The 72,089-nt window shown below is 35.8% G+C and overlaps 4 protein-coding genes and 1 long non-coding RNA gene across 5 annotated transcripts; 3 read left to right on the top strand and 2 right to left on the bottom strand.

The window, feature by feature from the left end:
* Positions 1-4,851: 4,851 nt before the first annotated feature.
* mhc2d8.45b1 (major histocompatibility complex class II d8.45b1) lies at positions 4,852-7,831 on the top strand. Its single transcript, NM_001077753.2, has 5 exons — positions 4,852-4,931; positions 6,419-6,688; positions 6,801-7,082; positions 7,161-7,274; positions 7,386-7,831. Exons 1-5 carry the CDS (start codon positions 4,871-4,873, stop codon positions 7,448-7,450), a joined length of 792 nt encoding a protein of 263 aa, NP_001071221.2. The 5' UTR covers positions 4,852-4,870; the 3' UTR covers positions 7,451-7,831.
* Positions 7,832-12,700: 4,869 nt separating this feature from the next.
* Positions 12,701-15,938, bottom strand: LOC100332267 (H-2 class II histocompatibility antigen, A-U alpha chain). Its single transcript, XM_073909966.1, has 4 exons — positions 15,827-15,938; positions 15,345-15,617; positions 14,867-15,148; positions 12,701-14,795 (listed from the first exon to the last, which is right to left on the bottom strand). Exons 1-4 carry the CDS (start codon positions 15,888-15,890, stop codon positions 14,674-14,676), a joined length of 741 nt encoding a protein of 246 aa, XP_073766067.1. The 5' UTR covers positions 15,891-15,938; the 3' UTR covers positions 12,701-14,673.
* Positions 15,939-18,599: 2,661 nt separating this feature from the next.
* mhc2dcb (major histocompatibility complex class II DCB gene) lies at positions 18,600-21,135 on the top strand. The gene is made up of 5 exons (XM_068223219.2): positions 18,600-19,722; positions 19,944-20,219; positions 20,331-20,612; positions 20,691-20,804; positions 20,917-21,135. The coding sequence occupies exons 1-5, from the start codon at positions 19,665-19,667 to the stop codon at positions 21,006-21,008; spliced, it is 822 nt and encodes a 273-aa protein (XP_068079320.1). The 5' UTR covers positions 18,600-19,664; the 3' UTR covers positions 21,009-21,135.
* Positions 21,136-23,134: 1,999 nt separating this feature from the next.
* On the bottom strand, positions 23,135-26,031 carry mhc2dca (major histocompatibility complex class II DCA gene). Its single transcript, NM_001424011.1, has 4 exons — positions 25,952-26,031; positions 25,522-25,782; positions 24,581-24,862; positions 23,135-24,501 (listed from the first exon to the last, which is right to left on the bottom strand). Exons 1-4 carry the CDS (start codon positions 26,013-26,015, stop codon positions 24,380-24,382), a joined length of 729 nt encoding a protein of 242 aa, NP_001410940.1. The 5' UTR covers positions 26,016-26,031; the 3' UTR covers positions 23,135-24,379.
* A 12,487-nt stretch (positions 26,032-38,518) lies between these two features.
* On the top strand, positions 38,519-42,811 carry LOC141375895 (uncharacterized). The gene is made up of 2 exons (XR_012384698.1): positions 38,519-38,661; positions 41,119-42,811. It is a non-coding gene; the product is annotated as an uncharacterized lncRNA (long non-coding RNA).
* The last annotated feature ends 29,278 nt before the right edge of the window (positions 42,812-72,089 follow it).

Below are 72,089 nucleotides of genomic sequence, written 5' to 3'. Positions count from 1 at the left end.
CACACACTGACATCTAGAACAGGGTTTTGAGACTAAATTGACAGTCTTCCACTGTGCTGTTATTTCATATTCTCAATAAACATTTTTTTTAAATAGTCTGTCATCAAGCTCTGTTTCAGTATATTCATTTTATGACTTTTAAACTAAACAACAAATTAAACACAGACAAAATGTTAGAGATATATTAAATGATTATTTAAACTATTTATGTCATTTAAAAATGTGCCATCCTTTAAAGAAAAAAAATACACTTCATTTTTTTAAAACATATGCAACCTTTTTAGATGTGTTTTTTAATGATGTTATTTACTTAAAAATAGCTTAAATATTTTATTATAATTAAATACCATCAAAGATGCACTCTTAGCACGTGCACAAAAATTAATTCACCGAATTTGTATACAGTAAGGTATAGTAACACATGTGGACTTGTTGGAAAGCTGGAAATTTGTACTTTTAAATGATATGATATATTTGATTGTATCTTACTAGTTCTCCAACTTATAACATTAAATAAAAAACATTTAACTTTTTAAAGTTAGTCAGACTGCAAGTGCAAACATATGGATTTCCACTGGATGGCACACTGAGACAAGTTAAACAGGTAAAGGGGGATGGTTGTGGGTAGACAATAGCTACACACACACACACACACACACACACACACACACACACACACACACACACACACACACACACACACACACATACACACACACACACACACACACACACACACACACACACACACACACACACACACACACACACACACACACACACACACACACACACACACACACACACACACACACACACTGTCTGGGGTGAAGGGGAATTCACACCTACCTGTCTGAGCAGACTTTTCAGTCAGATTAAATTTGAACGTAAACAATGTTTTAACTTTTAATAAATGCTGTTTTAACTAAAGTAAAGACCATGTAGAAAAATACAGTTCTAGAACATTTACACAAAGGTTCCCTTTCTCTTCAAATCTCAAAAAGTGTCTCTTTAATAAAAAATTTTATTTTTCTATTGAAATGCAGTTTTTCATGACACACACACTGACATTTATAACTGCGCTGAGAAAAAATTAACAGTCCTCCACTGTGCTGTTATTTCATATTCTCAATAAATATTATAAAAAATAGTCTGTCATCAAGCTCTGTTTCAGTATATTCATTTATGGCTTTTAAACTAAACAAATAATTAAACACAGACCCAATGTTTGGTATATATTAAATGATCATTCAAACTATTTATGTCATTTAAAAATGTGCCATCTTTTAATTAAAAAAACACACTTCATTGTTTAAAACCTATGCAGCCTTTTTGGATAAGTGCCTCTTCAGTGCTCTGCTGGAAACAAGCCTTTTTTCAGGCAGTTCCATGAGCACACATGGTGCCAGGCACACTGACATCTTTTAAAAGACTAAGCTTTGTTCAGATGCAGATCTCTGTCCAAACAACAGCATATATTTATCACATTATATTTTGTTTCAGTGTAAGGGTAAACTCTTTGCTGAAAGATTGAGTGTAGAAGGCACTCTACTTACACACACACACACACACCGGCATCTTCTCACCTTCAAACAAAAGAACAAAAGGACCTCTGCTGGATACAGGTCATGTGACACTCAGGTGAGTGCTCATCTGCAGCCACACTAAAAAATAGCCAAAGCCTACAGACATGTAACACACTTGGGAGTGGATTTATAAATATTTTGGGCAATACTATTAAGTTTAAATACACTAATATTAAAAATGACAAGGGAAAGCATCTGGATTATTTAAAAAATGTCATCATGTGACATGTTGAATCATCATGTGATCAAGCTTGAACACAAACAATTAAAATTAATTTTCATGATTGAATTATTGAGTTATGGCATTACGGTGGCGCAGTGGGTAGCATGATCGCCTCAGCAAGAAGGTCACTGCTTCAAGCCTCAGCATTCGCTGTGTAAAACATATGCTGGATAAGTTGGCGGTTCGTTCCGCTGTGGCGACCCCAGAATTATAAAGGGATTAAGCCGAAAAGAAAATTAATGAATGATTGATTGAATGAATGAATAAGTTATGCAAGTGATATTTTTTAAACTTCAAACACTCATTGAATTTATGTCCTTTCTATAATCATACTGTTGTTGTTTCCCTCAAACTACTATTACTGCTACTACTACTTTTTATTATTAAATTTCATTTTAAATGGGACCATGTAAAATTAAATCAAGCACTGTGATTATGCATTGCACTGAAGTAAGCTGTAGAGCCTTGGTTGCAGTCCAGTCATGATGTGACAAATAAATCAACAAAACATTAAATATATTAATAGTTGTACACATCCAAGCCATAGGAAACAATAAAAATAATGACCCGTTGGGCAAGATCATGTCAGTGTAACTACTGCAGTTCAGTGTCGTTCATTGTTAAAGTTAAATTAGGACATTATTTCAGTTTTGATTTATCAATCACAGTTCTAATGTGTTCTTTGCCTCAAACAGATCAGTTTTGTAGACATATTATAGATCAGTTCCTTACATTTCATGTATCATGTACTTCTATTGATCTGCAATGTAAAATTGTATTGCCTTCACAAACAACACTACTGGAGAATTCAGGCAAAACTGATGTTTTTGAAAACGGAACTCCACTTTGATCAGTTGTTCAATAGTTTTTTAGTTTGCTCTTAAGGTTTCCTTGCCTTTCACTTACATATCTTTTTGCTATCAAATGAGTAAAATCCACTGTTTTGATTGGCTTGGAAGTTTAAAGTCTTTTATTTAGGCAGAGAATAGTTAATTTATATGTCAAATAATGTTACAGAACATTGATTTAATACCCATTGGGTATCAAAAATAGATACCACTTTACTGTAATTAAATTACACAATGTCATGGGCCATGCAGGTTTTTTAAGCCACCTCTTAAACACATTTTTAATATTCCACAAGGACGAAGTATCCCTTTATAAAGATTGTTTATACACACTAACAGTCTTTGAGCATTCTCAAATATGCAAAGTCAAGGCAAGGCAAATTTTATTTATAGAGCACAATTTTATAGTTGATCCAAAGTGCTTTACAATGAAATACAATATTAAAGAAAATAAAAAAAAATAAAACTTGTATTAAAAATGTAAGAAAAAGGAAATATATGTTTATATGTGATACTAAAATACAGTATAGAAATTACATGTATGAGTCACTCAAAGGCGAGGGAGTAAAAGTACGTCTTCAAGTTAGATTTAAAAGTATCCGAGGATGGAGAGATCCTAATGTTCAACGGCAGACTGTTCCAGAGCCTTGGGGCCGCAATACTGAAAGCTCGATCACCTTTTGATTTGCAGCGAGACTGAGGGATCGACAAAAGAAACTGATCATGGGACCTTAATGGTCTACAAGCTGTATATGGCCTAATAAGTTCACTGACATAGGCCAGGGCAGAATTGTGCAAAGCTTTATATGTAAAAAAAAAAGACTTTAAAATCAACTCTGAATTTTATAGGAAGCCTGTGTAATGAGGCGAGGACAGGGGAGATCTCTTTTCTTAGTTCCTGTTATCAATCTGTCGGCTGCATTTTGGACCATTTGTAACCGAGAGAGTGTTGACTGGAGTAGACCAATGTACTACCAATATATATATATATATATATATATATATATATATATATATATATATATATATATATATATATATATATATATATATATATATATTTCTATATATATATATATATATATATATATATATATATATATATATATATATATATATATATATATATATATATGTATGTATACATATATATATATATATATATATATATATATATATATATATATATGTATATATATATATATATATATATGTAAAGATCTATTTATTATTTAAATATTTATATATTATTATATACATATATCTTTTTTATATGTACAACCATTTTTTAATGTATATTAATGTTGAGTGAGAATGCACTTACTTGAAGCAGGAAAATTTACACTTTGAGGAGAAGTACTGGTGCTCAGACCTGAATAAGAGTTAGACCATGTTAAATGTGAACTTTGAATGATTTTATAGAATGTTGGAAGAATTATTTTTCTGTGTCACTTTATTTTGGTCTCTTTACTTGGTCTGTTTGTTAAATTAAGTTACAGTGCACCTACATGCCAACTAATTCTCGTTAGATTATAAGTAGACTGACAGGTTGGGTAAGTTGACTTGTACTTGCAAAGTTTCTTATGGTCAAAAAAAATCTGTTGAAGGAGCATATCAACATATATTAAACAAACAGTCTACTAATACTCAAATGGACCATCAAAATAAAGTGTTACCAAAAGTATACTTCAGGCTCATTTTTATTGATATTTAAGTAATGTAAAATGTGTGTTTTCGTTGTATATTTTAAGCACACTTCTTGTATTAGCATCTATGTATAGTACTAGTACGTTTAGTAGTATGTAGGTATACTTCTTGAATATCACTAAATTGACCAAAGTTTAGTATACGAGCGTAGACTTTTAAGTTTACTATAAATGCAACAGTAGTACACTTGAAGTGAACAACTAGTCTTCATAGACATTTTCATTTGTATTGCAAGTTTGTGATAATATAAATAAGCCATTTAAAAAAAAGCACAAAATCATTCATGTATTTTAAATTGTTTTTCCACAAAATGTTTCCAGCATGGTTGTTGAAAAAAGACTATTCAGAGCGGTTTATAATTCAGTATGGCGCTGTGGTCAGTCATGACTGGAAATTCTTGTTTGATATGATCTCAGTGGCAAATTATGACATCAGCGTGGTGATCAGAGTCACACACAAATAACATTACTGTGCCTACACTGAGTTCATAAGATACACACAGCAGCATGAATGCAAAAATCAATTACAGTCTTGCGGCAGTGTTTTTGTCTGCTTTGTTTGAAACAGGTAAGTTTAAACAATTTTCCTACAAAATTCATTTGCATTTAGGTGATTTCCATTTGATTGGGTTTACATCAGGATGTATAATTTCTTGACTATATCAATAATAAGATTTTACTATTTTAATTCGCAATTTAATTAAACTTAAAACATGCCTGGGTAATTCTTCAACAACGGGCACTTTTATGTACTTTGATCATATATACAAAAATATCTATAATTTTGTTCACATTTCTCAAACTAACAATAAAACCTTCTTTAAAAAAGTTACTTTCTATTTTATTTTTCATATTATTGAACCTCCTTTTAGATGCCAAAATCAGTTTTCACCTTCTCGCACACCCAGAGTTTTAAACTTCAACAATGAAAAAACATTTTAAATTATTATTTATCAGGTATCTATTAATGTATCTTAATGAAGCACTAGTAAAATAAATTAAATATTTTTTGGTTATTAATGTGAAACTATTATCAATATAATTTTTATACAAAATATAGCTGTCACACAGTATCAGTGTCATTTCCACCACAACACTGTAGTGTGGCTTAAAAAAGTTTGTGTGAAAGATTATTTAGGTGCTTTCTATGAAAATGAATAGTGCCATCTGATAACATTTTCAAGATGAAGGGAATTTAAATTTTGTTCAATAACACTTGAAGAAAAATCAAGGTATATATTGCTTGATAAGGAAATACATTTATTTGTCATTTCCAAACATGCTGTACCTACAAAGGTGTTTTTAAAAATCAAACAAAATGAAGGTAAATAAGAGTGTTTTGTATTCATGAAAGGCTAGTACCAATTCAAAGCTAATCAGTGAAGCTGTTTCATTTTTTTACAATAAACTGTTGAAATGTCAGTTCCACCACTGTCATTTCCATTACCACACACATTAAAAAAATATTCAAAAAGTTCTCGTCACACATTAAAAGTGTATTCACAATGTAAAAGTTCATACTCTATTTAATATACAAATTCAGTTTTTTTTTATTTTCTAATAAACTCTTAACCAAATTAATATTACATTTTAGAGTGTGACAGGTGTACAACTCAGCATACAACTAATTTATTTCGTTGACAAATGTATAATTATTAAATATATTGTGGAAAGATTGGTTAAACTAGATAGAAAATATCTTAGGCAATGTTTGACTGCCATAATTTATTTCATTTTGAAATAAGCTGCATGTTGAGATGTGGTGGAATGGACATTTGTTCAGTTCACGATTAAAAAACGTTTCTCTTATCTAAGTTTGTCCTCTTAAAGATCTTAAAACTAGACAAATTGTTTAAACTTATGAGGCTATGCTACGTTAATTTTGAACAAGTTTTTTTACTCAACTTCACAAGGCTAAAAGTGCCCGTAGTTGAAGAATGGCCGGCCTACAATTCAGCAACATTTTGATTATTTGTTGTTGATCAAGCTGCATATATAGCTGATGCATCAATGGCATTTAACCTAATATTTCTCCTGATTTCTCTTTTGTTTCAGTACATGCATATTACACATATGCTCAAATCCAGTGTCATGTGTCTGACTCTCTACAAAAGATTGAATTTATCTTCTCTGTCACCTACAACATGATTGAACTTGTGAGATACAACAGTACTGAAGATACGTTTTTTGGTTACACTGCAATTGGTCAAAAATTTGCAGAGGAATATAATAAAGACAAAGTTTTACTTGCACAACATGATTTTGTGCTGAACCAATGCAGAGAACTTGGTGATGTCATTTTACCTAATGCAGTTTGGCTTGCAGGTGAATGTCTTATTCAATTATTAACACTAAATATTAAGACAAAAGGTATGAATAAATATTTTGAAAAACCCTTTTTTTAGGAAGTCATGTCTAATTCTTTCCACTTCTACAGTGAAACCAGAAGTCATTATTCGGTCAGTTACTGAAGCTAAAGGCAATCGGAAAGCTGTCCTGGTGTGCAGTGCCTATGACTTTTACCCCAAAGGCATCAAACTGACGTGGATGAGGGATGATAAAAAGGTTACAGCTGAATTGACATCCTCTGAGGTGATGGCTGATGGACACTGGCACTACCAGATTCACTCCTACCTGGAATATTTTCCTCAAACTGGAGAGAAGATCTCCTGTGTGGTGGATCACGCCAGCTCCCTTAAACCCATGATCTATTACTGGGGTAAGAACAGAATTATGGTGAATTTAATGTGTCAAGAATCAGCCTAGACATATTTAGCACTCATCATTCATTTTACAGATCCCTCTCTCCCCGAGTCTGAAAGATCTAAGATCATTCTTGGGGCTGTGGGGCTGCTGATGGGGATTTTTACAGCAGCTGCAGGAGTGATCTATTATAAAAGAAAACAAACAGGTTAGTGTTTAATGTAAGACAGACTTTTTTTGACTGGTAGTGTAATGAAATCTACATTATCTGTAATTTATAACTGAGATCTTGGAAATGTTGTTTTCTTGCTGTCTAAAGGCTTTTACAGACTTCCGGTTTGTTTACTTCCAATGGAAACAATGAACGACACTGAACTGCAGTAGGCTGTGACATTTGATACTTAAACATAACCTCCAGATCATCTGAGAGATCCACTGATTGAATAGGTGGAGTGTCCTGCGTCAATCACATGCTTCATCTCTTGATTTGTTAATATTAATGTTTTCTCACCTGTCAATTCAAAGGTGACAAACTCTTAAAATAGATTATTGAAGATTAATGTTTTGTTACTTGGACTTGACTTGATTTATGATGTAATTCTAATGTACATTTCAAATATTATTACGTATACACTCTAGCACTTGACAGTGTACTCTACACTGAACTTGACAATGTTTTTGGAGATGACAATACTCAAATTTTCAAATACATTGTGATGATTTATGTTGTTTTTCCTTTAAATGTACATTTTGTGTCCACCTGTTCACCAGCCAAACATATTTGGTTTTAAAAAAGAAGAGACTGTATTGCATTTCCACCATGGCAAAAATGCTTAAAGACAACCTTGTAAGCAAACCAAACTGCAATTAGACTTTAGCTGAAATCAAAACATGACAAAAAAAAAAAAAGATTTTTGCTCAGCAAAAACTTAGGGTAGACATAAGTAACATGCACTGCACACACATACAAACAATGATGGACAACTGAAAAAAATGCATATAAACACAAGAATTAAAAGGCTGAGAAGGAGACAGTGGATAACTGAGGCAACTAACAGGGTTAACCAAGGGAGCAAATGAGGGTGCAGCACAAAACACAGAGAAGGAAAACAGTAGATGGAGGACAGGGTAAAACTCAACACAAAACAACAGAGACAAGACATTTTCACTCTTGCCTCATATTAATGCTTGTTCAAGACCCTTTCTTGTTGCTTTTTGATGTTCTTTGTACCCCTTAGTACCATGTACCTCTTTTAAAATGAGTGATATCCTCAAATGCTTTTGGTTGTTTGCATTATGCATCCCTTAAAATGGTTTGCATGTTTTTGATAAACATGAATCATTTGTTCTTTATGTAGTGGTTTACAGCAACCTAAACCCACACAGTAAACTTACCTGTTTGTAAACAACAAAAATGCACTGTTTGAAAATGATATTTTTCTGCATGGGTAGCACAGTTGGTAGCATGATTACCTCACAGCAAGAAGGGTGCTGGTTCGAGCCTCAGCTGGGTCAGTTGTCATTTCTGTGTGGAGTTTGCATGTTCTACCCGTGTTCCTGTAGGTTTCCTTCTGGTGCTCCGGTTTCCCTCACAAGTCCAAAAAATATGTGGTATAGGTGAATTGGGTATGCTAAAATTGTCCGTAGTGTATGTGTGTGAATGGGTGTGTATGGGTATTTCCCAGTAATGGGTTGCATTTGGAAGGGCATCCGCTGCATAAAACATATGCTGGATAAGTTGTCGGTTCATTCCTTTGTGGCAACCCCAAATTAATTAGGGACTAAGCCGAAAAGAAAATGAATGAATGATATTTATCTCAGATTTTTCTAATAAGACATATTTAATTTTACACAAGTTAATTTTAAATTAGTATAAATCTAAGTCCTTAGAGAGAGTCAGACTTGAGGAGAATAATTCAAATTTTATTGAACAAAACTCCCAGCGATAACAGCATTTGTTTACAAAAATGCACCATGTCAAATTATGATGCACAATAGCATTTGAAAACATTTTAAAAGTTGTAAAAAAACTGAAAACATTTGTTGAATTTGCAGTATTAAGAGGTCATGTTTACTGAAATCAAAAGCTTTTTCAAATCAAAAACATCAACAAAAGGGCGATATATGTCAACATAGGGCACATTTTGTACCACCTGACCTTCCCAATTCATGCATCCATTGAATTTGAGAGTTTTTTTTTTTTTTGGTAGTTTCTGCTTAAATTTCTTTTCAGGATGTTGGAATAGCCTGACAGGGCTGCTAGTTTGATGCTAACTGCCTCCCATCCCATAGATCTTTTGATTGAGGATGCTCCAAAGCTTCTTAATAGGGTTGAGCTCAGGGGAGAATGGTGGCCACACCATTTCTCTTTTACAGAGGCACCAGCAGCTTCAAATATCGGTTTGCTGCTTTGCAATAGCATTTTAATCTAATCTTGCTCTCTTAATCTAATGACTTTGTCTGGCAGATACCTTCCTCCTCCTGAATTGATGTGCACTGTCTGTCTGAATCAGTCACAAATCTCATCACAGTAGATGAGCACACTTACGTTTTTGAAAAATATTGCAAAGTTGCATACATTTTAAAACTTTTTATTTAAAAAAACTTTAGTTTAATGAACTTTTATCTATACTAAGTCAAACTCTAGCTTGGCTCTATAAGGTTCTTTTTTTGAGCCAACCCGCATTTCAAATGCCCACACGAGGACCAAGCAGGATCAGTGTTCTGTTTATTTTTTGTCTATTAAACTTATTTGTTCACTGTCTGTTTTCTTTTAAAGTCTTAAATTTGATTCTAAGCCTTGAAGGCCAAATACTTAATGTAATTCATAGGGTATATAATTCAATAAAAATGATTCAATAGTTCATATAAAGCTTAAAATCCAATAAAAATAACCATATTAAATTACATAAAATTAACAGCTGCACTGGGTAAAATATTTAGCACAGCCTAGCATGCTTAATTTGAAAATATTCTTCTTAGACCATTAAATAAATGTTAAAAAAAGCTAAACTTTTACTTTCTCAAGCATCAACAGTGTTATAACATAATTTATATTTATTTGTGATTGTATTTTTTTGACAAGTAATACTTCAATTAATGATCTGCCAGACATTATAATTCCAAGTGGAAAATCACTGTTTAGAATTTGAAGGCTATCTGCATTTGCCCTATACATTGTACCCCAATTTGCAAATTTAAGAGAACTTTGTTAATTAAATTTAGGGTCTCTGTCATGTTAATGTATGAAAGAGAACTGTTACACACATACTGTTTGCTATATGGAATACAAAAACTTGAGCTCAATATCTCAAAATCATTTTAGAACCTTATAATTCCAAGGTAACAAATTGGTCTCATGCAATCACATGATGGGATTTTGTACATCAGAGTTCACCAAGCTTGAACCTGCAACGCAGTGACAAACAAAACTGGTCATATGAGTTTGCGTTTCCAGCCTGCTGCACTCGCATGCGTATGAATGGAAGTCTATGGGGTGAAAAGTGCAGTGTGACCGCAGCTTAATGTTGAACATCTTTCTTAAGTAGTTTTCCTTTAATTAGGCTCTCCTGACAAATTAACTATTACAATAGCTAATTTGTCAGGTGAGCCTAATTAACTATTACAGGTGTCTGGGTTGGATTTCAACGATCCAACGAGCTTTGAAAAACAAAAACTGAAAAAACAAAAATATAATGTTTATGACACATAAATCCAACGTGCATATTAATTTAAAACACAGCATGAGCAGCAGGCTAATAAAAGTCACAAAAATTCATGTCTTATTGCAAAAAAACATATTAAAGCATTACAAACTTGTGTTGCATTCCAGGTCCCCTGAACTTCTGCAATGTCTTTATACATAGATCCTGTGAATAAGCCCAGGCATACAAGTTAGCTGCTCAGGCCATGTTTACAGGTACACAGGTACTTTTATGAAAGGAGTTTTCCTTGCCATAAAACTAAAAAAAACAAATAACATAAAAACACAAAAATGCACTGTGATTAAAAGGACATGCCAAACCGGCAATAAAAGCCTGTAATTTTTTTATATTAAATTCAAAATTAAAGCCGCTTTTCCACTGCACACGACAAATTACAAGTGGCAGACTGGAAGTCCAGGAGCTGCGTGGAGTTCTGATCATCTCCGTATGCGAAAATTCGGATCTGATTTGAGCTGCTTATATGTTGAAATATTTGAACGAGCTCCTGCAAGACAGGCTGACCGGATGTGATATATTCCAGTGTTGTCCAAGCTGATCCATGTGCATGAGAGAAGAAATAGTAGTTTTTTTTTGTTTTTAATCATTAAAAAGTTTATATTAAAAAATCATTTCTATCCATAAATGAGTAATAAAAAAAAAAAAAAAAATATATATATATATATATATATATATATATATATATATATATATATATATATATATATATATACAGTCCCTCCAAAATTTTTTGTGGTCTATGAGTGTCTAATATTCATTCATTCAACTATGGTGAATGTGTGGAGAATGAAGGAGCTTGCTTTTGAACTCGACAAAATTGAAAATTCTGTGCGACTGCTTCCAGGTGGCATATTCCGACAGTCAGCTTAATTATTTGCCGGAGTAAACTTCTTAGAAGTCAATGCAAATATGAAAACAAAGGCAGATTACTGCAATGCAGAATGTGTGATTTGTTTGCTGCAAATTCAATGAATTTGACTTGAACATGTCTTTCACGGTTGGTGTAAACCCTGACCAATCAGAAAGGACAAAGAAGCATGCACGCTGACATAATCAGCCAAAACAGTTTTAGTGGCCACACAACCACACTTTAAGTGAATATTATTTATAAATTAATTTCGAGAGGATCACGTGCTTATAATTGCTTGCGGCTGGCCTCGCATTATCTAATTTATGATTCACCAATCAGATGATTCCTAAGCCACTATAAATACTCTAGCTTTCATACTCCAATCATTTTGAAGAATCCCCCTTCCACCCTTACTTCTCCTCTCCTAGATGGGTGGCACAGTGGCCCAGTGGTTAGCACTGTTGCCTCACAGCAAGAACGTCTTTGTTTTTAGACATTACTAAGCCAGTTGATGTTTCTGTGCGGATTTTACACGTTCTCCCCATGCTCATGTGAGTTTTCCCCAGGCCCCCCTGTTTCCTCCCACCATCCAAAAACATGCAACTTAAGTTAATTGACTAATCTAGATCAGCACCATAGACATGCTCAAAGTAGTTATCTCTTAAGAGCAATCACTATCTGCTCATTAGCTACTACAGCAGGGGAGTTCTCGAGATCTACCTGAGCACAAACTCCCCTCTCACCTTGCAAATGAGAGAAAGCCCCGGGCTCGATTAACTTGTGAGCTCAGGGCTCTCTCCCTGGACAGCATGCCAAACAAGCTTTATAATCAATGATCAGCTATAGTGTAAACTCTTGAACTGAAGTTTTTGAAAATCTTCACCTTGGCTGGAGTTTTCAGAAAGTTCAGGTTTCAGTCACCTGATGCTGTGTTTTTGTGTGGAAAAAGCAGTGGTTTTGAAAACACTGGTGTTTATGTGGACACAGTCTCAGTCTATAGAAGATGTCAGAAGAAGTGAGTGGAAATATTCCAGTTACTCCACTTTTTTGCCAACTATATTTATTAACTTTTTGTGCAGATACAACATCATATACATACAGAAATAAGTAATACACTGTTCTGCTTTTTCACAACTAAGAACCAATGACCATCAGAAAAACAATATAGTTATAAAATGACACAGTAAATGTAAAAATAATAATAATAATAATAATAAAATAAAAATATAAACAACAAAAAAAAACTAACAAAAAAAGTAATAAATAAATATTAATAAAAACATAATAAAAAAACCTTTATTCCTCTTCTGCCTCAAGATCAATAGTGTCAAAAATCTTGCACTGCATTAAACTGTCAAGTTACCTCACTTTTTTGACACAGGTCGACCAGAACATTTCTTTAAATCGCAGTGCTCTAAAGTTTTAGGCATTCACCATGAGACACAAGCATTTCCATCAGTTCACAGCTTACACAACACACCTTTTATTTCTCACGCTGAGATAAGCCTAATATACAACCTGAACTAATTACTGGACCAGACTGGGACAGTAATGATGTATACTACAAAAAAGAGAACAAAGACAATTTGTTCAATAATAACTTACTGAACAAATAATATGAAAATACAAAAATACATACACAATTCATGAGAAATCATTTGAAGATGCACAGTCCATTACTTCATAAACTATGTATATAGACAATAGGTTAATTAGGCTGCTGTCACTTTAAAATAGATATCGGGGTAGTGTAGAGACACAATGTATCAGAATACTACACTATTTCAGAAATTTCACCAAGACATTAATTTTGACAATTTTGTGTACATTTAAAGTGCAATAAAGCTAAAAAAAAAAAAAAAAAAAGAGTCAAAAACACATTGCTTACAGTAGTCATTTTGATTATTAATTTTAAACCTCTAATTGGTTAGAAAAGTTAGAGTACAGTTTATGTTTAGGGAATATGTTTGGTTTAAACTTTCAGACTGAGTTGATGTTTCAGGATCAACAAAATATGCTGACTCAGAAACACATCTGTGAAAAATGTAAACTGTGTTTTCAATCCTCCTTTTTGTACAACAGTTTAACTCAAAACAGACCATCAGAATCCAGCCAATTTTAAAATGCAAAATCATTTCTAGACACAGAGGACGCCATGTAATATACTAATAATATAACAAGATATTTAAGCCGATAATTAAGTCGATATATTTACTAACATAAATGTGTTAGAACTTTTTTTTATTCAGATTTTATATTACTTTCGTTAATATGATTGAATGATAATACCAATGTTTATATGATTTATGTACAATGCAACTGGTCTTTTTTGGGATGTATTATATGAGAGAGGCTGCAGCTTTGTTTTTTATTGTAATTTGATTTGCACTGTAAACCTTAAATAAAAGTTAAGAAGTCTTTTTTTAAACAGTATTTACATTCTTGTATGACTTATGTACAATACAATTGTCGTTGATTGGACATATTATATATGAGACCTGCTGTGTTTGCCAAAAATGTAATCAAGCATTTTAAATAGTCTAATGCTATTTCTTGAAGCAGATATAAGATATAACCAAACAGGTTTAGTTTAGTTTCTGTTCATTTGCAATGCAAACTTATATGCTATTTTTATATGACAACGGCACTTTAAACATTCGTGCCATCTTCCTGTTTCTTTAGCTTTTAGTTTTTCTAGTCATGTCAATTTACATGTCAAATTGACTAAAAATATCAAGTTAATCTTTGCATAACTAAAATACAATATATAATTATATATAATATATATCAGGGTTAGAGCTGGATCAACACATTGAAATACCTTAAAGTAACAAAAATGCATTTGTCATCACTTTTTGTCATCTTATTTTTTACAGTGTAACACCAAAATGTTTTTTTTTTTTTTTCCATCATTATTTAGTAATCAACATTTGAAGTGGATCAAAACTATTTTTCAAGAATCCGTGCTGCTCGGTAGATTTAGGACAACTTTGATGAAAGGGTCTGATCCACTTTTAATGTTGACTTATGTATAATTATATCCATTTTTTTCCTTTGGCAATGAAAAGGACTCCAGTTGCAAAACCAAAAAGCCCAAGAGCAAGACTAACTCCACAGAACACAGATGGACCAATGCTGGGCTGCTGTACCTCCACATCTGCACACAACGCACACAAACATTTATGTGTTTTATAAGCGATTACATGTGAATGTTAAATAAGCACTCACCCCATGTTCTGGTCTGAGGTTGTTGAAGAGCTTTGTGCTCAACTGAACAACCATAAACGTCTCCTTCCTCTGGAATGAAGCTCAGTCGAGAAAAGACGTTCATTGTGCCATCTTTGTTAGGGTAATATCTGCTGATAGTTGATCCGTCTGTCACATTCACATTGTTCTTGGTCCACAAGACTCTGACCGGCGGGGGAAAGAATCCAGTCACATGACAGATCAGAGTGTTCTTGACATTTAATTTCACATCATTCCGGGAGTAAACTGTGGTCCAAGGAGGTTCTGGAAGATAATAATATGTCTAATAAAATACATAATATGTAATAAAAAAAAAAACAAATTTGTTGTCGATGTTTGAATTTTATCTGAAAAATATTTGGACATTACAGATACTTCTTATTGAACTAGCAGTGATAAATGTTCAAACCACGTGTGTTTCAGTAGATGTCAGCTGTGTGGAGTAAAAAAAAAAACTCACCAAGAGGTTCAGTGTCTTCAGACACATTCAAAGAGAGTATCTTGTGGTAAATCTCTGTGCAGAAAGCTGGTATTCCAACATCATTGAGTCTTAGATCATTCAGAGAATATTGAGGATTTGCATTTAAAAAGGAGTTTACCATATCAGGTAGTGTGAAAACTAGTTTTTCCTTTTCTATGTCTTTATATGCAGCCTCTTCAGTATCCAAAATGAAGACAATTTTATCATATGATGATCCCCTGCATGTTTCTATGAAGCCAAATTCAGGATAACCTAAAGGTTTCAGAATTTCAGAAATGCATACACAATATCACATCTCTTTTCTATAATGAAGCAATTGTTTAAAAATAACTATTACAAGAAGTATACAAATACTGTAATTTTTTTAGTTAATATATTTGTAATAAAATATTTATAATAAATATGTCGCTTTTTACATTACATTTACATTAATTACAAATTGCACTTCAAGATTTACTTACTTTGGCCTTCAGTATGAATTAAACAGAAAATAAAAAATGTTATTCCAGAAAATGTTTTAAACATGTTTGAAGTCCAGTCAGAGCAGTTGGATCCTTCAGTTTGCCACTGTGGTCAGTCATAAACTGGAAATTCTGGTTTGATCTAATCTGAAGCTGTGACATCACATGTTTTATGTGTTATAGGCCCACACAGAAACTGTGCGTCCAGAAATCGGCAAATCGACTTTTAGCTCATCATTGAGTCTTTTCATTTAAATGTGTGTAAATTTATATTTATTCCGCTTTTACATTTATTTTTTTTATATGTTGATTTCATATTTTTGTCATGATACTCCTCAAATAATTTCGCATAAATCCACAGATTTTTAACAAAATTCTCTTCAGAAATTTTAAAAAATGTCTGCAGATTCTGTCTAGCCCTAGTTGTGTGACATTGTGTGTGTTATTGTTTTGTGTTAATAAGTTTAGGGTAATTTAGAATTCCTGAACGTGTACAGCATGGTCACAAATTGTCAAGATAATAATCATGGGACATTCCACCAAAAGCGTACATTATCTGTCCCTGAAACAAAAACATTAGTACAGTGAATAAAAATCAATGCATCCAGACATTTCTAAAATGGACTGATGGTTGATTTCTGTGAGCTGTTCTATAAAATAAACATTTCATTCATTTGGTTTTCATGTTGTTTTTCTTTAATAAAAACCTTTTAGAAATGTACAAACCCTGTTATTGTCCTTGTCCTCCGTCAATTGAACCTAAAGCTTTAACAGTTTTGTTATGCTAAAAACTGCTTTTTAGAAAAAAAATACTTCAAGTTTAATTTTTTATTCACGTAACTTGATTAAAAACATGAAATTATAAATAAATTCTACAAATAAATATATAATACAAATAAACTTACAGTTGTCCTCATGCTTCTGTCAGTCCTGTCACATTTGCATTACATTTATCATAAAATGCATGCCATAAACCTTTAAGACTATGACTCGAAAGTGACATCATTTGACCGAGAAGCTGACAGTGATCAAGGATGCGTTCTATCATTATCTTATGTCTACTTTTGTATGATTTTCTGAGGACAAGCTTAAAGGTCAGACCCTGTCACATTTTTTATAAGTGATAATTTTCTGGTAAAATGTCCCATATCAAGACAATAATTTGTGATTAAATGTGTTAAATATTTTTTATTTATTAAAAAAAAAGTTTTACAGGATTTTTACCCCTTTAAAGTTATTTGTCAAATGGTAAATAGCCTATGTATATGTAGCCTACACGGAAGGAATCATTAAACTCATCACTAGAGGGCGCAAAGAGATGGTTTTGTATATTGAAAGCACGTGTGTAATATTTATCTTTTATTATTTTAATTACATCATGTTTACACGATTGAGCTTATCAGTCGGCTTTGGCTAAAAACAGAAAAAATAATTTTACGTTTCACAAAACATGTAAGACAAGCCGTTCTTAGATGTTTCTTCATTTACACAAACACATTTGACCAGATCATTATTTCTAAAATATTAGGCTACTTTCATTTTATTTATTTGATTCATTTTAAAACATTCACGACAGACATAGAATATTTGTTGAAACCAAGGAGCTTGGATTTGATACAGCAGGTTTTGCAATGCAAATTTACTTGGAAGTGCACGATGACACAAAAACAAATGCTTCAGAGTAAGTGCTAATAAGAACAGCCCCAGTGGCAAGACGATTATATTTAATGGTTTTAATGTGAGTTTTTGTTTATCCTTTTAATAAAAGTATTCTCCAAAATTAGATAAACATAATAAAACTGTAAAAATTACAATAGATTAAACATTAGTAATTTTAAAACAGCAATACTCTCAAGCGACTCTCTGTGTTTATTAGTTAAGATCTTTAAAACAATGTTTTCATATTGAGATAAAATTGTTTTTGTTTACAAACTTAACTGATGACAAGAAAATTTGACTATACCATACACTGAATTTTTTTTCTCAAATTAATGCATACATTCCCTCATTAATCTGTAAATGTTTATCCAATCTCATTGCTGTAAGCATAAGCACACAGTGGCTCTGTTCAAAATAATTTATTCAAGGTGCACTACCAATGACATTGGAAAAAAGGGAAATTCAGTTTGTCCTTTTACATGCAAATGCAGCTTTAATCAACTTTCATACAGAACCAGTTCATACAAAATAAAAACATCTCAGTTTTCCCCTTTTAAGTTCTTCTTCATATTGTTTACCAAAACAATAAAACAGAGACAAGGAAGTGACCAGTTATTTCATTTCAACTGATTAATTTTTAAATGACGCTGGTGACTACTGCACCTGATATCAAGTATTTGAAAAACAGTATGCATTTAACAGTAAAAATGAACAGCTTATATTTAAAGGCACTACATATGGGTACATTTGACCTTACAGTGCTTATCAATATACAGATGCAGCAATAGAAATTTGATTTATTTCAGTTATTGAATTCAAAAAGTGAAACTCATACAGTATTTTATAAAGATTTATATCATATATTACACTTTACACTTTAATATCTTGATTACACTTTAATATATTTATTAAAGACGTTATTGTCAATTAACTTTTTTACTCATTTTTGAGTGCATTGGACATTATTTTCATTGGTGAAAAAGTTTGGTGTTGATAAGTGGCTTGCACAGAGTCCTGACCTTAACTTGACTGAACACTTTTTTTACAGTTATCCATTGCATTACTGTAACCCCTGATATATTTCAAATGTTTATTTCTTTTTATTTTTGATGATTATGGCTCACATGAAAACCCCAAATTCAGTACCTCAGAAATGTTTTATATTATTTAAGACCAATAAAAAGATGGATTTTTAAAAATGTTGGACTACTGAAATGTATGAGTATGTACAGCACTCAATACTTGGTCGGTAGCTCCATGTCAGGGCATGCGTGGCGATCAGTTTGTGGCACTGCTGAGAGGATGAAGTTCAAGTTTCTCTCATAGCAGACCTAAGCTCTTCTGTGTTGTACAGGTTCTAGTTTCTCTTATCTTCCTCTTCCTCTAAATTTTAATTTATTGAGATGTACCTTTAAATACCCAATTTTTAACCAGAAAATTGTCAATATGGGTCGTAAATAACACAGGTTTAGTAAAAATTCATAACTGAGTGACTTAAATATATCGAAAATCTGTTATGCACAATTCAAAAACAGACGTGGGTACATTTTATCCCATGCGGGTTGTGGTATTAATTTAGCATTTATCAATTTGAATGGTGTATATTGCAAACAAGCAAACAATTTTAAAACAAGTTATAGTTATTGCAATTAGAATTACTCTACTTAAAAACACAAACACTTTGTATTTCATTTTACTTCTTACCACAGGAGTATGTACAAAAATTGTTTTTGGTTTACTAGACTTGCATGAAAAACGCTACCCAATAAAGATCTGTAAAGCTTTAAGTTATAACAAAATCTTGACATTTTTTTGCTGACTGACCAGACTGATCTGTTCAAAATTTATTTTTAATTTAACAAGTGATGTCTCAGTCACTGCACATGTACTCTGTTACTGGCCTTCAGAAAGGATTCAATCTCTTTAAACAGGATTTTATATATTCTCCAATTTATCATTCTGATTTATTTGTAAAGACAGAGGAAAACAGACATGTTTTACAGTTATTTCTGATGGATCAGTGTGCTAAACAGAAGCAGGAGTAAATAATGTGCATGTGATCAACATATTTTTTTTCGCAAAGCAAATTTACAGGCACACAATTGACCGTTAACAAATATGCCAGTGTTGCATCAAGTTACTGTAGCCAGACAAAAGTATCAGCATACAGAACAACAAAATGCAGTTCAGTCGTGTTGCATGTCTGGCAATGATTTTGTCTGCTTTATTGGAAAAAGGTAAGACATACAAAATGCATGTGTGTTAAATGATTCACCTGAACAACAAATTACTTCTTTAAAGTTAACTTTTCTTTAAAAAGTGTTGTACTCTAATCTGCTAAAAATATATTCTGCTGTGAATTTCTTTTTTATTTCTGTTTAATTTTTAATTGAAGGTGCAATATTGTTATGTTTTCTTTTTTGCAAACACATTTTTGTCTATCTTTGTTATTTTTCAGTATGTGGAAATTACGGCTATCTTCAAAGTCAATGTCGAGTACTGAGCTCTACAAAGAAAGTTGAGCTCATCTTCTCATTCATCTTCAACAAGATTGAATACATTAGATACAACAGTACTGATCAGAAAATTGTTGGCTACACTGAATTTGGAGAGAAATTTGTTGAAAACTATAAAAATAACACATTTGTGCTAGTCCTGGCTGAGTTTGGGATTGACAACTGCAAAAAAATTGCAAAGGCACTAATCTCTGATGGAATGCTGAATCATGTGACAGGTGTAAGACCTATTCATTTGTCCACTTTAAGTTAAGAAGGCCATTTATAGACTGGTATTATTGATATTTTGGTTAAATTTGATTCATGTCTAATTTTATTCACTTCTACAGTGAAACCAGAAGTCATTATTCGGTCAGTTACTGAAGCTAAAGGCAATCAGAAAGCTGTCCTGGTGTGCAGTGCCTATGACTTTTACCCCAAAGCCATCAAACTGACGTGGATGAGGAATGATAAAAAGGTTACAGCTGATGTGATGTCCATTGAGGAGATGGCTGATGGAGACTGGTATTATCAGATTCATTCCCACCTGGAATATTTTCCTCAACCTGGAGAGAAGATCTCCTGTGTGGTGGATCATGCCAGCTTCCATAAACCCATGATCTATTACTGGGGTAAGAACACCGTTATGGTGAATTTAATGTGTCAAGAATCAGCCTGGACGTATTTATCAACCGTCTTTCATTTTACAGATCCCTCTCTCCCCGAGACTGAAAGATCTAAGATCATTCTTGGGGCTGTGGGGCTGCTGATGGGGATCTTTACAGCAGCTGCAGGAGTGATCTATTATAAAAGAAAACAAACAGGTTAGTGTTTAATGTAAAACAGACTTTGTTGACTAGTAGTGCAATGAAATCTGTACTGTATCTGTAATTTATAACTGAGATCTTGAAAATGTTGTTTTCTTGCTGTCTACAGGCTTTTACAGACTTCCGGTTTATTTAGTTCCACTTCAAACAATGAACAATACTGAACCACAGTACTCTGCAACATCTGACACTTTAACATAACCTTCAGGTCATTCGAGAGAACTAGTGATTCAATAAGAGAAGTTCTCGGTGTCAATCACATCCACCTCATCTCCTGATTGCTCATATTATCTTATATCATGTCATAGTTGTAACTAAATGCATGTCTAAATTCTTTATAGTCTTTGTCATCTTTTATGATGTTTTTTTCTCCTTAATTAGTAAATTAAATCAATTACAAATATATATATATATATATATATATATATATATATATATATATATATATATATATATATATATATATACTTTTCAGTATTTTTCTCTCTCGCTTTGCACAAAAAGTTCTTATTATATACCTGAAAGTGTTTCAGAAATGTGATTTCCCGCCTTTCTATCTTTTTCTGTTAATGATGTATTGTTTATTAAATATAATAAACTATGTTACAGAAAAAGTTCAAGATTGAAAATAAAGGTTTTTTTTATTTTATTTATGCCATTGATGGTTCAATGAGGAACATTAGACTGGGCTAACACTACAATAGTTTTAGGCCAACATACACAATATTCCACTACCAAGAATCTAACAAAAAAATCTTGACTGTTCCATTGTCAGTTCTGATGTTTACAGATTAATTCTTGATCACAACTACCTCAGTAATTTAGCCAATAGGAACAAATCTAAGAAAAGACAGAATTATGGATATTTTGAAAAGGTGGTCACAAAACGTATGCTTTGGAGTTTAGAGATAGAGGAAGAAAAACATGATGATATTAAAACTGCATGCTTTAGCGTCAGCTGTCATCAATTTTATGCAGAATCAGTAGCTACAGACCTCCAAACCTAATGTGGCCTGCAGAATAGCTCAAGAAAGGTGCATAGGGAGTTTCATGGAATGGGGTACAATGGCTGAGCAGCTACATAAAGGCCTACATTACTAAGAGCAATGCAAAGCGTCAGAAGCAGTGGTGTAAAGCACTCTGCTACTGGATTCTAAAATAGTGGAGATGTGCTTTGGAGTGACCAATCAAGCTTTTAATTACAGCAGAAGCTTGCAAGATAGTCATCCTTGTCTAACATCAGTGCCTGACCTCACAAATGCACTTTCTAAATAAATATCATGAAAACATTCAACCCTGTGGAAATCCTTCCAAGAAGAGATGAAGCTGTTATAGAAGTGTTTTTTTGCCAAGTGTGCTTTACACACAAGGAATTTGTTTTGGATACAGAAGCTTCCAGTGTACATAAAGTGATGAGACTACACAAAATATATATATGAAAAAAAGATGATAGACATTAAACAAAGATGCAGTTAGTCAAAAAAGTTCTGGATGTTGAATTGTATGTACAGATTTCTTGTAAATATATACATGGTGAGCCAAGCCATATTAAAACCACTTAAACCATGACATCATCAACTTTCACTTTCAGATTTAAAGGGCTAGCGTTGCACCAGACCCCCGTAAGTGGTGTCATCTGAAAGTGTAGAATCTATATTTTATGCACATATGTATCACTTTGGTTTTTATTCTACTGTATAAAAAGTAATTTACACTTAAATACACAGTATTTTGGATACCCGAGCTGGGTATTTTACATTGGTTCATTTTCATATTTTTTCATATGACACATGGACAAGTTATAGCTCAAATGAAAGCCCTTGCCGGTGCTCATACAGTTCTAGCATTCTTTTTACTGAATTATATTCATATGCCAAACAGTTGTTGAATGAATTGTGGGGTTTCCATGGTGCAGAAATGTAAACATTACATTCATGATCAATAAGCAGCCCCAGATAGCACAGACACCTTTCATCTCTTACCTTATGTTGTGCCTTCAGGGCCATTCTCCTCTGTTTTTGAGGTGATGTGCATAAGTAATCCTTTTATATGTCTGATGTGGTCCAAACACAGTGAGTTATGTTTAATTAAACAAAACAATAGTGAAATAAGTAAACAAGGATCGGTCTCTGTGGCTTGTACAGCACCTCTCATCAGTTGGAATGCAATAACTTTTGCATAGATTATGGTAGAGACCTTTTTCTTTTTTCCTATGATTACAGACATGTGCAGGAACCACCAAATTTAATTACAGTACGCTAGACCACACAGAACCTAAAAGGTACACTTTCAAATTTGAGTTTATAAAAAAAAATACAAAAAGCGCCTCTTTTTAAGTTGTTTATTATAACACAGATGACATATACAGTTATTTTAAACACTTTCAATTGTGTTTTATGAAATTTCAAAGGGTTTTCTTTAAAATGATACCAAATTTTTGCATTTACACCTCTTTATGTGGATTTGGGAAGCTTTTAAATTTCGGTAGGCAAAATCCAGGCGGAAATCCCAAAATACCAGCAGAGTTTAAGTGGTTAAACCCACAGATCAAGACTAGGACATCAATTAAGTTCATTTGCATGTATGTAAAGACAGATATTCAACATATCTATAAGATGTATGTCACATAATGGATGTTAAATGAATTAGACTGTCATTAAGACAGTGGTTCCCGGCCTTATTTTTAGGAGACCCCTATTTTAACATTCAAAATGATAAATGACCACTTATCCCCACCTCAACAATTCCCAGTTTTTTAAACAATATTCTTGTTTTCACTAAATATTGGCTATAAAGCCTTAATCTCAGTCTGATACATTTGTCTAAACCAGTTTACGGTCTGAAGAACACTTGAAGACAATCTCAATGAAAATGTTGATTTATATTTTTTACACAAAACAACACATACGCTGTGACTCTTGATAAATTTGTATAATGATGGACAGAATTTACTGTCCTGAAGAATAAATAATTATAAAAATGTAATATTAACCATGCAAACTTTGGTTTATCACTAAATTGGCATCTGCTTCATTACTATAGCAAGTTTGATGACCCTTCATGAATCCTTAGTGTCCAATAGTTGGGGTTGCAACCCCCAGGGCGGGAATCAATGCATTAAGATGCTTGTAATTTAAAATATTTGTAAAACAAACCTTGTTTATCAAGAAAATACCAAACAAGCTTTGCTATCAGGGAGACACTATATTGACTTTTTAAGCACATTATCAACTAGCAATTACTATTTGTAGACTGTATATCAGCTAAAGTGGGCTACTGAAAAAAATGTAGTCATTATATTAAATAGTATTATAATGTAAATTTATTCTTCCTGTTACATGAAATCAGACTAATCTTTTGCATTGTGAGGTCTGCCTGTTTGCAGTACTTTTATAACAATAAACCACACTAAGTATTTAAAACCAACATGTAAAACTACTGAATGTAACAAGAACAATGCAATAATATTACAAATGTCTGCACAACTGAGCCAGATTATACAGTACATAGTAATGTTGAATGGAATCTATATGTTGACACAACTAATAAATACATGTGTCAGTGTGTCAATATTACATCCATTTTTTGCCTTTGGCATTGAAAAATATTCCAGCAGCGAAACTCAGCAGCCCAAAAGCAAGACCAACTCCACAGAACACTGATGGACCAATGCTGGGCTGCTTTACCTCCACATCTGCACACAACACACACAAACATTTGGAGAATAATGTGTTTTATAAGCGATTACATGTGAATGTTAAATAAACACTCACCCCATGTTCTGGTCTGAGGTTGTTGAAGGGCTTTGTGCTCCACTGAACAGCTGTAAACATCTCCTTCCTCAGGAATGAAGCTCAGTTGAGAAAAGACATTAAAATTTCTATCATTGTCAGGGTAATATCTGCTGATAGTTGACCCATCTGTCACATTCACATTGTTCTTGGTCCACAAGACTCTGACCGGTGGAGGGAAGAATCCAGTCACATGACAGATCAGAGTGTTCTTGAGATTTAATTTCACATCATTTCGGGGGTAAAGTAAAACCCAGGGAGGTTCTGAAATACATATTATCAATTAATTTAAAAAACAACAGCAACATAATCATGTTAATCCTAATGGGACATACTAAATGTTACCCTGGATCCCAAAACCAATCAAAGTGTTAATTAAAAAAAATGTATTATATGTCATAATGAAGCTGAGAATTTTTTTTTTTTTAATATATATGGTTTGATGGGATAGGAGAATATTTGGCCAAGATAAAAAACACTGAAAAACCCTTTAAAGTTGTCTAAATTCCTTGCTAACAATGCATACCAATCAAAAAGCTTTGAAGAAGTCATGATCTTGAATTTTGGTATAAAATAAAATCTATAACTCTGACTCAAGTATTTTAGTATGTTCACAAAAATATACATGTGTAAATAAGATTTTCCATTTTAAACTTAAGATTAAGGTTTTATGATCCAGAGTTACATAATAATAAGCAGACAACTGAATGATGAAATGGATAGTTTTGACTCACATCATTAATTAATACATTAATTTACATTATTAATTTCTTAACATTGTTACAAAATTAATACATAATGACATTGATTTAATTAATAACAAGTCATATGTTATGTAGTTAATCAGAAACATTTTCTTAAACATAGTTATAGGTTTTGTTTGCTGTACATGACCACTGTGTAAAGGAAAAATCATATCTTACCAAGAGGTTCAGATACATTTAAGTTGAGTGTCTTTTCATACACCACTTTGCACAGAGCTGTTAATCCAACAGTCGCAGGGCTAGCATCAAGCAGGGGTAATTCATAGAATCCAGGATAATCTTTAATAAAATTTGGTACAGTGAGAACAAGTGTCCCATCTACTACCACCAAGTATGCAGCCAGTTCAGTATTAAAAGTAAAGACAATTTCATCATCTGGTGATCCAGTGCATGACTCCATCAGACCATATTCAAGATCCACTGAGGATTTCAGAAATTAGAGGATTTATTATATGTAGAATAATTAATGAGACATCCATGTTATATTCACAAATGTAGCCTCCAAAAATAGGAAGAGTATTAACACTATTTAAAAAAAAAAACATTATTAAATAACATTTTAAAATATTACAATATTAGTTTTACTTACTTTGTCCTTCAGAACATGTCCAGTAGGCAATGAAAAGCATTATTCTGCATAATAATTCAAGCATGTTTGCTTGAGTGAGTTCAACTATAGAGTGGTCTGAGGAATACACCAACATACAATATAATACAGTTTGCTGTTGTGGTCAGTTATGAACTGGATTTTCTGGTTTGACATTTAAAGTAGCAGTCCACAGGTGTGATTGTCTTGTTTAGGTATTTGTAAAGTTACTCTGCCTTCTAATAAGATGCAAAAGAGCTCTCTAACATGGCAAATACAAGACATATAGACTTTCCAAAGCCATGCAATAATAAAACAATACGCAATGATTCACTTGAGTGAAAAACCTACATTACTAGACAAACTTGTTGTCTGTGACCGAATTATTTTCTGGTCTTATCTTATTGGTATTTAATTGTTCCCTGCTCTGCTTTTGTCAATACGAAACAGATTTGCTTCCAATTATTAGTTTTTTCTTTTGTACTAACATCACAAGCTGTTTTTGTTCTAACATCACAAGCTGTTTTTTTTCCCAAATAGCTTTTTTTCCCCTTTTTACTTCCGTTTCTATCAGTAATGAGACTGATATCCTAATCCACAGGATTACCACCAGAGGTCACTATCATCTATAATTTTATCATATACTGTATATAGACACTACAGTGGAACTAGATTAGGCCTCTTACGGATTTTTAAATCATAATGATAAAATGTAGCTGCATCATGAGAACAATATACAAACTCAGATCCCCATCCAACTATGCATTCATCCACCCTTATATCTTAAGCACAGACATGACTGGAGAAGCATTAAAATTCTATAGTGCCATATGGAGCATATGACACAGCAGAAATAAGGTCTACATTTGTTGTTGGCCCAGGAAACCATTTTTATTACACTATGGATTAAATACGTTCTTAATTTAATTTCATTACAACTGTTTACAGTTACAGAATGAACGTCCATGTAGAAACGTTTAACATTACGAATAAAGCAAAAATAAATGAAAATAAAAAACATGCTTGTTGTGAAACTGAACACAAATAATCATGCCTTTTCTTTTATTCATTGTGTAGTAAATCTGAGGAAATGGCTATGGGAATGAACCTCCAATAACTCCAATAACTACATTTTTAATGAAAGCATGGTTGGGTTTTCGTTAGGGCCTGAAAAAGGTGTCGGTTCTGGCCTGTTGCAAAGCAAATGCAAATTAACAGCATTTCCATTGACCAAAACATATTTTATAAAACAAATAATTTGTTATTGACTAATAAGCCCTGAGACATCATGGTTTACATTGAACTTGTAATAGCAAAGGAAACTTTTATGCCCTTTAGCAGTTATACATTATGTTTCCTCAAAACATGATGATGGATGTTGGTCTGTTTACTGAGAATATATTGCCAAAATATTTTATCAAAAGAGGTGTATCCATGGTATCCAAGCATTTGCATGATTTTTTTTTTCAATGAGATTGTACTTCACAAAGAAACTGTGGATTCAGAATTTCCAGATTAACACGTCAACTTTTTCTGAGTTATTCATTGTATAGTCTTAGTGCCTACTATTATATCAAAAGGAGCCATTTTAAAAAAAAACAGAACAATATTTTAAAAGTAAGATCATATGACCTTATCAGGCGACCTGTATATGAGCAAAAATGGTTTTCATTGTTTTGTGAAATATTCTAGCAGTATATTGACTTAAATTAAACCTCTTCCATGACTGTCATTAATGGATTACAATGTTTAAATGATTAATATGTGGCTAATTTTGAGTTTTACAAAACTTCCAGCCAGTCTCCTACATTTTCTAGAACAGCAATAAAGAGCAGAAGACTGCAAAACATTCTCACACTGGTGAATCGTAAGCTTGAGTTTTCAGGGGCCTCCACACGATGGACGTTGAGCTACAGATCATGATCTCAATTTAAAAAGAGCAAACGCCTGTTCTCTGAAATGATCAATGACAATAAACTAATATATCACATCATAAAATTATTAAAAAGTGGGATATCAACAGGATAGAGCTCAAGATTGTTTGTTGTTTTGAGATTTTTATGTGTATTTTTGCCTTCTAAAAGTTTAGGGTCAGCACGTTTTTAAAATATTTTAATAAAAACATTATGCTCACAAAGGCCTGCATTTATTTGTTAAAAATACAATACATTAAAAACTATATTTTATTTTAAAGTTTTAGCACCACAACTTTTGTGCCACACAATCCTTCTGAAAGCATTTTGCTGCAACTGCTTAAGAATAATTTCTTATTATTATGAATAGTGAAAACTGTTGCGCTTCTTATTTGTATAATTTACCTTTTAAAATATGATATATTAAAAGAAAAATATTGTGATTTAATAACAGTTGGCATTCATAGGTTAAGAAAATGAATAATGACTAGACTAGACTACAGTCATCAGACTGTTTTGATGTTGAGCTGATAGCACACAAATCTAGGCAGCCTGATTTGAGGCTTTTGAAGAGCAGAGAAAAAAATGTATGACATATGCTTATCATAACTTTGTCTTTCTCTCCTTCTGTCCATCAAAAGTTTTCTCTCACAGCCCTGGGACTGGTGGCGTTGGCCTTTGATTTTAATACTGAGAGCATAATTTATGTAAGATGTTTGAATAGCTTTTTGAGTGCGGCTAGATTAAAGAGAATTCCGTGTAATGGAACAAAAAAAGCATCTGCAGATTTTATTTAAATATATTTCAAACCTCCAATGACTTGGATAGAGTTGACAAAGGCGGAGAGGGAAAAGAGTTTGGGAAAACACTATTAAATCATTGTACTGTATGAGTTTGTCAAAGCAAGCTTGCTTTGTTTCTGTAAAGCTTCCACTGACTTAAATGACAACATCCATCCACTCCTACCCAACTATTCGTACACCCACCCATCCATTCTTCAATGCATTCAAACCATCAACCTATTCATGCACTCTTTAGCTCACGTATTCATGTGTCTTTCCATCCATCCACCTTTTCATCCATCCATCCATCCATCCATCCATCCATCCATTCACCCTTCAATTGCTAATCCATCTTTTCATCAATCAATCCCCATTCACACTTTCATTCTTTCATTAATTCATCCATCTCTCCATTGATCCTTCTATCCATTCCTCATTTACCTATTCATCTACCCACCAGTAAATCCATCCATCCATCCATACATGCATACATACATCCATACATCCATCCATCAACCCAAACCATCAATCTATCCAAAGATTCACCGACTCTTTGAATCATGCATTTATGTATTTTCTTCCATTCCATCTATTCATTCATCCATTTAACCATTCATCTGTCCTTAACTCCATGCCTCATCCATCCATCCATTCCCACATACTATTCCTTCCTTCCCTCCTTAATTCCTTCCTTCCTTCCTTCTTTCTTTGCTTCATTCCTTCCTTCATTCATCCATCCATTTATCCCTCCATCATTTATCCATGACTTCACTCCTTTTTTATCCATCATTTATCAATTACTCCATCCCTTATCCATCCATCCGTCCATCCGTGCATACATACATACATACATACATACATACATACATACATCTACCCTTACCCCCATACCATCAATCTATCCAAACATCCACCCATCCATCAGTTCACCCATTTATGCATTTACATCCTTATATTCATTCATTAATTTCTCCATCTCTTATCATCCTTCCTTTCATCCATCTATCCATCAATCCCTATCCATCCATCCATCCTCCAATTATACCGTCAATTCATCCATCCATTCCTCCACTGATCTATCTGTATATTCATTCCACATTCACCCATTCATCAACTCTTCAACTCATCCATCCATGCATCCATCCAGTCATATTTTACTCACCCATACATGCATCATTCCATCCATCCACACTTCCATTCATCCATTTATCCAATGGCCCTTTGCCTACCCTTTTATTTATCCATCTGTCTCTCTCTAATCCATCAATCCATCCATCCAATAATCCCACCCCACACATCTATCATACCACTGATTCATCCATCTATACTTCCATCTAGCAAATCTCCATACAACCTTCTTTCTACTCATCCATTCATTTGTTCATCGATTCCATTCGTCCATCCAATGTTCTGTCAGTCAATCTACCATTTCATCCATCCATTACTCTCTCTGACTCTCCTGTGTGTGTGTGTGTGTGTGTGTGTGTGTGTGTGTGTGTGTGTGTGTGTGTGTGTGTGTGTGTGTGTGTGTGTGTGTGTGTGTGTGTGTGTGTGTGTGTGTTTGTGTGTGTGTGTGTGTGTGTGTGTGTGTGTGTCTGTGTGGGTGTGTGTGTTTGTGTTATACTGCACATAATTACAATCAGTAACATCTTTTTTTGTACTATGGTCAGTTTAGTTTTCTTTGATTCACACACATGGATTAACAGTCAATATTTGTCAGTGTTTCTGCAAGTTGCACAACTTCTTTATTATCCCCATGCTGATGCAATGTGATGTGTTTGCTCGCTGTATACAGGGCTTTACAACATAGTGCGAAACAAAAATTATTTTTTTATTTTTCTGTGTTTAATGCTTTAAAGATAAATATTGGCAATCTGTCTTCTACAATTCAGCTTTCTGTTTGCTCAGTTGTTTCTTGGAATAGTAAAACAATGGTAAACATGGTAACAGAGATAGCTGGTTAACCTCTGTCGGGCAGATCTTCTTACCATCAATAGTTTTGTGGGACACCATGTGGTGTAAAAATGCAGACCCTTTGCCCTCTGGTTTTGTATGAGGGAGTCGGTATGGTCTAGTACCACATTTGTACCTTTGCAAAAATAAAATGAAACAAAATAAAAAAAAAAACTTTTGTATTGTTAAAACTAGCACTTACACAAACATTTATTCTTTTTTATAATTAAATTTATTTAACATATTATTAGCTTTAAATGTAAAACTAGACAACACACTACAATTAAGTATAACTTCTAATAAGTGTATATTTTGCAGATTGATTAAAATCTATTTTAAAACATTTAAATTGTCATTTTTACATTATAAGCAATTATATAGCGTCATTTTGTGACAAGTAACAATGTCTGACTTGTTAATAATCTTTTTTTATTTATTTATTTTATTTTTTTAACGTCTCAAACAAATTGTCCAGTTCACAGAATTAGTTTGAGGCTGTGCTCAATTTAAGGGGCTCACCAATCCTTTCAGAGGATTTACCTCATACTGTACACACACACAAGCACACACACAAACAAATCTTTCTTGGGACATATTTCTGTGTCATAAATTAAACACAGACAAAGAATCATTTGAGCAAATACAGCAGTGTTCATCACTTGGACCCTTCAAAACCCTTGGACCCTTCCTTCAAAATCCAATTGGCATTTTAAAAAATTTTCAACACATCAGTGTACTGTGTGATTTTCATGTGAATCAAATGGATTCAGTTCTTGAGTTAAACTTCCTGACTCGGTGATCTGGTATTACCACTCTGTAAAACAAAAATCTTGCTGTCTTAAATTTTTCAGATGAATCAATTGATCCTCTAGTCAACTCAACTTAAATTAATCAAACTGACGAAATATGTAACACTCAAAAAGGACATTTTGCTGTTTGTTTAAACTATGTATTTAAAATGAACTGAAACAAAAAATGTTGAGATTTTTGGGGAGAAACTTAATTGCTTTATGTTCAATCAAATTAAAGTTGTAAAAAAACATTAAAAATTACGTTAACTTATTTCGTTCATGTTGTCCAAACAAAAATGAACTATGTGAAACCCAAAAATGTTTACAGAGCAAGTTAAACTTTGTTTGGTTTATAAAATGTAGTTAAAACATGTTCAACACATTAAAATAAGTTAAAGCAACAAAAAAGTAGTCTTGACTTTTAGTAATGATTTTTTTTTACAGTGCATGCTTTTTTTTGTCAAACAGCCACAAAAACATGATCATTTATAATGGTTATAACATAAGTATTGTATCAGTTGTAAACTTATCTTTTATCACTTTACTCCGAATGACCTTTTCGCTTTGGTTAGAACAAATCTTCAATATGGTGGCCATGATTGATCTTTGGAGGTGGATTTATCTAATCTGGAATGCATTGTCAGTCTGCAAATCAAAATGCAGATATGCAAAAGAACTAATAATGTCTCTTATTTATCAATACTTTACATTTCATTTATTCGTTCGTTGGTTGTTCGTCCGTCCACCATCCATCTATCTGTCCGTCCGTCTGTCCGTTCATTCATTCATTCATTCATTCATTCATTCATTCATTCATTCATTCATACATTCATTCATTCATTCATTTATTCGTTTGTTCATTTATTTATTCATTTTCCTTTGTTTTATTCCCGGATTTATTTTGTTTATTCAATTCACCTATAGCACATGTATTTAGACTGTTCGGGAAAACTGAGCACCCGGAGGAAACATGCAAACTCCACACAGAAATGCTAACTGACCCACTACACATTTCTATAAACGGTTAAAATCACTAAAATCACCATTCCTCATTCTTCTTTGTTTTTATTTATTTGCAAACACCCCTTCCACCTTTTTTCTTTAAATTATTATTATTTTATTATTATTATTATTTCTATGTCCTTCAGTACCAGTGCAAAAAAAGTCATTTTCTAATGTAGTTGTTCTTTATTCACGCCATTATAAGAACAACTTTACTGCTCCTTGACTGTAGGCCAGGGGAGGTATTACGGAGAAAATCTCTGTCAAACATATCCAAATGAAGTGCTCTGTTCATTTATTCAGTTGCCTTCAGCTCAGTCCCTTAGTCCACTAATCCAGCATATGTTTTACACAGTGGATGTCTTTTCAGCTGCAACCCAGTACTGGGAAACACCCACGCACAAACACACACACACACACACACACACGCATGTCTTTTACTGTGAAGGGAACCGGAGAACGCAAACACAGGGAGAACATGCAAACTCAAACTCTATACAGAAATGCCAACTGACCAAGCTCGGACTTAAACCAGCAACCTTCTTGCTGTAAGGTGACAGTGCTAACCACTGAGCCACCATGCCTCTCTAAAGTGCTTTGTGATGCACATTACTAATCAAAAATCAAGTGTAGATATATGTGCGGTAGAAAATGTACAAATATAACTTAGTGGAAGAGAAGCTTTGCTCAAAATGTAAATAATTTCTGACATAAAAGAAAAGGCCTGTAATTTTGATTCAAACAATGCAACATAACCGAGCTCGATTGGTTTTGTTTTTCAGTGTCAAAATTAGATCGTAAAGTTTTCATTTTGAGCTAAATTACAATTTCAGTTTTGGGTTTTATCTTCATCTCCAAGGTTTCTCCATGATTATAATATCCATAAACCCACATGGGCACAGAATAGAGCAGGTGGCGGGCTAATCTAATATATCTGCTTTTTTTTTTTTATTAGGTTGAGCTCTTTTGAATCAGCTCATTTGTAGCCTGTTCATTGAGCTGCTATACCTCCAAGTGTGAAGTGCCCAACTGCGGGGACCGAATGAAAGAGACACTATGAAGTGCTAAAAGGGGGGCCATGCAGAAAGAGAGTGAACGTAGAGAAAGTTGGAACGAGATGTCGTTCAGAAAGCAAAGCACTGAATGACTGATAATGGGAGAAAGAGTTACACCAAGCTTTCGTATGTGCCCATATGTACGCATGTGATGGAGAGAAAGAGCGAGCGCTGAGAGCGGCACGCTATGATGGTATTGTTTTTGTGACAGAGATCAGTGGCTGGCTGAATGTGCTTTATTTGCAGTGGGGCTGCTCTCCCAGGCTAATAAAATGTGAAGCTCCCGCTGCCTGCAGTGGCATGCTGTGCACAGCGGGAGACAGGGCTTTTTTGTGTTCCCCTGCCCAAATTATGGAACCGTCAATACCCTCCCTGGATCCCGTCAATAGAACCACGCTTTGTGACTGATGGGAGACCAACTTCAAGGCTATCCTGAAATAACAGTGAAATAAAACAAGAGAGATGGAGGGAGAAGAAAAACTTGACCTGTTTTTCCCCAAATATGCTCTGTATGCTCCGGCAGTCTGACACAGAAGGTTGTTTTTAGGATCGTCTGAGGCTTTGTGAAGACTGAGGCACTCAATAGAGCAACAAACCATCGCTATCGTTTCACTTTCTTTACCATGTGGGAGGGAATGCTCTGCTATCATCACTGTTGTTGATTTGCCTTGATCTGAATGGTGACATACCCTCAGGGTGAAGTCTGAGACATTAGACGCACTGTTGCTGTGTTAGCATTTGCATGTATTCCTCATGAAACCCGAAAGGGATTTTCCAGAGTGTTCATAGACCTACCGTTTTTGTGGAGGAGGGGGGCTGCTGGGGATATTTGTTGGGGATTTTAAGGCTAATTAGCAATAAGCAGGCATTTGATTTGGGATAATTATTTACACTTGTTCAAGCAGCATGGAAACTTAAGTACAGGTCAGGCTTTGGACTGATTCACAATGTCCCTTTAGCATTTCATTGAAGAAAAAACTTCAGTCATTCAAAATGAGAACTTTAAGTTTAATAGCATTGCCCTTTAGTAAGTAACTTTAATCATATTTTAAATAAATGTCCTCCTAACTTGTTTAATTTGTATAAAAATACTGCATGTTTACTTTATTTAATCTTTTATTTAATCTAAACATTTTATTGCTTAAAGACCCTTTTAGTCATAAAAGACTTTTAATTATTTTCAGTCATAAATGACTTTGCTATTTGTTTAATAAATCTAGTAAGGATTAATTAAACATTTAGGTTTAATTTAAAACATATATTTTGATCAAAAGTTTATTTTTTTTGTTTTGAAGAAAGCAATATATTTACACAGCAAGCATGCGTTAAAGGTGGTCACAAAAATACAATACTTACTGTAAAAATTTACAAACTTTTGTTATTTAAGTATTATTAAGTATTTTTTTCATTTTGTAAATTATAATAGGTTCAACTGGCGATGCGGTGTCGCAATGGCTAGCACGTTCGCCTTACAGCAAGAAGGTCGTGGGTTCAAGCCTCAGCTGGGTCAGTTGGCGTTTCTGTGTGGAGTTTTCATGTTCTCCCCCACAAGTTCAAAGACATGTGGCACAGGTGAATTGGGTAAGCTAAAATTGACCTTAGTGAATGAGTGTGGTTGAGTGATGTGTTGAGACTGGAAGGGCATTTGCTGTGTGAAACATATGCTGGATAAATTGGCGGTTCATTCCGCTGTGGTGACCCCAGATTAATAAAGGGGATAAGCTGAAAATAAAATGAATGAATGAATAATAAGTTCAGTGAAATATACAATTAAGTTTTTTTCACAAAAAAATTGTTTAAACAAAAAAATTTAGTATATCATAATCTCTCAAACCACTCACTCTAAAAAAAATCTTTTTCAGAGTCATTTCATCTCATTTCATCCAAAATTGTGTAAAATATGGACTAACAAAAACAGTTGAGTTAAATTTGGTCGTATTCACTCAATTAGGACATAACCCAGCAGTTGGGTTAGTCCCTATTACACCCAAAATTGGATTGAAACAACCTGAAACAACCAATATTTGACTTTTCGCTTTGATCCATATTAAATGCATGTTTTTGTTGGAGAGTTCAGTCTGACCCTTCTTGGGTCAGTCTATACTCTGTATACATTGCTACAGAGGTCACGCAAAGGTCACAAAAGTTTAGTTTCGTTCTCAATATCTCACATTTGCTATAATTTAGAAGCCTACGAGCTTAAAGACAACGGGTACAATAGAAGTCAATCAAACAGCAAGATTAACCCTTTGGTGACACTTCAGAGGAAAAGAATCTCGTCTGTTCTTCAGGATCCCGCACCCCAAAGATTTCTGTAGAGTGGGAGAAACATCACAGTGAATTATTAAACATCAAGTACAGAATAAAAAACAAGTAAATTCATCTGTCCTCCCTCTCTATATCCAAAAAAGTGAAACTTTTTCTTGTTCTTTTTCCCCTCAGTTTGGAGTTGGAACTTCAAGTCATTTCTGTGGCTGTTCAAACGGCGGGGAACACGGAGCGTTTGCTGGATTCCTGTGTGCGCATTCAAAAGCCGCCTCTCTCAGAAGTGCCACCTAGCAGTGTGCAAGCGCAGGAACCTCGTGCGGCGCCAGGATTCAGATATGCTAATTGATCAGCGGGGTAGCTCTGAGCATCGCTGCACCCAGCTTTAAATAGACAGCTGCCTCCCTCTGTATTCCCCCAACCTTCTCTCCTTCTTCAATCCCTTTTCTCCTTCTCTATCCTCATTTACCTCACTTTCAGTTCAGCATTGGAGCAAATGGCAGTACATTAATTATCAAGAAGGGCTGATAAATTGACTTCTTGACAAAGCAAAAGGAAAGGGAACTAAAGGAGAAAGACAACCAATCCTCCAATCTTCTCTTTTCGACTTCATCCTCTCCTTGTTTTACCTCACTTTCAGTTTAGCATTGGCGCAAACAGAAGTAAATTAACAAGAAGGGCTGATTAACTGAATTAAAAAAGAGAGAAACTAAAGTAGTCAGACAGCCTTCTCTTATCCCTCTCTATTTCTCCTTCTTTGTGTTTTACCTCAGTTTTGGTTTAGCATTAGAGAAAACAGTAGTAAACTAACAAGAAGAGATGATGAGCTGAATTATTGGGCAAATTGGAAAGAAACATAGCTGAAGGAGTAGATCCACCTTCGGTCATTCTTCTCTCCATTTCTCCTTAAATATCCACATTTCACTTAATTTAATTTCAAGCTTATCTTTGGAACAAACAGCAGCAAATTAACAAGAAGAAACAATGATTTAACGTTCTGGGTGAGCCATAAAGGAAGGAAGCTAAAGGAGAATGACACCCTTCTCTCCTTTTGCAATACTTCACTCCTTCTTTCTCCCTGTTTACCTCATGTCCAGCATTGGAGCAAACACATGTACATTTATTATGAAGAAGAACTGATCAATTGACTTCTGTGAAAATAAAGTTTAAAAAAAACAACCCTCCAATCTTCTCTAGTTTTTTTTCTTTGTCCTTCTCAATTCTCCTTTATTTTGCCTCACTTCCAATTTGGTATTGGGGTAAACAGCAGTTATTAACAAGATCAGTAAATTAAATGACTTCTGGGTGAAGCAAAAGGTAAAGAAACTTAAGTAAAAGGACAACCTTCTCCTCTTCTTCACTATACTTTTCTGCTTTATTCTCCCCAGATCTCCTTTTTTCTTCTTTAAGTTTTAATTCAGCTCCAGAACAAACAGCAGCAAATTAACAAGAAGAAACAATGAGCCGTTTTCTGAGTGAAGCAAAAAGGAAGGAAACTCAAGAAGAATGACAACCTTCTCTCATCCCCTCTCTTTGTTTTTTAGCATTGGAGCAAACAGAGGTAAATTAACAAGAAGAGCTGAGACTTTTCTCCACCATCTCACACACGGAAAGAATCTATATGAGGATATATGCGCATATCTGAAACCTATATGCAGTATATTTGCACATATGTGATAACTTATATGCTGTATATATGTGTATATATGCAACATATAGGCAGAATTGAGGTGCATATATGTGCATATGCAGGCCAAATAGGTCTTCTGTATTGCTTCTTCATATCCACATAAGCCCTTTATGTTAATACATGATATGTCTCCTATATAGCTCATATCTCACTTTGGCAACTGTCATGCATGATGCCTTGCCTAGCTCATATTTTCTATTATAAAGGCAATAGCTATCTAGCTAGCAGAGTGGCATTTATTCATTGTTGAAATTCTATCAGAATCATTATTTTGGTTGAGGTTTAATATTTAGCATTGAATTAAATAATGAATCTACGTTGATAGTTCAATCACTTGCCATTGTTGTAAATACCCCAAATCAACCAATGTTGATAATTTACACATTTCTTAACACTGAAAATACTTACATTGTTTTAACGTTGATATTTTGGTCATTTACTATTGTTGAAAATACTGACATCGAATAAATGCTGATTTTGTGAACATTTTGATCTATTTCTCATCATAGAATTAACATTATTTCAGGGTGCAAAACTGGCTAAAAATCAATATTGAGTTTTAATGTTGTTTAAATGATAGTTGGTTGATGGTTTAACATTTATTTAATGTTAATTTAACTTAGGTGTGCTATCTTGGTAAGAACTAACTTAAAAAATGTTAAAAACGTATGTATGTGCCACTTAAATTTGCTATCGCTAGTAATTGGCATGTTATAGATTTTAACCATGGCAAATAAGTGAGAAGAGATGGAAAGCTATGATGTCTACACGTTTTCCTGAAACATTTACAAGGTCAATTCTTTCTTGTATGAGAGAACATTTTGTCCTCTTTTAAGTGTGCTTGCATGAGAAGCAGAAGTGTCTGTGGTTTTTTGTGTGTGTGTGCGCATCGGAGGTCTGAAGGTCAACGTCTGGTTTCAGTCTTGCAGGTGTTAGAAATATGAGACCATGGTCTGGTTTCATTTCGCAGCTTCACCCACGCTGGAAAATTCCACTATGCTCAGATATGAAATATGCTGATTCATGTTAAGAGAAAATGCTGTATGACTAGCCCATATTTGGAGTGCCTTTCTGCTATCAGCCCCTGTGTATAAATATCCCTGTCCATCCTGTGTTGTCAGGCTTGCAGAATAAACCATTCTAACTACAGTTTGGTCTCTTCTCATGTCTCCGGGTCGACCTGCTGAACTTTGCTGAATCTGGTGCCTAATATAGGGGAAATCTTACAGATCTGGGGGCTCGTCCGGGATACATCTGATCAGGTAAGAGAATTTTTATTCACACTGCCTGCTCCGGTGTATCTCAGGAAATCGTAAGATTTTAGTTACAATTGAGTTGAGAGGTCTGTGCTCTAGAGCACAGAACATCCTGTCAAGTTTACTTTCAACAGTAAATTGCACAGAAGGATTTGTGTCGTCGTACTCAATTAAATTTGGGTTCCACAAATCAGGAAAATTTATTAATTTGACACTTGCTAGCCTGTCAAGTTTACTTCAAACAGTAAATTGCACAGAAGGATTTGTGTTGTTGTACCCGATTAAATTTGGGTTCCACAAATCAGGGGTTTAATAAATTTTAGTAAATAAGTATTACGCACCAGCTTCAGCAATATGGGACAAGGATATCCAAAACCAGAACCCAGTGAGAGTCCAAAAGAGTGGATGGATAGATGTGGCTGGGGATTTTATACTGAACCTTGGCTGTCCAACTTAGCTGGGTGGACAGAGGGACAATCTCAATGGAGAGACTTTCCTAGGGAAGGAACATTTGACCCAGGTTTCCTTCAGTTAGCTTACAAATTGATATGGGGATCCAGAATGTAATGACCAATATATGATGAATGGATATGACACATGGTATAAAATGAGCTCCATATGGAGGGATAAAAAAAAAAAAAGGGCATTTTTACACCTAAAACCGTTTTAAAATCTGTCCCCAAACCCAAAAGCAGAAGCAATACTGCCCGTAAGGCAGATAAGAGGGGCTCTCTCGCAGCTGCTAAGACAACTATGACGTCACCACCCCCTTAAACGGGGCCTCCGCAATCTATTTCATGCTCTGTAAGTGCTTCTCCTACAGTGCCTTCTATTTATCCGTCTCTGACAGAAATGATTAAAACTAAACCAGACCCCTCCGACAGCACGGAGGGCACTACTTCAGCTTCTAATGTGGCTGCTGTATGGGTTGCTAAACCACGAGGGATAGAAATAATTCCCCCTTCACCCTCTGTTCTTAAAGATCTCATATCTCTTCTGCCCGAAGTGGACAAACCACTGCAATTTGTAGACATGCTGTTGCGCAGTTCGCGTCACTGCCAACTAATTGGGGCAGATTATCGATTTATCCTCCAAACCAAAATGGGTTCGTCCTATGACAATGAAGAAATAACAACAAAAATACCTGCTCTTGATCCCAAGCTTGATATAGTACACACAGAGACAATTAAGGAAGAAACAGATGATAAAAAGACACGTACTCGTATAAAAACACGCCTCGCGTGGAAAGATGATCAGGAGGAGCTCCTGACAAATCTAAAACAGCAGCTTACTAAATACTTAGTACCATACTTACTGGTCTGAATGTGACGCCACGACTGATCCTAATGGAATAATGCTAGATGGCAAGGGCCGTTTATGCCTGCCATCATCCTGTGCACCTTTTCTCGTCCGCGAGTTTCACGGTGTTACACACCGCGGCCGAAGAGGGGTAATAGACACAATGAGTTCCTTTTCCTTTTTATGCATCAATAATTTACAGCACCATGTCAATAACACGCTAGATAGATGTCTGATATGTGCTCAAAATAATATCACTAAACCTCAAGCTAAACATCAACAATTGCCCCTTCCTGAAACACCTTTTCAGGAATGGCAGGTAGATTTCACACATCTGCCAAAGAGGGGTCCTAATAAATATCTACTGGTTTTTGTGGACAAATTTTCAAAATGGGTTGAAGCCTTCCCATGCAGTAAGGAAGATGCTAATACAGTTGTCAGATGTTTGACAAGAGAAATCATTCCAAGATATGGTATACCATGTGCCATAGACTCAGATAAGGGAACCTCATTTACTGCGAAAGTAATACAAAATCTAGCTAAAGAACTCCAAATTAATTGGCAGCTACATATTCCCTACCATCCACAATCATCTGGTATAGTAGAACGAACTAATAGGACCATCAAGGACAAATTAAGAAAGGCTATGCAACATGCAGGGCACTCAAATTGGCTCGCCTTGCTACCTGTCGTTTTAGCAGACATGAGGATGTTTCCTCACAAAAGTCTTCACGGTCTCTCTCCTTATGAGACTGTGATGGGACGACCCTTTCCCTCACCATGGAGGCAAAGGGGTACCACACTGGGTGACGGTTCTTTGGATATCCATATGAGTGAATATGCACAACAGTTACTAACAACATTGCATGCATACTGGACTAACATACATTCTGGTTCAGCCCCGATGCCGGTAGACCCAACACACCCCTTTAAGGTTGGTGACAGAGTAATGATTAGACAGTTCAATAAAATGAGCACAGAACTGGGGGACCCCAAATATGGCCCCCCGACGGATGTCGTGGCTGTAACCAGAACCGCCGTTTTAACCTCCTCTTCTCCACAGTGGATCCATGCAACCAGGATAAAACGAGCACCTATTGAATAATAAAAATGTATAAGTTTTGTACTATGATAATCTGTCTGCAGACTCTCTTTGTTTTACAGATACTTTGGGGGCCCCCACATCAGCTAGCACCTCCACGCAGCATAACTACTAGAAGGATAAGCATGAAGTGGCTATGGACATTGGGACTGTTTCTCTTTCTTGTTGCTCAAGCTAATGCAGCCAGGCTGAAACGCTGGACACATGATCATGAATTTGGATGGGCAGAGGATGGGGCTGACAATCCAATTGAAATAATATGTGGTATCAATATGTGAAAGTTTTAGCTAGGTCATATAATGTATCTGGTTGTTATGTATGTTCTGTTATGCCTCATTCAGCCAAGCAAACCCCTCTTTATGCCAAACCCATGAATAAAACAGCTGCTAAATGTTTTGCCAGTTTTGCAGGATCAGGGTACCAGAATCCATATATAATTGTCGATGACTACGATCCATACCGGATTGGCATTAGAAATGGTACATGTGATGCTCTATTTTGGGTAAAATTTGGCCATGCTAAACCCTCACCTATTAGCCACAAGGTTTTTATTAACCACTCTATTACACACCCTGTGTGTTATAACCAGACCATGGGCTCTCATTTCATGGGAAGCACTGTTAACTGTCAACAAATTGCCTCCTCGGGAGAGGGGGCCCCAGTCGACATCTCAGGACCCTCAAATGGCACTTATGTGGTCCAGGGTGGGTGGTGGTTGTGTGGGAAAAACGCCTACATGTCCCTACCGGCCAACTGGACGGGGCAGTGTGCCCCTGTGCATGTGACTGATCACACTTTTATTGTGACAGCCCAGGTCCTGTCAGCGCAGCAAAGAGTTAAACGCAGTGTCCCTGAAATGAAGCCCCATGACTCTGTATGGGGTACTGACGTGCCCGAGGATTTTAAATTATGGACCACTGGTAACAAAATGGTATTGGCTCTATTTCCGCAAATAGGTGTGGGAAAAGCTCTACTAAGAATTGAGACCCTGGACTATCGCATGGGCCTATTTCTGAATGCCTCAAAAATAATTAATGAGGCCCAGAATAAGGAGCTGGGTAATCTACGTACCATGGTTTTGCAAAATAGAATGGCTCTAGATCTCTTAACAGCATCCCAGGGGGGGGTATGTAAATGAGTACTGCTATGTCTACTCTCCAAGGGTTAAAAATTGCCATGACTTCAGATTATGTTCCCGACACAACTTGGGGTTGGATGATGGGTCTGTTCGGCTGGGTAACTCCTTTCCTTACTATGATAATTCCTGTATGTATTATTTTCCTTCTTATTTGTTGTTGTGGTCCTTTTCTCTTGCAATGTTTAATGAATCGAATCTATGCCACAATGGACCGTATGATGGGTCAACGATATGATAAGATTCCTCTGTGTTAGGCCTTTGGCCTAAAAGAGGGGACTGAGAGAACATTTTGTCCTCTTTTAAGTGTGCTTGCATGAGAAGCAGAAGTGTCTGTGGTTTTTTGTGTGTGTGTGCGCATCGGAGGTCTGAAGGTCAACGTCTGGTTTCAGTCTTGCAGGTGTTAGAAATATGAGACCATGGTCTGGTTTCATTTCGCAGCTTCACCCACGCTGGAAAATTCCACTATGCTCAGATATGAAATATGCTGATTCATGTTAAGAGAAAATGCTGTATGACTAGCCCATATTTGGAGTGCCTTTCTGCTATCAGCCCCTGTGTATAAATATCCCTGTCCATCCTGTGTTGTCAGGCTTGCAGAATAAACCATTCTAACTACAGTTTGGTCTCTTCTCATGTCTCCGGGTCGACCTGCTGAACTTTGCTGAATCTGGTGCCTAATATAGGGGAAATCTTACATTGTATGAAGATAGTGGAAAAGAAAGAAATGTATAACAAAATGGTTTGTCTTTCTTCTTATTTATTGTTGTTGTTTTGCCTTATTTTTGTTCTTGTACTATATTTATTTCTTGTAATATTTAAGTAAATAAAAATTATTAATCTTTTAAATAATGTTGTCTAGCAGCTGTATTTTAATAATTTTACTAACATATAGGCGAACATTTATGTATCCATATATGTGCATAAATGTACATATATGTACATATAATATAGGAAAACGGCCAATTTTATTTGTCACATTTATCAAAGACCTATATCAAAACCTATATTAAAACATATATGTTTATAGAGGTTCTTTCCGTGTGGGCCAACTCAAATCTTCTCATTTGACCTCAATTTAGTTTGTTTAACTCTGTAGTAAACTGATAAATTAACAAGAAGAAGCTGACTTCTGAGCAAAGTGGGAAGTAAAAGGATTTCTCCTCCATACTCTTTAATTCTCCTCATTTTGCCTCACCTTCAGTGTAGTATTGGAGCAAACAGCAGTAAATTAACAAGAAGAGCTGATTAGCTGACTTCTGGGCAAAGCGAGAACTAAAAAAGAAAGACAATAAAATTGCAGAGGCTGTTTGTCTGCGAGTGAGAAAGGGCCTCCACCGACTCTTTATGGCAGCCAGGGCTGCATTAACGCTAAGTCCCATTTATTTTTCTCCTTGTCCAGAGCTCATGCTGAGCAGGAACCTGAGCTGATTGGGTTTCATTCACAGGTCTCTGAGTCGGCAGTAAATTCAGCCGGGGTTCCCTGAAGGGCCCCTCGACACCTCATCTCCAGCTGGCTGAGCGCGATTGTTGAGGAGCTGAGGAGTCACGGTGGGGTCATTTTCTATGGCGCTGCTAAGCTAACTCACTGCGCTCCTTTCTCTGGCTCTTTCTTCCTCTTCTCCTTCCCCGCTCCCCTCCTGCAGGTTGCTAGGGCCTGGTATTTGCTCTCCGCGGCCAGGCTGTAATGACAGCCGCGGTGCCCCTGCTGGCTCTCGGCTAGCGATCTCTTTGTGCTACTTGTGGTTATTGGGAGTGAGAGGGCAAGAAAAGAGCGATGGCACACACACACACACACACACACACACATAAAAAAATAATCATACTTTTGCACATACCCATTCACAGATTTTGGACCTGTTGAGTAGGGTGCAAAATTCACATTGGTATAATTTTAATTAGACTATTAAACTCATAAAACACAATAAAAACACATTGTGTTTGTCTAGCATTCAAACTTTTTTAATATATTAAGATTAATTTTAAACATTAATATGTATTAATGAAATTATAAATATTCATTCATTGATTTTCTTGGTTTATACATGTCCATCGAGTGATTGACGTGACCAACAGCGCATGATGAATGATGAATGATGTTTGTGTTGCTCTGCAATAACACTTCCAATACACTAGCTGGCAATAGGTTTTTATGTTCCTCTGTGTCAAGTTTTTTTTGCTGGTGTTTTATTTTTTCTGAATGCTTCCTTAATGTACAAGTAGCTCAAACGCGCTCATTTTGGGGCGGGAACCGGTGGACGTGCAACAACTTTAATCATAAAATAAACACAGAACAAAACTTTCAATCTGGAGCTCCTTCACGAGACTCGACACTTGTAAACACTTGCTCCTATGAGTTTGCGTGGCTTTTAGTCCTATCCACACTAGTCAGCGCTACTAAGCTGACCAATCACAGAGCTTATGCTGCGTGTTGTTGCAATGTGTAGTTACATTTATGAGAGGTGCCGATCAGCGTCAGTACAGTACTGGGAAGCATCCGTACATGCTCACATTCACACACTAACTCATACACTATGGCTAATTTTGTTAAAGATCTATTTTTGGGGAGTTTTGCATTTAGGTCTACGAGCCTTGACTTGAACTCAGGATGCCTGAAGCACATTGGTGCTATATGTTCTGCACTGACTACTAGGCTTTCGGCACCAACTAACTGGCACCAATAAATGATATATTTATTTTTATTATATAATGAAATAAATGACAAGCTGTAATTTAAAGAACTTTGATGAAACATAGTCTGGCTGTATTACACGCAATGTAAAACATTTATGCAATAAATTGCACTGCATGTGGTAGTTAACAGAAATGTCCATAAAAACAATGAAAATTGTGATGAAAACATCAGAAAAATGACAATAGTTTTATTTTTACATGTCATATCTAGCAAATAGCAAGCAATGACTAAAACTGAAGCAAAACACGATTGAAAAATAAAATAACATAAAAGACATTTTAGAAAAAATACAAATTAATATATTTTTTCAAAGCTAAAATGCAAATGGAAGATGTAAATAAAAATCCTGATTTAAAATCTTTAAAACTGTAACAGTGTCTCTATTACTAAAATAACCTGCAATATATTTTCTTTCTATTTCACTGTCTTACATTGCTCAGTCATCTCTTGCTCATCACTTCAAATCCATATTTAATGCCTTTTTGTTTATTTGTGGTAAATCTGAGCCACTTTCAAAGGGATCTTGTATAACCCTGAAGGGCTTTGTTTTGCGGTAATAGCCGGCGCTGAATCCCTTTTATCACTTTTTATCGCTATTTGACCAGTTTAAAATGTAATTTTTATTGACAGACTGTTTTCAGACTCCAATATTCTCTTCAGGAGATCTCTACCCTAAAGGCAAATACAGTGTATATGTTCCCTTTGGGAGAGGGGTGAGTGTTTATGGTCCTCAATGGGACAGATGCTCATTCAAAACACCCAGTCAACACAGACATCATATCACACATCCTCTAAATACAGCGGCTCTTAAAAAAGGCCAAACACCAGCCATAAAAACCCTAATGACAACACTAATAAAACTACAAAGACATGAAAGAGCCGGCTGAAGTCTGTCATGCACGGCTGGCCAAACCTTCCTTCCTGCTTCTGTGTCTGCTGATGACAGGAGGAGGAAAGAGAGCGGACAAGGGTGAATATTTTTATCTTCTTTTGGATTACTGTCTGATTAGCTGCTTCAGCATTGTTGGTTTGCCAATGACCGCAACCGACTTTGACTTCATTTAACCCTGTTTCTTGTAAAGCTAGTGTCTGTCTTTGATACATATAAAATACATCTATCTATCTATCTATCTATCTATCTATCTATCTATCTATCTATCTATCTATCTATCTATCTATCTATCTATCTATCTATCTATCTATCTATCTATCTATCTATCTATCTATCCATCCATCCATCCATCCATCCATCCATCCATCCATCCATCCATCCATCCATCCATCCATCTATCTATCTATCTATCTATTAAAGGGCTTGACATGTTTCTAACTTAGTTTATCTTGGTCTTACATTTTGAAATAATTATCATAGAAAAGCACAAAGGGGGTGACATTGACACATATTAATTACCTTTGAACTTTTTGTCAAATTTTTAGACGTATTACACAAATACACATGATTAAATATACAAAAGTATAACTTATAACTATAACTTATTAATAGGACATCTATATTTTAAAAAAAATCATTGATTCTAAAACATTAGGTTGCATCCATTCAAGGTCAAACAGTACATAAAAAATGTCAAAATACAAACTGCAGGCCTCTCTAAACCTCTCTTTTTGGTGAGTTTACTCTGCTGTCATTGCTGTCAGATGGCCCAGTTGCGATTAGTTACAGCATACTTCACTTACAGCATATCAAAAGTAAAACATCCAGAATTAAAATTCATCTATGCAGACTTATACAACAAAGTGATACAAACAGTGGCGCAGTGGGTAGCAGGTTCGCCTCACAGCAAGAAGGTCGCTGGGTCGCAGGTTCATACCTTGGCTCAGTTGGCGTTTCTGTGTTGAGTTTGCATGTTCTCCCTGTGTTTGCGTGGGTTTCCTCCGGGTGCTCCGGTTTCCCTCACAGTCCAAAGACATGCGGTACAGGTGAATTGGATAGGCAAAATTGTCCGTAGTGTATGAGTGTGTATGTGAATGTTTCCCAGAGATGGGAAACTTGCTGGATAAGTTGGCAGTTCATTCCGCTGTGGCGACCCCAGATTAATAAAGAGACTAAGCCGACAAGAAAATGAATGAATGATTGAATTGACAGAAAGCAGTAATTTACAGCTGCAACTCCAACTTCAGTGTTTGAGGTTTAATAGAGCAGACATATGCTAGCAAAATGCTAATTTTGCAAACCGATGCAGATCTGTGCAGGAGCTCATTTCAGGCAGTTCAAAATCATTTCTGTCTATTGGCAGATAAAACTCAATTTATTGCACATTTTTTAACTTCCCAGACCTTTCACATTCATAAACACTTACTTTTTATTACACTAGATGGAAGGGGAAGTGAAAAGTGGTCAACCAAAAAAAGCTAAATTATTAAAATTTTATGTAATGTGAACTTTAATACAAGTTAGACTAGTTAGGTGTCAAATTAAACAACTAGGCTGTTAACAATAAAAGAAAAATAGAGATGATCTATTTAATACTGTACATGCACAAAAAACTTTTGTGAGACCAGGTTGCTGAAGTCATTGCAATTCAGAAACATCACAGAAATCTTAATAAGTGTTGATGGATAGATATTGGCTTCATCTGAATTTACATACTTCCATACTATATAGCTTGCTAAATACAGTATGCGAGCCAAGTAGTATGTCCGAATTCATAGAATTTAAAAATCAGTATGCGAGAAGTACCCGGATGACCTACTACTTTTGGTGAGATTTTGAAGTGCACGACGGATGCATGCTACGCTATCCCATGATGCACCATGAGAAAAGTCATGAATGGGAGTGAAGCAAAACAACTGATGTAGGTAGGTCATGTAATAATGACGAAAGGGTGGATGTAGTACGTCCGAGTTCCATTCATCCTACTCACATTCATACTGTATAGAACATCCTAACGGTCGAGTTGTACATTTAAATTTAAATGCAGTACCTACTGAGTAGTAGGCGATTTCGGACGCAGCCATTGTCCGAATGTTTTGGAGCTACTGTACATCAAATATGACCAGCAAAGAATCAAAGGCTGAACGTTTATGTGTATTGCTCTGCATAAATCAAGCTGTACAAAAGAGTTACACAATGGCTGAATGACATCAAGGCAATCCAACATAATTCCACTTTATCTGATTTACAGTTTCGTTCAAACAGAAGACACGTCTTTTGCCACATCTCTATTGTCCACAGCATCATTTTCTCTCCCTTTGTGAAAAATAAGAAAACAAAGCACATGACAGATGCCTTGTTGGTCTCCGCAGTGACTTTCCCCTAGTGAGTCTTTAACAAGGCTCCAGATATTAAAAAAGAGTGCAGTTTTTCTTGACTAGAGCCAAGTCTTTTTGTGTGCATGGCAAAAAGCCACAGAAGCTGTGCTTTGTTCCATGAGAGCGAGGCAAAATTATGTTTGCCTTTGTGTGTGCGTCGGGTCCATGCTTTCTCAGAAAACATTTGCATGCCCGATAAACAGCAGCATTTAGCAACTTCCTTGCCTTTGTTGTAGAAAAAAGGGAGAAATAAATATCATATCTTTAAACCAAACAGAATTTCATTCACTTTGAGTTTTAACTCTCTGATGTGAGTCATTGGGGACAGTTAGACAAAAACCTCAAAACACACTATAATTACAATATGCAAAACACAGATTTCCCCATTAGAAGCTAAACTTGACACCAATTAGATATGAAATTCAAGAAAATCTCTTATTATTATAATGTGCTTTTGATAAGTACTCACTAAACAATGAAATTAATCCCACGGTGGTTCAAAAAGGATTGATTACTAGCAAATCTTTAAATAATTTTTCTTTTTTGAAATTTTAACCAAAATTGTTTGGGAAAAACTTTTAGGAGACGTTTAAAGAACACTGTTTTCAACGAAGCAGTTCAAACTGATTTTGCGCTTGATTTTTTGAAAACATTACTATTGTTATGTTTGGATAAAAGTTCTGACATCCTTCTCATGTGTATTATATGTTCAGTCAATAGTCATGAAAAAGTTTTTTTACCAAAAACAAAAATGGTGATCTACAATATGTATTTGCACATGTGCCACGTGCTTCATTGCAAAGTTATATTCGTATCTTCTGGCCTGGCATGCATATTGGTGCGATTTAGTTTGGTTCAAGTCCCGGCTGGGCCAGGTGGCATTTCTGCGTGGAGTTATCATGTTTTCCTGTGTTTGCATGGGTTTCCTCCAGGTGCTCCAGCTTCTCCCACAGTCAGAAGTCATGCGTTATTAGTGAATTGGATAAACTAAATTGGTTGAGTGAATGAGTGTGTGTGAATAAAAGCAATGGAGGTTCATGAGTTAATGTATGATGGCCGATTCACACAGGGCGTGAGCATCAACGCTTGAAGGAGGGTGTGTCTGAAGTTGGGGCTGACGCGATTGTCATGGCAGCGCCAGTCAATGAGAACGCAATCAGTTTTTGCATAAAGTGATCTGATTGGCTGATTTTTCCATTGGTGATTGAAAAGGTGAGAAATTCCCAACTTCTGCAGCAAGTAAAGCCGCTGGCACAGTGCTGACAGATCCACAATTTAGTTCAGCAAAGCTTGACGTCACCAATTCAAAGTGAATGGCAAGCATTGATGCTGATGCCCCAACTTCATTTGGGGAATGAGGAATTCATTTGGGGAACTTCAGCAGTTCATTTTGCTGTGGCGAGCCCTGATAATAACTCCACTGATTGTATCAACATACTCTTAATTTTCAACTAAATTAGGAGTTGAGAATCTTATTTACTGTTTTAATAGAAACAACAACAGACTTTTGGACTTCTTCAAGTATTTTTCTTTTATTAAAAGAGTCTAACATATAAAAACAGAGCAAAGGACTCCAACCAGCGTAATTACCTGAAGAGCCCTATAATGTAACATAGAACCTACTGAGTGACTGTGTGTGTGTGTGAGAGAGAGAGAGAGAAAGAGACTTTGTTAATGACGCCACTTAGGAGATCAGAGACAGAATAGATGTATGAAAGGTGTGATGATGGAAACCGCTCAACCATTTAAAGATGCATTACTACTTCAAAGATTGAACTGTGTTGGAAGGACAGACACTTTGACCTTTTGGCTTAGTTACAGGTAAGAGACTTATTTAAGATGTTTTTTCAGAGTCATTTGAATTGTGGAGATATACCGAGCCACTGCTAAGTCGCATATAAAACTGTATGTGTTTATTAAATATAATTATTATTTTTAATCTCTGTTTTGTTCATGATTACTTTCATTTAAAAACTTTTTGAAAAAACTAAACACATTGAGATATATATATTGAGATGATATTATACATTTATACATTACAATAATATACAATACAATATCTATATCACAACTTTCTTGCAGTTGTACGTAAAGTTTACACAGCAAAATTGTGAGACACCAAGTTAATACTCAGTTGTGAGTTCATAACATGCAATAGTGTGATGTCAACTAATGTTTAAAGGTAAAAGTCCAGAACTGTGGGAACAATGTCAAAGTTATTCTTTTTAATATTTCCTGTACAGAAAAGAGGCCTCCATAAACAGCTTCAAATAAAGTTTAACCAAAAACTTTTGAGATCCCTTTTAGATACTAGCATTGGGTATAACAACAATAACAACAACAACAACAACAACAATAATAATATTAATAATGATAATAATAATAATAATAATAATAATAATAATAATAATAATAATAATAATAATGCCAATAAAGCATCATGTAAAATGTGCTAGGTGCTGAAATATATTTACTGAGTTTGTAAACATGTGATTTAAAGACTAACAGTTTGAAAGTTAAGATTATTAAATACAAATGTGGTCAAATGTTGACCGATACTCTTCCAGATGTCTGACTTGATCAAACAGTTTTTTCTTTTATGGCCTCACTTTGTCTGTGCTACTGTCTGCTGAACACTGGCTGTTTGAACAGTCCTGGAGAAGCTGTAAAAGTCTCGTTCTTCTCACCCGGCTTCATTAAAGAGCCTGAATCCTCTGCAAACAGAGACGGTGTGAAAGAAAGCGACACCAAGGTCGTTGTCCCTCACCTTGGCACAAACATGTGTCATCTTGCTGTCTGCTGTGAAGGATCGCTATACATCTCTCCGTTCAGCTGTATTTGATGTGGCACTCACCTGTCACGCTCTCCGGACAGATGAGAAGAGAATCTCTCCTCGCAAAGGGCCGCCAATCAAAGCACCTGACATGGGCCTCAAAGAGAGTTTGACGGAGGGCCTGTTGACACCCCTCAGCCGGCGCCCCAGCTCTTTTAAGCCCCACTTCTGCCTAACATCTGCAGCGAGATGAAACAGAATCATAATTGGGTGCAATCACGCAAGAGGCGAACCGAGCGCTTCTTTTACAGACGTGCTAACATTACAACACATGCCGAGCATGCTTTATCCTCAAGAAAATGTGCTGTGGAAAAGCTATGTTTTACTTAAAGCATGAATAATTGTATTAAATTTACTCATGTTTAAAATTTTAAATGAAGATATATGAGTTTTAAAAGAGAATTAATAGTAAATCCTATAGCGTTAAAATATTTAGAGTATACAAATTTATGAATCAACTTGCTTTCTTTAATATAATCAATAATGTTTTAATTAGGCTGTGTAGCTTTTGCTTCTTAATTTGTTTTAATCATGTTACTTTGTTATTGAATTGTTACTATTAATTTTTGAATTTTTGAAGGTCACCTGGTGTTGCCATTTATCACTCTCATTCACCTCCGAGAGCACTCTTCTTACAGACACTTAATCTGGAGTCTTCTGAATGTCTCTATATTTAAAACATAATGTGTTTTAGGCATATCTTAGATTAACTTGTATATTTTATAACTTTACAGATGGTTACTTTTTATCTTTTTTACTACATTTAAGTCCTGTCAACGCTACAGTTTTTTGTCAATGAAATTGCTTATTGATATAGTCACTGCTAATATCTAAAGATACCTTTGTTTGTCTCTATTTCTCTTGAAAAAACTAGATGTCAATGATTATTTTTTGTCAATATGTTTGTTAACAAAGTTTACACTATTACGTTATAATGTTGGTGAGTTCCGAGTTGCAGTAAAGTAATACAGACTGAACTAAGACATACTGTATATTGATTTTCCTCTTGGCCCTTGAAACAGAGTGTGAAGGGTAAGGGCTTTAAAAATTACCCCTGAGAAATAGGACAGCAACACCTGCACATATCATCATATGTCATCACGATATCTTGCTTCAAATAAGATCAATGATCATGATTGCTGTAGTTTTTTCAGTTGTGTTATTCGTCTGTATTTATTTTTTAGCAAATCACTGAAGGCAACAATAATCATGACAATCTGTGCATTTACACAGTGGCCATTTATTTATCAATGTAAACACACAAAAACAACATTAACATTATAGCAGACACTGTAAAAAGCTCATTCCCAACTAGACTTTTCTGACAGGGTATTTGAGTATCATCGAGTGTCAGAATGTTGTGAGACTACTATACAGGAGTTATGATTATGGATTATAGATAGCGAAATTTAGCTGTTTTGATTTTAGCGGGGGTTTTTTTTAAAGCATGATGGTAAAACACGAAAGTGGTTATAAATATATTAATTGAATAGGCAAAACGAGGGTAAGGGGAAGGGCTAAGGGGTAGGATTGGGCCTTAATGACTGATAGGATCTCACCTAAACCTGAACTGCAATCGCTGCTGCAATCAGCCATGAAAAAGAAGAACTGTTCATTGCTCTTATTTTCAATTGCTATGGGAAAAAGTATCAATATGGGATCCTCAAAAGAATTTTCTACTGACCTCAAAACATAATAATCATCAGTCAAAGCAAATTAGCAGAAAAATACAAAAAGTTATCAAAACAATTATAGTTTGTTACAATAACAGTTATCTGTCTCCACACTCAGTAGTAGAAAGTCACAAATAGTAAGTGGGATGCTACAGGAACAGATCAGAATGTGGTATATAGCTGAAAAAGGGTTTCAGTGGCCACAGATAAACCACAAACCACCTCCAAAGAGCTCCAAGAACATCTTGCTGCTGACAATGTCGTTAAACAACGTTCAACAGAACAGCACATTTTGCAAAAGGAAAACTCAATAGAAGGGTGATGTGGAAAAAGGCCTTTTCAACAAGTCAAATAGACAAGCCTTAATTAGTTTGGAATAATGTCCTGTGGACAGATGAAACTATGATTATTTGCTCTCAACCAGAGGCCATTGACATTTCTGGGTCAACATATTTTGTATATCATAATTGAGAAGTTATCCAAGAACAATTTCTATGCCCAAATGTAACCCAAACTGTCGGGTATTGAATCAGGATTATTATTACACTGATGTAAAACCACATAACCCTGACTTTAAACCTAAACTTAATGTGAATTGTAAATTTGTCCCTCAAATCTGATTGTATGATTGGAATGATGTTTCAGAATTTCCAAGGATCATGTGAATGTTGAAATAATGATGAAATGTCAGCTTTTAGATCCCAGGAATAGGGGAAGAAGGGAGTTTGAGGTAGATCTCAATAAGCTCCCCGACTTGTTAATGGCTAATGACATATTACAGGCATAGCTATTGAGATAGACTACTAAGAATTTATCTAGATCACGTGTTTTTGGCCTGTGGGATGAAACCAGGGAAAACCCACACAAGCACGGAAAGAAACAGAAATGTTGACTGGACCAAGGACTTTTATCCTGTGACATTCTTGCTGTGAGGCAACATTGCTAATCACTGCCGCCATGTTGCCCAATCTAGAAAAAGGAGAGGGGAGTAGGGTTGAAAGGGGGGACTCTTCAAGACGCAGATACTAAGGTAAGAAACTCTGTTTATTTTTGTAGTGAGTTGGGAATCATCTAATCGGTTAATCCTGTGTTATCTAAAGCAGGACCAGCCGTGGTCAATTATAAGCACGTCATCCTCTTGAAATTAGTTTATAAATAAACTTCACGTTACAATATACTGTATATAACAAAGTCTCTCTCTCTCTCTCTCTCTCTCTCTCTCTCTCTCTCTCTCTCTTTATATATATATATATATATATATATATATATATATATATATATATATATATATATATATATACACACACACACACACACACACACACACACACACACATACAGAGAGAGAGAGTGACTTCATTATTTCAAACACAGTATATACTGTATAGTGTATATACATATAAGGATCCAAAAAGTATTTTAAAATGCACATTGAAGTACTGAGTGTCTTGCTGCTGTAGGAGAGTATTCACACTTATACAGATGTATAAAGAGAATACACATATAAGACAGTCAAAGGACGGCAGATATAAACACACACAAAGTCAAAGTTACAAAGTCTCTATTTCCCTCTCTCTTTCTCTCTCCTCCTTTCATTGCATTTGTATATCGATTGCACCCACCTCTCCTTTCATTCATCCAGTCAGTGGCTTCACTAGAAAGCTCGCGCACTTCAATGTGACACTCAAAGGGCCCCTACAAAAGGTGTTTGTGTGTCAGGCACAAGAATGTTCCCTCTAATCACTTTCTCAGCGAGAGAAAAAGAGGGCAAGAGAAAGAGGATTAAAACAGCGAAGTGTGTGTTTTCTCCGCACTGCGTTTAATCAAATACTTTTGAGAGCAGCGTTTCCCAAAAGATCAGCGTGTCTCAAAGAGCCTGCGTTTGAAGGATGTACCTGACCCTGTTTTCTGACGTGTGTCAGCGTGTGATGCGCTGACGTTTGAGCACAAACAGAGAGGAAGAGGGGTGTTGTCTGACTCTGTTCTCACTTCAAACTTTATCATATGATTTATTTTTTCTTTTTTAGAGCGCACTGCATATTTTGGGACCGCCCGCAGGATTCAGAGCTGGATTGACTCGTGTAGGCCTTTCTGCTGATTTTAGAGGGCTTTTTTTATGTAGAATACACATTGTGAGGGTCAATGAGGACTAGTCCTGTCATCAGACTTTAAAATACATCTAGAGGATGTTTTACAGCTCCAAGAATCTGAAGGGTTTGTTCTTTTTCGAAAAGTAGCTGTTAATTTTTTGTCCTCAGGTCCTGCAAGATCTAAGTGATATTTTAATTCAATAAATAAGCAATATCACACGAGTGGCAGTGTGATATGGCTGTATATCGGCAGTGGTGGGAGGAGTGCGATACAGCCATATCGCACTGCTACGAGTGTGATATTGCGTTTATACAACAGTTTGACGGCATAATTGTGTGTATAAAAACAAAATCAAACATGGAGAGTCTCAAAAACTCTTTTGTATGTGGAACTACTTTCTTCCGCATTGGATTCAAATCATAAACTGACAGTTAAACAAGTGAGCATGCATCTTTTAAACCAGGGGTGCTCAATCCTGTTCCTTGAGATCTACCTTCCTGCAGATTTCAGTTGCTACCCATATCAAACACACCTGACTGTAATTATCAAGTGGTGTTCAGGTCCTAATTAATTGGTTCAGGTGTGTTTGATATGGGTAGCAACTGAAATCTGCAGGAAGGTGGCTCTCCAGGAACAGGATTGAGCACCCCTGTTTTAAACTTTAGATCTGTAGTGTCTGCTTTTTGCTCGCTGTATGTGGGCAGAGTAATACACAAAGCGTAAAGAGGCTGTAGGAGTTCTGATATTGCAGAATATCGCATGGCTATCAGCCAATCAGATTTGAGAACCAGACAGAACTGTTGTATAAAACATAATAATGATAATATTAATATTGATACATACTAATTTTAGTATAAAGGGCGACACAGTGGCGCAGTAGGTAGTACTGTCGCCTCACAGCAGGAAGGTCGCTGGGTCGAATGAATGAATGAATTTTAGTATACAGCAACACCCATTCCTTGGAAACAATTGTTAAACATTTGAACACTGTAAAAAGGGACATGTTTGACATGTTAATGAAACCCATTGCTTTTTAGGTTATTAATGGACTTGATTGTTTTTCAACTAACGTACATTAGGTCAACTAAGCACTTTTTCAACAACTAAGGAAGCCTAGGCACCTTAAAATGATTAAATAAAATAACTATGCACAATTAGTACAAAGAAATAAAGTCAAAATACCACTTTTAATGATTAAACTTATTTTTTAATAATAATAAGAAGAAAATGAATCACTTCTTTATTGAAATAATTTTAGTTTTGGCTAAGTGTTTTACAGAAATAACCATACATTTTAACACTTTTTTTTGCAGAAAATACATTGACCAAAATTAGTAAAAAGAATGATCAAAGGTAAAATTTCTCAAGGTTACAGCAGTCAGAAATTGGTACGGTACTGGGGCTGATCAATAGATACCTTTTGCAATGGCAAAATATAGCAGAGCAATGGCAAACAGGACTGCACTTTATATTATTAAACTGTTTCTGAATAATAAATATTAAAATCCAATGATATGCAAAGGCACAAAATGTTGTTTGCTTTAATAATACAGTTTGATGCTCCTTTATGTCATATATTGCATTCAGTTTGCAACTGTTTGAAGAACAAACAAAACATAATTATCATCATACAAGTGAAATTACTGAACATACACACAGGAGTCAATGAGAAAAATACACATTTTAGAAGAAAATGATGGCCCTCAGAGGCTTTTGCATCTGAACTCTTCATTTACAGTATTATAATTTATATTTAATGATTCAGATCAGACATTCTTAAAGTTCATACTTAAGACTCAGAAATATTTAGATATTCAGCTTCAGGCACATCTTTAGTAGACACAATATTTAATTTTATGTGAACCAAAAATTAAGATGTGAAGCAAAGGCTCATTGGTATGTGCTACAAATATTACTTTTACAGACTTTCATTTAGCTTTGCTTGAGTACTTTATTTTGTTGTTGTTGTTGGTTGGATGATTCACACAAATATTCAATAATGAATTAAAGGTAACTCTACTTAGACCTTGAAGCAATGGGTTTTAATGGGACTTTTAATTTTGAAAAAGCTGCCAGAGTGCTTCCGGTAAACTGTCAGGCTCTCAGTGAGCATCTATCAAGCTAGAGTTTGTTTAGTTTGTTCCACACATCCTCACTTGTGAGCGTTCTGTTCTGCTCTACATCTATAAATCCGTGCGGAAAAAAGTGATGAAACAAAGAAGGAGGTAACACAAAAAAACTGCTATTTTGCTTCATTTCCTAAATATTTGCACATAATATAAGTTATGGGTGACACAGTGGCTCAGTCGTTAGCACTGTCGCGTTACAGCAAGAAGGTCATTGGTTTGAGCCAAAGCTAGGTCAGTTGGTATTTCTGTGTGAAGTTTGCATGTTCTCCTCGTCTGGGCGCGAGTTTAATCCGGATGCTCTGGTTTCCCTTCACAGTCCAAAGAGATGAGCTATAGGTGAAATCACTAAGCTAAATTGGCCGTATTGTGTGTGTGTGTGTGTGTGTGTGTGTGTGTGTGTGTGTGTGTGTGTGTGTGTGTGTGTGTGTGTGTGTGTGTGTGTGTGTGTGTGTGAATGAGTGTGTAAGATGTTTTACCGTGGTTTGCAGCTGAAAGGGCATATGCTGTATAAGCTAGTGGTTCATTCTGTTGTGGCGACCCCTGATGAATAAAAGGACTAAGCCAAAGGAAAATAAACGAATGAATGATATAGATTATCAGGCATATTTGCACTAGTGAATCCCTCTGTAGTGAGCAAGTACAGTGTACAGAGGTACAGTGAAAATGGCAGCACTAGTTCTAGTATCCCATTGTGGAATCACAATACAGACTACTTCCACCTACAGATATGGAAAGATAAATCCTCTCACACATGTGCTATGACGGGTTCCATAAAAAAAAACGCTAAAATAAAAACAAAATTTTAAATAAACAGCTAAATTTCGCTATCTAGAATCTACAACACCAACTCCTGTATAGTAGTCCCACAACATTCTGACATTCGGTGACACTCAAATACCCTGTCAAAAAAGTCTAGTGGCTGGTACAAAATTACAATTGCGATTGTGCCTTATTTTACCACAATATTCTCTATGGGTTTTGAGCTGTTGGTCTTTATGATGATTACATTCAAACATTATTCTAATCTTGTTGTACTCTTGAACAGCTGAATGAATGTTTAGGTCTGTTTAACAGACTTTTTCCTGGATAAATTAAGCCTGGTTTATACTTCTGCGTCAAGTGACCGGCGTAACCCACGGCGCATGCAACGCGCGTAGCCGTACATTTATACTTCTGCGCGCTGTCTCTGTTGGTCTGCATTAACACTTCCGAAACGCTAGTTGGCAGTGAGATGTAAATGTTCCTCTGCGTCGAGTTTCTTCGCTGCTGTTTTGCTTTTCCTGAACACTTCCTGTATGTACAAGTGGCTCAAACTCACTAATTTTGAGGCAGGAACCGGCGGACGTGCAACAACTTTAACTATGAAGTAAACACAAAACAAAACTTTCCATCTGGAGCTCCTTCAAGGGACTCCACACTTGTAAACAATCGCTCCATTGGGCTCACGCCATTTGCACGGCTCTCGGTCCCGCCCAGACTCGTCAGCGCTAACAAGCCGACCAATCACAGAGCTTGTGCTATGCGTTGTTGCGACGTGTAGTTACATTTTTTGAGAGGTGCACGTCAGTGACACCGACGGCCACGGCAAAGGGCTATGCATCAGCACCGTAGCATACGCCGGCATTTGACGCAGAAGTATAAATCAGCCTTTACTCTGCTGTTCAAGAAACCTCATGAAATAGTACATACAGTCATGCCAAACATTCAAGTGTTTTGGGGACCTCAGAAATGCTCTGTGCATGAGGCTCATTGGATGAGAAATTTATCATTGAAATAAAGACGATCTTCCGAAATTTACACAGAGTAGATGATATTGTGGGGTCCATTCACTCTCAATTGAATCCTTCTGATGGTCACGAGTAGCTATTGAAATATTAAATATATGTAATCTCTAAAATTCACAGACTGTTAGATTGTTTTTATTACTTAATCTTCAGAAATAGTTTAAATATCTCTGCTATTCTTGTGTCATGATTTCAGGCCCTTTTTTTTCTCTAGGAATGGGAAAAAGGCCACAGGCTTTTCCTACTGTGTGTGTCTGTGTATGTGTTTGAGGGAGAGAAAGAGATAGATAGATAGATAGATAGATAGATAGATAGATAGATAGATAGATAGATAGATAGATAGATAGATAGATAGATAGATAGATAGATAGATAGATAGATAGATAGATAGATAGATAGATAGATAGATAGATAGATAGATAGATAAAGAGAGAGAGAGAGAGAGAGAGAGAAAGGCAGGTGATTTGAGGCTGTTTTGATATGAGCTGGAGGAATGTGCATGGGTACTGTAATCTTTGCGTGCAGGAGAGTGTCAGAAGGGGGTCGGATGGGCAGAGATGAGGTAAGTGCTCACAGCTATGAAACCGTATCTTGGACAGATTAAAAGGCATTTTCCTCTGTTCCTTTCAGCTTGTCCAGGTGTTAAGTCCTTGAAATGTTTCTCCATGTGTACGGTTTCTTAGGGTTTGTGTGTGTGTGTGTGTGTGTGTGTGTGTGTGTGTGTGTGTGTGTGTGTGTGTGTGTGTGTGTGTCAGCAAACATTATTACTGTAGACATAACCTTTGAACTTCAGCTTAGTTACAGCACAGATGTTAGTTTCCTAACAAATTCACCTTAAAGTCATTGTTCGACCTTTAAAATGGGAATCAGATTATCATTTACAAACTTTTATTCATCTACAGACGCAAATGGATATTTTTAATAATAAGATTTCTGTCCCTCATTGGTTCTTGCAGAAGCCACATGACGTGTCCGAATGAACTTCATTGGTTCTCACATGTCAAGCCAGCATGCTTTAGCTTCTGGATACAAAATTTGATTGCTTTTAACCCTGTTCACTGTCCATCAGTGTTTGTGAATAAAAGTCTAAATTAAAGCACTTATAGGTGTAGAACAGCACTGAGTAAGTAAATGATTAATTTTAAACCTGTAATTATAATTTGTTACACTATTAAATAATAGCTTATTTTGAATTTGTGACAGAACATCTATACTAAAATCATTGCGTACATCAGGATAAAGAAATGAATTCATGCCACATGCTTTTACAATTATACATGTGGATTCTTGTACTCCATGATTTTGCAAAGTGCAAATTACAGACAGAAATGTGTGACAACTGACGCAGGAGAACTGCTGATAAATACCGAGTTTCCCTAAACACAACCCCTGATTATCATTAAAGACATGATTGTTCCTGCTTGTCCTCATACCGGTGCAGGTAATGCTGTCAAACACGCCAAAAGTCTCACACATCTGTGCCAAAATCTCTCTCTCTCTCTCTCTCTCTCTCTCACACACACACACACACACACAGTTCTTAAGCATGAATTAGGCCTAATTGCACATAATTACCCATTTCGTTTCATGAAAGAGCTTTTTGTGTGTTTTGTGTGTTGCGATGAGCTGTCTTCTAAGCAGTATTTCTTCTTTATTGAAATTGCCCTTAAAGTGGTCCCAAATAAGAAGAAGATAAAAAAAAAGATAAAGAAGAAGATGTTGAATAATGTGAAAATTTAACAAAGTACATTCAATTAATATTTTATTAGGTTGGAACAATAAGTTAGAAATAACACCGAAATAAATCTATACACAAACAAAAAATAATGGACAATATAATCATACTGTTTTTGTACTGTAATTTACATGAACAACCCAGACTATAATCCTTACAAACTGCAAAAAGATATGTCATTAAACATCTTTTAGAAACTCCTTCTGTAAAACATTTAAGCAAAGAAAGAGAAAACACCCATGGATCACAAATATCTATTAAACACCAATATCTAACAGAGATTTGTTTATTTTTTTACAATGTTAATTAATGTAATAAATGGGGATTAGAAAAATCAAACCTGTGATTCCTGTCCAATTAAATGGCAGATAGAAGGTAAATAGCATCATAACTACCTTAAGACAGACAATGTCAGACAGGCAAACTGTTTGGAAGCATTAAAAGTGTCCAAGACAATGTCCAAAATCTTTAAACGCATTGACCCAGAGACTGTTTAGATGCATGTCACTGATGAGAAGATGACGGATGTGTAATGTATGACTGAAATGGCCTTAAATACCCAGCAGGCACAAGATGTTAACATGGTGTCAGAGTGACGCTGTACCTCAACATCGTGGGGACGTTGCATTTTGTTTGGAAATAAAAATCATGTTGATGTCAGAACCCAATGTCAGGCCTACGTCTAACGTCTAACCTAAAATCAACCAAATACAAACGTCTAATGATGTTACAGCTTGAGGTTGTGTGGACATTACCACTATGACGTCTATCAGACGTTAGATTTTGGTTGCCATACCTGACGAATAAATGTCAGTATTACTAACATCTAACATCCAACAATCAATATGATTTTAGTTTAAGCTGTTGGCTCGACGTTGGATTTTGGTCACTTTCTAACACAACCTAAAATCAAGCAAATATCAACGTCATTTGATGTTGTTATTGGACATAAAATTAAAGTTGTCCTTAGGCGCTGGTTAGACTTTAATTTTGGTCACCTGATGTCACAACCTTAATCTAACCTAATATTATTGTCTTATGACATTTTGTGCCTGCTGGGCTAAATGCACTACAGAATGTTACGTTTACAGACACATCCACAAATTACATGTAAATGCATCAGCTTTTTACAGCGTAATACTCACTACTCTTGAGTACTTTTGAAAGGTCTACATTTTACTCATACTTTGAGTAATATTTACAACAGACACTTTTACTCTACTTGTACTACACTTTTAGGCAAATAATGGTACTTTTACTTGAGTGTGATTTTTCAGTACTCTTTCCACCACTGCTGGGTTTTGGCTGTACATGGTGTGGCATCAGCTACATAAAATATGCTGGAATAGTTGGCGTTTTATTCCATTATGGCGACCTCTGAAATAGAGACTATGCTTAAGGTAAATGGATAAATAAATGTCATCACAATTTGTGAAATCAGTCCATCACACGTAACTTTACTCATGTAAACGTCTGGATGTCAAGATGTCTGGTGATTAACAGCTGAAATTTCAGCCTATTCCTCACACAAAGCTACAGTATTGTATGATTTCAGAAGACTGAGATCGAACATGACAAATATAGAACATGAGTCATGTGGAGCACTTTCATGATTTTTCTCTTTTTTAATAGTGCTTTTGCAACCTTTTGAAAGCTTCGGCTCAGTTCTTTTCATGGCAATTGTTCAAAAAAGAGCACACATTGCATTATTGAGAATTTCTTTTCATAAATCACTGAATAAACATTTGACTTGAAACGTCACAGGGGGTCAAATACTGTACATTTGAATACAGTCCTTTCTTTATTTCCTTTTGCACAGATATTTTTCTCTTATTTATCCCTGTTATCACCCTCTTTTCTGGTTTTCCTCTTTCTACTATCCTTGTTTTCCTGCATTACCCATGATGACTCATGCCATTTATTTTCATTCCCTTCTCTTCATCTCATGGTGTGTGAGGAATTGTTTAATTTCTGTGAGAGGTTCAGGCAAACATGGAGTTCCAGGGAAAATGTGCGCAAGTTCCCTTCCTCCTGTCCTGCCTAATCCAAACACAACTTCAGAGGAAGAGACGCTCCACATGTGGCTGCATGAAAGGAAGCGCCGATCCTCGGGTGAAAAGACAACACACGAATGAAAATATCACGTCCCTCCATCTTCTCCCACACAGTTCCTCTGAAAAAAGTCTTTCAATAAAAAGAAGGCAGTTATATGCAAACGCCTGAGGATCGCGCCTAGTTCTCATCTTCTACAAATGAAAGCAGCTTCCACAAAATGAAAGAAATAATAGCTTAGCTTGCCATAACTGAATTCTTGAGAATATTTTCCTCTGTAAAATAAAGCTATACATCATTTTAGCCAAGACCAAAATAACTGTCTCTGCTCCAAAACCTTCTTTTTGTTCATTAGATTAAAGAATCGTCAGACTGCATATGTGAGAGCACATGGGAAACAATACATTTCAATGTAAATAAGTGGGACAACAGTAGTCAAGAAAACTGACACATCCTTCTTGAGCCGCTTGATAGTATGTCGTACTTTGCTGTTCTCCCAACTATTTGATTAAAGATCGCTGTTTAGTATGTTGTTGTACTCTAGCGTCAAAAGTCAGACACATCCAAAGGACACTTTACTGTCCTATGAGATCCCAGAAGAGGGTTTGTTGAATAGAAGTGAAGCAACACAACTGCCACTTATCAATAATAACAATTAATATTAATAATAACAACATGGCGGATGTACTTCTTCAGAACTTTATCAATTCCGCAAAATAAATAGGTTAAATAGGTTATTTAAGAGATTGGAAGTGGTTATAATTTACAAGTTTTGGATTTTTAGTTTGGTAGATCAGTTTTGAAATACATTTTCTACCTAATAGCCATGTAATTAAAGTGTTCATTTGTCCTGTTTTTAAGATCACCATATTACACTTTATTTTGTGGTATATATAAATAATAACTACTGTTAAATAACACAGCAACACAATAAATAACAATGAAACTACTTACATTTACATACATTTATATTTAATAAATGTAGAGTAGCGACTTATTTTGGCTCATTAAAAAAATATTCTAGAGTATCTAAATTGTATAGTATAGAAGTACAGGATTAGATGCCTGCAAACTTGGGATGCCGAAGATGGGAAACATCTATACACACTCATTCACACTCATACATTACGGACAATTTAGCCTACCCAATTCACCTGTGCTGCATGTTTTTGGACTGTGGGGGAAACCAGAGCACCCGGAGGAAACCCACGCAAATGCAGGGAGAACATGCAAACTCCACACAGAAACACCAACTGACCCAGCCGAGGCTCGAACCAGCGATCTTTTTGCTGTGAGGTGACAGCACTACCTACTGCGCCACTGCGACGCTTAAATATTTATTATTATAACATTAAATTTGTCATTGAATGTGATTACACAGACAGAAAATTAGGTAAATTCACAAAAAAAAAAATCCACAGACAGTGATTCATTGAAAAGTGTGATGTTTTAAATACTGGCAGTGTGCAGGAAAGTGATGCTGTCTAAGAATAGGGTTCCAGGGCGTGCTGGTGAAATAGAGAATAGGGTGTTTACAGTCCGCTGATTGTATCCTGCAGCAGTGTGTTCTTTGTGGAGACGGTAGAGAGGCTGGGGTGGGAGGTAAAGAATAACTGATAGACCTGCCCATTTCGACCACATACTGAAGAAACCATCTGCATTGCTGAGGTAATGTAAGGGTTGATGTTGTGTGCCAATAATTGGAGGGGAGTGTGGTCCATTACCAGGGTTAAACCCCTTTCCTAAAAGATTGTAACGCAGCTCATACTTAATGGCTAGAGCTCCTTTCTTCTGTTTGGAGGATGAGGAGGCAGCTGAAGTCAGGTGCATGAAAAATAGGTAATTAGTAAAGTGCCTGCTTGAGGGACTGCAAGGTTTTATAAGCCTCATCCAGGTACACCACCGCAAACACCTGGTGTGGCCTCATCATTTGCTGGAAAGAGGTGAGGCCCCACTGAGGCCAAAGAGTAAATTGCAGCACTCACATGGACTTTTGAATAAATAATGACTCTCCATATTTATTTTTATGTTGAAAGATGTTGGGTTGTCTGGGCTGTTCTGTAAAAAAAAATTCCACATACAGACTGACAATGGAATTTAACTCAATTTCTGTAGAATGAACAACTGCTGTCCCAGGTGCACTATTGGACTACCAGCTGTCGCACAGGAGCAATCCATTTCCTCAGCAAGTTAATATGTAAATTGGGTATATCTGGTAGTTGACCAGCCAGTATACAAAGAATGTGGAATTTTCTATGGGCTGTTGCACCCGTACCCTGCTCCAGGCTGGAATTCACTTGGTTGAGTTGACCAGTCATAAAATCACTGATGTGCATGTTGGGATTTGGCCAGTAGTTCCTTGACTAGAAGCACTCAAACATGTCCTGTTCATGCTTGCTGATGGTACGATGTGGGCCTAAACAGAGAAGGGCCTTACTTTGTATTAGGGACAAAATAGGAGCACAGTCATGACGATGAAAAGGATGTTTTCATGATTGTGGACAGACTTTGCCAGGAAACCTACCAGGTCCATACCAGCAAGGTTGAAGGTCACCTCTTAGATGGTCAATTGTATAAGCAGGCTGGGTATAGACAGACTTAACTTTTTTAATAATGCACCAAGCAAAACTGGTACTCTCCCCATCACTAATGGGAAGTGTTGGCTTCTGACCTTTCCGTCTACTACCCAAACTTAAGCATTAACAGTTTCGGAGGGTTCCCGGGTCTGAGGTGCAGTAAGATGGTAACATGGCGGGTGAGGACACTTTATATATTGACTTGAAGATGAGATGGTGGCTTTTCTGCCAGGGTTGCATAGACCTGCCAGAATATAGGGACACCACTACAGCCTTGTGGGCTCATTCTCTGGATTTTGTGACTTTCAGTCTGCTCACTAGCCTTGAGGTGCCATTTAGTGTGCGCCTTTTCGGTTTTAACCCTCTAGTGTTGGATTGCCATTCTCTCTTAAGCATCTTAGGCCAATGATACCTCCAAAACTTCCACTTACTTTACCAGCACAGCCAGGCAGGTGGGATTGTGCATCTATAATCTCAAGGAAGTGATCATAGAAAATGATTAATTATTACTCGCTTAGCAACCTGGGCAGCAATGGAGTCCCTGCACACACAGGTGACAGTCCATTTCTCACCAGGATTTCTTGCTTGGCCATATCATAATCATAATATTGTGGAGGCTAGAGAGAATAGTATCTAAAATGGATAAAAAGATAAATAAAGAATAGTAAAAAATGGTGCTAACACACACACTCATGATTGTCCCAGTTATCCTCGATGACAATAAACTCAAAGGTATGGAGGTAGGGTTTGCTATCATCCAGTTCATTGAGTTTCGAGAGATGCTTGGTTCTCTCTTGCCCCACTGTGAGCTGCTCGTAGTTAATTCCAATGACTCTTTATTTCTATAGTGCTATTACAATTCAGATTGTGTCAAGCATAGATGAAGGAAACATAATGAAAAGCCATAAAAATATTTAAGACTGTGGATCATTCTGCATAGGCAGACAAGAGAGAAGTGGTAGAATGCTAGTGTTGTTCTAGTTAACTTAAACAAATTCAGTTCAGTCTAATATATGTGTTACTGTTGAAGTTCAGTTCATTTAATTCAGTTTAATACAATTGCCATCGTTGAAGAAAAATCCACAGAAGAGCAGCTTCACTAAAGTGCAGCTCCAGCTGCCCCAAGCAGGCAAACCAAAGGCAACAGTGGACCCAAAACTCTACCAATTGAAGGAAGTGAAGAAAAAACCTTGGGAGAAAATAGGTTCATTCAAAGTAACCAGTTTTATTTTGGCAAAACATCATGGGCAGAGCTGCAATCTGGATGTCGGAGAGCTGGAGAACAATAAGCATTCATTGTAGGCGTTTGTTCTGACTAGTTGACAAGATCAACGAAGAGATTCATCTGTCACTGGGGTCTTTGCAGGAGTCAGTCTTGCATTCTTGACTCATTGATGACCACAACAATTATTTAATCTGGATATGGGCAGGATTGACAAAAGAGAAACAGACAAGACCAGTATAGGCTGCTGCTGGTGGTGGGTGGTGATCATTCTGAGTCAGCTTATGATCTCCTGCATTGTCAGCTTCCCACCTACAGTGTGATGGAGTAAATATGCAATAAAATTCCTGGAGGTTGATGTATTGGAAAGTGCAATTGCAAAAATAATGGCAGTGTGCAGGAAAGTGATGTTTTCTGAGTGCAGGGTTCTTGAGCATACTGGGAAAAGTGTTTCGTCTCTTTTACATATTCTAGTGCTTTTGATTGAGTTCAGGTACCAACATCGGCATGCACTCTTGAGCGAAAGCGGTAAGTGTGTAGTCTTCATGGCGACATTGAACTTGCATTGGGCAGCCTATCGCATAAACTAATTTGCATCCGTGCCACACAGTATTAAATCAAGTCAAGTTGAGCTTTATTGTCATTCCGCTACATGCATGGACATTCAGAGGAACAAAATGTTGTGTGTCACAGAACAACGGTGCTACATAAATTAATCATAAATTCAAACAACATGGGACATAAGAGCTATTTTTAAAAACACCAACGCGTACAGTATATGCTATTGTGGTGAGGAGATGGGGATAAAAGTTAACCATCTTTAAATAAAAATCAGACAGACTTCGCCACCCTGGGAGTTACCCAGGGAAATAACTCAATTAGCAAATGCATATAGGTTCGCTTCTCTTAAAAAGGCAAAGTGACGTGGGTATTGTGCAAGAATTATTTAATGATAATAAAAGTCATTTTGTCAGCATGTGTTCTCTATCCAACCACTAAAAAAAGTGGCTTGTTGAAATATATCAAAGACTTAGCTAGGTGCGAGATCTTTTGATGCTGTTGTTGAATAAGGCCCCGTTTACACTAATGCATTTTCTTTTTAAAACGCATAAGTTTTGCTACGGGTACGCCATCTGTCCACACTACGCCGGAGTTCTCGAGCGCTGAAAATGGAGCGTTTTGAAAACGCTGGAGAGTCCGTTTTCATGCTTAAATGCTGCTGCTCCGTCTTAGTGTGGATGAGGAAAAACAGAGACATCTGAAAACGGAGGCGGGTCTGCTGAGATTTACAACGTGATTGGGGCTTTTGTGTCATTGCCTTCGTCACTGTATCCTTATTCTATTCGTCAAGCCTTTATCACATGACTATAACACATGGCTTTAACACTACTGGAAGACAGTACTGTAAACAACGACATGGGCACAGAAATGAGAGAGTTGTTTGCACTATTGTCTGTTTTAGGCGCCATTGTGCAGTTATTCATTTACTACGTTTAGTAACAACTCGACCTCGTCGTCTGTCCACAAAAATACCTCTCTTACTTTCTTTGCCATCACGTTTAATGTTCAACTGACGTTTGTTGACTAACAATAACCAAATGCCAAGCGAGACGCATGCTTTCTGTTTATACTAGAACGCGCATGCCTAGAGTGCGCGAATGATCACATGATATATGTTTTTGGTGGCGTAGTGTGGACGGAGATATGTTCAGAGGCGCTAGGTAAAACGCTAGTGTGGATCGTTTTTTATCTAAAACGCCGTTTTAAAACTAAAACGCACTAGTGTAAACAGGGCCTAAGAGATAAAGTGATAATGTAAAAAAAATGCTTCATATAACTGTGTAGGACTAGACTTTTAGAACGGGGCTTACAAGTCAATCACCATTAAAAAAAGACCATAATAGGTGGCTTTTAAAGTTTATTGTGCGTCATTAATTTTTATGAGTTGTATTACTGCGGCACTTTGTCTTGGCTGAATTTTTAGGGTTTTTGGTTTTGTTTGTTCAGTCCTGTCAGCACTCCACTGCAGGACTTTTTAAAGCCTCTTCCTCTTAGAAGGAAGTCCCAAGGATCACAGCAGAAGCAAAGCACAAGTATGAAGGAGAAAGTGAAGGAGGAAGAAATCAATGGAGAAAATTTCGCTGCAGGCTCGCTTAGTTTTATCTGCCTTTGAAAGAGTCAGCTTTAATTTGACTTTGATCTCAATTTGCTGCTGCATGAATTGGCTTCCATGTGCTATAATGAATAGAGAGGAAAGTTTTATAGAGGATTTTCCTTTTCCAAAGCTCTCTCTCCTTCTCTCGCTCTCTTGCTTTCATCATCTCTCTTTTCCCTCCCTCCGTCTCTCATACCCAGGCCCAAAAATAAACCCTCCAAAAGTGCCCTTTCTATTTGTAATTTCCTCAGATGGATCGAGACGGCTCTAAATCATCAAATTAAGTCGACTGAAGAGTCCTATTAGATATTTTAACCAAGCTGAAACTCTCCTTGAAGCAAGTGATTAAATTTGTTTATGCGTAAGTGCTACAAACCCGAGTGAAGTTTCAGTCCACCACTGAAAGTTTTCCAGAATGCCTTTAGTAATAGTACAGAACATCTTACTTAGGACATAAGAGAATAAATGAAAGCTGCTTAGCGCTCGAAGCTTAGGGGAGAGGACTTCTTTTTAATCTATCCTTTCACTCACTCGCTCTCTCTCTTTCATCAGACTTTAAAGGAAGCCGGTTCACAGGTCTGCGGGATGAAACAGTCACAGACTTTGTTGAGATAGTCATAATTCACTGGTCTTTTCACAGCTCCCTGCATTCAGAGATTTTCACTGACCTGGGCAATTAAATACAGTGCTAGTTTGGGAATTGCTCCCTCGCAGGCACTGCTTTTTTTCTGAAGGCTATGACATGATGTTTAGGATCAGCCTTCAGCTTTTGTTAATAAAAACACGAGTTTAGATGCTCTCACTCTCTCTCAGGAGCATGTACATTAATCTTTTCTGAGGCCCACTGCAAACACCCAGTCGTAAATGCATTAGTGAGAGGCTTCATGGCTGAATAGGGTGAAGAATGAGAGACAAAGTGTGGTGATGGCTGTAATAAAGAGATTGCTCTCGGATTCTCTCATACACACACACATACAGACGGCTTACTTCCTTTCTCAAGGGTAGTAACAGGTTGACACAATGAACAGCTGGACGAGTTCTCACTGACACCCCTCCCTTTAAACACAAAAACTCACAGAGAGAGAAAGATAGATAGAAAGAGAGAGAGAGAGAGAGAGAAGTCATACACAGTCTTGCCCTTTCCTGACTGAATAATTTTTTTTAGGGTTCATTAAACCATTACAGAGAAGTAAAACCACTGTGAATATCACTGTATATATATATAAACCAAATGTTTATATATATATAAACATTTATGAAAAAATAAAACATTATGGCCCAGTTTCACAATCAGGGCTTAGATTAAGCTAGGACTAGGCCTTAGTTAAATAGGCTATTTAAGCAAAATTTATAAAAAATAGCCTAAAAAAAATATATTACTGGTGTGCACCTGGTGAAAAAAAATGACACTGATGTATTTTAAGACATCTCACTGCAAGTTCTTTTGAGTTGAGACAGCTCAAACATGCAATGTAATCTTGACTAGCTTTAAACCTTGTATGTGAAACTAGGGGAATATGCTTGATTTACTGATTTATTATTTTTAAGAGTTTATAACAATTACTTCGAGTGATTTTCTCGATCCTTGAGCAAGCAGATGTAAATGGACTCGTCAAGATTAAACTCTTACCTCTTAATTTAGTTTTACTTAAAACACATAAGATTTCTTTTGTCAACATTTTCCCATATTAATGCAATTCCTCATGCTGGGAATTATACACCCACTTCATGGGTAGTTAAGCAAATGTAAAGTATTCACATTGTCCCAACACAAAATAATTACACAGACACTCACTTGCTCACTGAATCACTCACTTTCCTCTGGCTTAATCCCAAGTTTATCAGGGGTTGCCACAGCAGAATGATCTGCCAATTACTCTGGCATATATTTTATGTGGCGGATGCTCTTCCAGCCACATCCTAGCACTGAGCGTACACTAACTCCTGAACCCCAGTGCTGGAAACCCCTATACATTATTTCACTCACTCAAAAAAAAAAAAAAAGCAATGATTTTTGCTGCTTGTTCAAACTACTTATTTAAAGCTAAATCAACCCAATTCTTAAAATATTTGGAGGACTGAATTGTTTTATTTTCAATTCACTTACATTTGTAAAAACAATTAAATAAACTTCATTTGTGTTGAAACACGAATGAATGCACACGCTCATACACTATGGCTAATATAGTTTATCTAATTCACTTATATGTCTTTGGACTGTGGGGAAACATGTAGAGAACATGCAAACTCCACACAGAAAGACTTCCTGGCCCAGTCGAGACTTGAACCAGCAACTTTCTCGCTGTGAGGTGATAGTGACATTTTATACAATCTATGTGAATTTAACATAATACAGATAAACTGTCGAAAATGAGTAAGTAATCCGAACAAGCAGCATATATATATGGTATTTTTTTATAGTATTATGTGTAGTATTTTATGAGGGGGGGGGGTGTATCATCATAAAGGCGAGTCAGGGGTCGATGGCAATGAAAAGGCCAGCATTTGAGTATAACTTGACAGAAGAGGGCTCTAATCTAATTTGACTGGAGTGTGTATATGTGTGTGTGCTTAGTAAGAGAGTACTGTGGGAATAACCCAAGAAGGCCTTCTGTGTGAATGGTTCCTCCTGAGCCAAAACCAGTGGGGTGTCCCCATATCCTCTTTTTTCCATCCCTCTCTCTTTCCATCACCCCTCCTCATTCTTCACCCCCAGCACTACTGATTCCAGCTTTGCCACTCAGACAGAGACAGATTAAATGACAAAAAGGGGGCAAGTGCAAGAAACACAGAGTGTCTCCTGATTAGTGACTGACACTCAAGCACCCACCCCATCAAGAACTACGAGTACTTTTCAGTCACTACAACATATCAAAACTACTTAGGAGTTAAATATTGTTCTAAAATCTAAATACTGAAAAAGTTTTCAAGTTTTCTGCACTACTTTGCATAAGAAAGTTTGATTTTTCAACATTAATTTTGAAGGTACAATTTTAATGTTGCAGCCGGCAAGATGACTCATGTCAAGGCCATGTCAACACTGCAATGATTTTTATAAAAATATATAATTTCATGCAGAAGCTAAGTGAAAACATTTGATAATGTGTTTTCAAGATGTAGTGTGTACTGTGAAAATGGAGGCTTTTCAAAAATATTTTTAGTCGTGACCAATTCAGTTAAAATGATGGACAGCTTTGTACAGCAGTTGTTTTGTCCCCAATAAAAAATTTAAATTTTTGATAGTGATGAAGAAAGTAAATAATAAACAGCACTAAATTATGTTTATTTGTAAAATGTATAAATGCTAAGTCAGTTGCCCATATATAATTTAATGATGTTTAAAGTTATTATATTCACAGGTTGTGTACACTGCACTAATCCAATCAGTGACACTAAAAACACTGAAAGCAGATTCATCTGGTGTTTATCAAAACAAAATGTAAATTAACAGTTCATGAATTCCCAGAATTAATTGTTAATTGTTAGAATTAGTGTGAAAAGTGAATGAAAATAATACAGGACTCCATTTACTTAAATTTTACAATTACCCAGAATTTTCAAACATGAAATGCCAAATTTGCAAAGCATGATTATGAACCTATAACTGTTAAAAATGTTAACCCATATTTATAACAACTCAATTTTGTGTTTTGTGTCAAACTGACCTGCAAATAAAATTAAAG

This window comes from Danio rerio, chromosome 8, assembly GCF_049306965.1.
Source record: "Danio rerio strain Tuebingen ecotype United States chromosome 8, GRCz12tu, whole genome shotgun sequence".
NCBI lineage: Eukaryota > Metazoa > Chordata > Actinopteri > Cypriniformes > Danionidae > Danio > Danio rerio.
This window is presented reverse-complemented; position numbering and strand designations above follow the sequence as displayed.

Coding starts and splice junctions, on each gene's coding strand:
- LOC100332267 (XM_073909966.1), bottom strand. CDS start 15,890: ATGTTTAAAACATTTTCTGGAATAACATTTTTTATTTTCTGTTTAATT. Junction 15,618..15,826: donor AATTCATACTGAAGGCCAAA/GTAAGTAAATCT, acceptor TGAAACCTTTAG/GTTATCCTGAATTTGGCTTC. Junction 14,796..14,866: donor ACCTCAGACCAGAACATGGG/GTGAGTGCTTAT, acceptor CGTTGTGTGCAG/ATGTGGAGGTACAGCAGCCC.
- mhc2d8.45b1 (NM_001077753.2), top strand. CDS start 4,871: ATGAATGCAAAAATCAATTACAGTCTTGCGGCAGTGTTTTTGTCTGCT. Junction 6,689..6,800: donor TAATGCAGTTTGGCTTGCAG/GTGAATGTCTTA, acceptor CCACTTCTACAG/TGAAACCAGAAGTCATTATT. Junction 7,083..7,160: donor ACCCATGATCTATTACTGGG/GTAAGAACAGAA, acceptor TTCATTTTACAG/ATCCCTCTCTCCCCGAGTCT.
- mhc2dca (NM_001424011.1), bottom strand. CDS start 26,015: ATGCTTGAATTATTATGCAGAATAATGCTTTTCATTGCCTACTGGACA. Junction 25,783..25,951: donor GACATGTTCTGAAGGACAAA/GTAAGTAAAACT, acceptor TGAAATCCTCAG/TGGATCTTGAATATGGTCTG. Junction 24,502..24,580: donor ACCTCAGACCAGAACATGGG/GTGAGTGTTTAT, acceptor TGTTGTGTGCAG/ATGTGGAGGTAAAGCAGCCC.
- mhc2dcb (XM_068223219.2), top strand. CDS start 19,665: ATGCAGTTCAGTCGTGTTGCATGTCTGGCAATGATTTTGTCTGCTTTA. Junction 20,220..20,330: donor AATGCTGAATCATGTGACAG/GTGTAAGACCTA, acceptor TCACTTCTACAG/TGAAACCAGAAGTCATTATT. Junction 20,805..20,916: donor TTATAAAAGAAAACAAACAG/GTTAGTGTTTAA, acceptor TGCTGTCTACAG/GCTTTTACAGACTTCCGGTT.